This window comes from Acomys minous (assembly GCF_964271855.1).
Source record: "Acomys minous genome assembly, chromosome: 7".
Classification (NCBI taxonomy): domain Eukaryota; kingdom Metazoa; phylum Chordata; class Mammalia; order Rodentia; family Muridae; genus Acomys; species Acomys minous.
Window position 1 is genome coordinate 49,413,137 of NC_140488.1, and position 72,089 is coordinate 49,485,225.

The 72,089-nt window shown below is 40.6% G+C and overlaps 2 protein-coding genes across 2 annotated transcripts in view; one reads left to right on the top strand and one right to left on the bottom strand.

The window, feature by feature from the left end:
• Positions 1-21,966: 21,966 nt before the first annotated feature.
• Positions 21,967-31,598, bottom strand: LOC311602363 (melanoma antigen preferentially expressed in tumors-like). Its single transcript, XM_084790313.1, has 4 exons — positions 31,499-31,598; positions 25,068-25,367; positions 23,560-24,144; positions 21,967-22,813 (listed from the first exon to the last, which is right to left on the bottom strand). The coding sequence occupies exons 2-4, from the start codon at positions 25,355-25,357 to the stop codon at positions 22,300-22,302; spliced, it is 1,389 nt and encodes a 462-aa protein (XP_084646439.1). The 5' UTR covers positions 25,358-25,367; positions 31,499-31,598; the 3' UTR covers positions 21,967-22,299.
• A 33,479-nt stretch (positions 31,599-65,077) lies between these two features.
• Positions 65,078-72,089, top strand: part of LOC311601796 (melanoma antigen preferentially expressed in tumors-like) — a 10,119-nt gene continuing 3,107 nt past the window's right edge. Inside the window, exons 1-5 of the mRNA XM_084789533.1 lie at positions 65,078-65,116; positions 65,572-65,693; positions 70,103-70,130; positions 70,553-70,615; positions 71,829-72,089. The exon at positions 71,829-72,089 is cut by the window's right edge and continues 39 nt beyond it. Coding sequence (XP_084645659.1) covers positions 70,120-70,130; positions 70,553-70,615; positions 71,829-72,089 — 335 coding nt within the window. The 5' untranslated portion in view covers positions 65,078-65,116; positions 65,572-65,693; positions 70,103-70,119. The remainder of the gene's footprint in view (positions 65,117-65,571; positions 65,694-70,102; positions 70,131-70,552; positions 70,616-71,828) is intronic.

Below are 72,089 nucleotides of genomic sequence, written 5' to 3' on the forward strand. Positions count from 1 at the left end.
TCCTGACCAACTATTCATATTTAGGTGCCTATGCAGCTGCCTACTTTTTTTTTTTTTTGAGAGAAGTTACTATATATGTGTAATATATGAGTGTGACTTACATACTGCCTGATTTGTGGATTCTACCAAGTCAGGTCTCAAACTTGATGGCTCAGTGGTTAAGAGAACTAGTGGTTCATCCAAAGGACCCAGGCTGGAAGGATACACAGAATGGCTCACAACTTTCAGTAACTTGCATTCCGTGGCATTCACCACACTCTTTTTGGCTTCCATCAACAACAGATGCCCTCTTCTGGTTCTTGTGGGCACCGCATGCACATGGTGCACAAAGATATGTGCATACACAACACTCATATTATACATTAAAAATATATTTGTTAGAAAACACTCTCATACAGTAATGTCCCTAGTTCTCTGAAGTATTAGTTGTGGAAATGATACTTGCCGTTGCGGCATTTGGGAGGCAGAAGTAGAAGACCCCTACAGTCTGTCCAAGACAAACCTGAACACAATAGCAAAACCCTCTCTTTAAAAACAGAAAACGAGGGCTGGAGAGATGGCTTAGTGGTAAAGAATATTTGGTGCTCTTGCAAAAGACACGCAGGTTCATTTTGCATCAATCACTTGGTGTCTCACAATCGTACATAACTTCCATTCCAGGAGATCCAGTGCTTTCTTCTGACCTCCATGAACACCAGGCAAAATACTCATATACATAAAATAAATACATCTAAAAATTTAAAACACAGAAAATAAAATTTACTCTTAGTTCTAAAAGTTTGGCAAATGGTTCTTACTTTTAGCAATTTTCCCCCTGGCATTTTATTTTTCTTACAGTTATTAATAAAGTGAAATCAAACTGATATCCTTTCCAGAAGTTGAGTTAGTTGATATTAACCACTTTGTGGTGTTGTATTATACGTTGTGTTGATGGATGCAATTTACTAATGTTTTACTGAGGATTTTTACAGATATGTATAAAAATACTGATCTATTTTTCTTCTAGAACCTTTAGTTTGGTTAGCACAGGGAGTCTTAGTGTCATAAGATAAAATAAGAAGCTGGTCATATTTATATCCTTGAAAATGATATGCAGACTAGATTTGCTTCATCTTTAAATTTTGTTAGAATTTACAAGTTCATTACTATGGACCTGGAGATTATCAGTGTTGCTTCTGAGAAGTTTTTTCATCTATTAATTTAATATTTTAAATTGACTGAAAACTAATTAAAATTTCCATTCTTTCCTGGGTATTGTTTGTATCTTTCAAAGAATTGTTAGATTTGGTCTAGTTTTCAAATTATCTATATTGTTTTTAGTGTTTTCTTACTATAGTATATTGTTTATTAGTTCTGTAGTGAAATCTTACTTTCATTTAAAACATTTTTTAATGTACGTATTTGTCATACAATAATATGTGCATGTATGTTGTGTATCATGTTTAAATTTGTGTATCTGTGTGTGTGTGTGTGTGTGTGTGTGTGTGTGTGTGTGTGTGTGTGGTGCGTGCACGCATTCATGTGCGGGCAGCATGTAGGCTAGATATTGATCTTCCTAGATTGGGTGTCTTCATTATTTCATCAAAACATCATCACTCATTTTACTTCAGAGCTCACCTAGCCAGCATTGGAGGTCACTTATTTCTGCCTCCCAAGCACTGGGATTGCCATGCCCAGTGGACATTGTGTTTTCGTAAATACCAGAGATCTAACACAGATCTTCATGCTTTCGTAGCTAGTGAATTACCAACTGAACTATTTTCCAAGCCTCCATAATATGGTGTTTTATATGCATATATATGATATTTTAGTCATTATTCTATTGCTCTGAAAAGAAGACATGACAAAAGCACCTCTAATGGACAGGACATTCTCCACAGTTGAGTGGAGAGTGGGGTCTGACTTTTTCATGAACTCTGGTGCCCCATTTTTGACCATGTCCCTTTGATGGGGAGGCCTGGTGGCACTCAGAGGAAGGATAGCAGGCTACCAAGAAGAGACTTGATACCCTATGAGCATATACAGGGGGAGGTAATCCCCCTCAGTCACAGACATAGGGGAGGAGAATAAGGGGAAAATGGGAGGGAGGGAAGAATGGGAGGATACAAGGGATGGGATAACAATTGAGATTATACACACACACACACACACACACACACACACACACACACACATCTTAGGGGTTCTTCCAGCCAGTTTTGGGTGAATAGCGGCCCAAATAAAATTGGGGAAAATGGTTAAACAATCTAGGAATAACATTTGTGGTCCAGTATCTAAATGTTGAGAAATTCTAGGCTTAATAGAAGTCTTGTGTGGGACAGCCTGGAATGCTGGACCAATTGGGAACAGAAGCTTTCTTCAACGCTGTCCTGGGAGCTGTCCTGTTCTGATAGAGAACAACAACTGAAGCACTTGGAGCTGGAACATGCAGGATGCAGGATGTAGGATGTCAGCATCCAGCATGCTAGGAGGAATGAATCCTGTCAGGTCTGATCCAGCTTCAAAGTCCAATTCTTTTGTTCTGAAAACATAATTTCTCACAAGCATTATATAGTCCTAAAATTATAAGTGTATGAGGTATACAGGGTGCACATAACAATTAAGGCTAGTTCTCTGCTCTTTGTATACACAGAAAAAAAGGCATCTGTAAATCTTCATTCATGCCATATGAAGAATGGCATCTAATAGTAATTCATAGGGGTTCTGTAGCCAACAAGAAGCATTGTCTACCCTTAAACATTCATGTTTCAGCCAGTCTCAGAGTTATTCCCATATAGTGGCATTGGCAATATAAATTACCTGCTTGTTCTTCAGGCCTTAAGGGGGTTGGGTAGGCTTTTGCTTGCTTTCTTGAGCTACAGATGTTCATTTTCATTGGGAGTTGGTTATAAGTTACTATTGGTCTTATCCAGAGAGAAAATGAGATTGAACTCAGGGATGTCTCTCTTTTTCTTTATCTTTCTTTTTTAGGTTTAGAGATAGGGGCTGAAAAGAAAGAAAGAGGACTATAGAAAGATATAGGGATGATAGGACAAAAACTAGAATATTGAGTTGACTCCTCAACTTAAGGCCTTAATTGTGCTCACAAAGATTATCTTTAATTCATTGGTATAGGAATTTATATATTGATGCAAAATAAGTTTAATTTTTATATATTTGTATAGAATTCAAATTTAAAATTATTCTTCACAACATTATATATATATATATATATATATATATATATATATATATATATATGGATTTGTACTCGTACCACTCAAGTAGAATACAAGATTTACCTCGAATACTTTGAAAGTGCTATTGCAGGCTGTCTAAGATAAGTAAATTAGACAAGTTAATTGTAAATTAATCAAATCATGGTCATGTCAATTACTAGTCTGTATCATAAGAATATACATCCAAGGTGTAACAGATAGGTGTGATTCTATAGACAGATAAGGTAAAATAGTTAGATAAGGTCTTAAAAAACCTCAGAGTCCTACAGAATATGGCATTAAAAGATGCTTTTATTGTTTTAAGGATTCTTTGACAATGAGACAGGTTAATTCCTGGCAACACCCAGCCTACTTACAAGAAGATGATGAACATCAAAGAACCTCTTTATGGAGGTGGCTTCAAATTTGATGAACAAGCCACTTGGCAAAATATCCTCATTTTCTACCACAGACAAAATTCTGTGGATGTAGACAGAGTTGACAGCCAAACTCTGCCAAGACACGGTAAACAAGTCCTCAATATCTCTTGTCTTACAAGTATGTCTGTCAGATATACTTGGCTAGAAGGTTGAAGACAAATCTCCAATGTTATAGAGAGCTATGGGTGACTGTTCAGGCAGCAAACTGTCTCTGCCACTTTTCTTTTTTATTAAATACTTTTTTACATTTACATTTGTATTATTATACATATATACAATAAACTGCCTACAGCAAGAAGAACCAGGAAACAATCAGGAATTATATAAATGTTACATTCATAGTGTTTTGGCTATTCGTATTTGGCAGCCTTGAAGAAAACATTTTTCCTGTCTTGGTGCATCTAAAATTATGAATGTAAATAGCTATCATATCTCATCTCTATCAACTTAAAACATATATCTAGACCTAAAAACACTTTAACCCCTAAATGGCTAAGCTTAATTGTAAAACTAAACTATCTGGTCTTCAACCCCATCAGAGACTTAAGAAGGAATAAGATTAATTACCTGAGTAGGCAGGAAATGCATGTTAGCAGCTTCCAAATGAGAAAATGACAGACAGTTTGCTTCCTGAACAGTTACCCAAAACTCTATAACATTAGAGCATCATTGTCAGCCTCTGGCCATAATATTTGACAGATATATTTGTGAGGCAGGAACTATTGAGGACTTGCTTACCTTGTCTTGGCAGAATTTGGTCATTGACTTTGCCTGCAGTCAAGCTTGCCCACTTTTAGGCAGAAATCTGTCTGTGGTAAAAATGAGGACATTTTGCTCAGTGACGTGTTTCCCACATTTGAAATCATCTCCATAAGGAGGTTCTTTGATGCTCATCATCCTTTTTGAGATAGACTGGATGTTGCCAGGAGTTAACCTGCCTCATTGGCAGTGAATCTTTAAAATAATAAAAGCATTTTAAATGTCATATTTTGCATGTCTCTGAGGTTTTTGAAGACCTTATCTAACCTAACTATCCTACCTTATAAAATCATATCTATTTGCCACACCTGCAATGTATATGCTTGTGATAAAAGTAGACTAGTGATTGACATGACCATGATTTGATCAATTAACAATTAACTCATCATACCAAGATAGGAAAGATGTTTTCTTCAAGGCTGCCAAATACAAATAGCCAAAACAGGATGAATGTAACATTTATATAATTCCTGATTGCTTCATGGTTTTTGTTGCTGTAGGTAGTTTATTTTATATGTGTGTAATAATATAAATGTGTATATAAAATATTAGAAAAAATAATTAAAGTTCTCCAAAGGGGGATAAGAAAAGTATTTAAATGGGGCCTTGATCACAGTTTCAGAGGTTTAGTTCATTATAGTCATGGCAGGGAGCATGATAGGCAGCATGGCAGGCATGATACTGGAAAAGTAGCTGAGAGTTATATCCTACTCTGCATGCAAAGATGCAGAGAGACTGGGACTATCATTGGCTTTTTGAAGCCTCAAAACCCATTCCCAATAATACACATCCTCCAACAGGAACACATCCTTCTTAAATAGCGGTACTCCATGATGTGTTACAGCTTGGATGTGAATGGTATTCTGGCAGTCAGGAGGCAAGGACTACTACATAATCATACCACATGACAAACTTCACACAGGAGATTTATTGGGAGGGAATAACCCAAGAGGATGGCCGCCTCTGCTCTGCTAGAGTGAAAAGCAGCAGAGAACTAAGCAGAAGACAGGGCTTATATAGGGTTTCTTGGATGGCAGAGCTTTACAGGGTGGCCTGGCATTTGAGGGATTATGTGGCTTGATTTGGGATTAGTGAGATGTTTTCCTGTAGGTTGGGGCCTCAAGGGAATGGAAACTACAGTTACAGCAAATAGGGTCTGAGGGGCATTACCTGGCTACTAGAGTTCATCATGGGCAGGGTCTGGCAGTAGGAACTTCTCAAGAGGCACTAGCCACTCACATGCCTCAAGAAGCCAATGTGGTCTCCAGAGGCCTGGTCTGGGGCTAGAGTCTGGAAGTTAGAGGTTTCCAGGGACCTCTCTTTGAACAGCAGGTAAAGCTGCCCCCACTGGCTGAGTTGGCATGAGTAGCCAACATGGATGACTAAACACTCGACTTTATGAGGCCCATTTTCACTCAAATCACTGCATTCTACTCCCTGGTCCCCATGGATTCATAGCTACATCATAATGCAAAAATGCATTCAGTGTAAAGTCAGAAGTATCCATAGTCTATCATAATCTTAACACTGTTCAAAAGTCGGAAGTTCAAATTATCTTCTAAGACTCATGACAATCTCTTAACTGTAATTCCTTGTAAAATCAAAATAAAAAAGTAGACCGCATACTTCCAACATACAATCGCACAGAAATTGCATCACCATGCCAAAAGAGAGGAAAGAGAACAAAGTAAAGAAATACTGATCAAAGCAAGTAAAAAACAGCAGGGCAAACTCCAAATTCTGCATCTCCGTGACTGATGTCAAAACTCTCTTCAATTCTCCAACTCCTTTCAACTTTGCTCTCTTCTCTCTCTCTTGGGATTACTCTACACATATTCTGCAGTTCTCCTTGGTAGGTATCTCACAGTTCTAGTGTCACTTTCACAGCTTCACAAAATGACCTCTCTGGGTTTTCATGAAGAGACTCCCATGTCACATACCTGGCCTCAGCTGCTTTCTTTATTCGTAGAGGACAATTCCAAAACCCCTATCTTCCACCCTTGACTCTGAAACCAAAACCACCTGGCTAAAGCTGCTAAACTCTGCTGTTGATGGAGCTGGAGGTTGCCCCCCTTGTCCAATTATGTTTGCGTCAGATTTATTTTGTTGGTGGTTTCCTTTTCTGCTTAAGCTTTTCTTTAATTCTTTTTCACAAGTTGAAAGCTTAGCTAGGTAGCATCTTGCCCATTTATTCCATCTAGCACCATGTGTTTCCTTAAACTTTTAACCTCCTTGACTTAACTCAATTATACTTCCTAATGTTGTTGCAGAAATTTTGGACAAGGGAAGAAAGCAGCCACATTATTTGCCAAAATATCACAAGAGTTGTCTCTATGCCACTTAGTAATATTTTTTCCCCTCTGAAACTTCTTCAGCTAGGCCCATATTGCTCTCAGCACTACTGTCTTCCATCCTATGCCCATATCCCATTAAGCCCTACTTGACATGTTCAACTGCTTTTTTATTCCAAAGTCCCAAAATCTTCCATATTTTTCCAAACAATAACATGGTTGGCCTTGTCACAATGATATCACAACTGTCTTTGGCATGAACTTCTTCTGTCTTATTCAGTGCACTATTGCTGAGAAGAGATACAATGACCAAGACAATTCTTATTAAGGAAAGCATTTTACAGTTTCAGATATTTAGTCTATTGCCATCATGACAGAGAACATGGTAGCAGGTGTAGTGGATGTACACATGTTTTTGTTTGGATCCCAAGTATAGGATATGTAGTGGATGTTAATATGTTTTTGTTTTGATCCCCAACTGTGGCATAGGGAACAGACTTGTGAGAGATCAGGTGATGTGTATCCACTAGAAGAAGAACCACCTTGTGCGGGGGATTGGTTTTTGCCAGCTAAAATACATCTTGGTACTGTTTGACTGTTCACTGCCCCCCTTCGAGAAGCTCTTAGTGAGACTGCTCCAGAGAACACTTTGGGTCTCCAGGTTCCAGCTGCTGTTCCAGGTTCCAGCAGTATTTTGGTTGAATTGCTGGTCTGCTGAAATCCTGCCAGGGGAATTGCTACCAGGAACTGAGTCCAAAAAGGTCTACTTCTCTTGTTCCCATTAACCTCTTTTCTCTCCTATCTAGGGCAGGTGGGTTGGAAAGGATGTGTAGTCATTAATGAACCTGAAATAAAGTTGGTTTGAAAAAGGTCGAAGCCCACAAGCAGGCATGACAGGCATGATGCTGGTGAAGTAGCTGAGAGTTACATCCTAATCTACATGCAGAGAGACTGGGCCTACAATCGGCTTTTTGAAACTTCAAAGCCTGCCACCAGTGACAAATGTCCTCCAACAAAGACACATCTCCTAATCCTTCTAATCCTTTCAATAAGTGCCACTCCCTGATGACTCAACATCCAAATACATGAGCCTACTGGAGCCAGTTTTATTCAATCAACCACACTTGGTAAAGTGATTACTAATGTTAAGGAGTATAATGGTTAGCGTTGATCATCAATTTTCTCTTCCTTTAGCTGATTAAATTTACTACTTTCTTTTGGTTTTCAAGGATACTACTTTTTTCATTAATTTATTTATTTAATCACTTTACAGCCTAATCAAAACCCCTCCGTCCTCTCCTCCCATACCCACCCTCACATCCCCTCCTTTCTTACCCCTTCCCCTTCTCCTCAGAGAAGATAAGGACCCCATAGGTATCAACTAACCCTGGCACATTAAGTCACAATAAGACTAAACTCATCCTCTACCACTGAGGCCAGACAAGGCATGGAAAGGTTGAGGTAGGCATGAAGTTCCATTCTTTCTTTCTTTCTTTTTTTTTTATTTCTTTCACTTTTTATTTACTTACTTTTCTTTTTGTTGAAAGAGAACACGAATTTTGGTGGATAGGGAGGTGGAGAAGATCTATGAGAAAATGGGAAAGGGGAAATATTAAAAACTGATGGTTTGCCCTGATTAGTCCACCATATTCATGCTCCATTGGAAAGCCACACATCCAAGAATTTATAGGCAGCACAAATTGGATCTGGTTGGTGGGAAAAGGACACAGAGTTGAGTGGTTGTGAATGAAAGAATGGATCTGAAAGGAGTGGTCTGGTGGTTTGAATTAGAATGGGCACCATAGGCTCATTGATTTGAATATTTGGTGGCTTATTGAAGGCATGACCTGGTGGTTAGACCACTTGGCATACTGTACTTCTAAATAGAAAGGATGGCACATCATGCTCCTGTGTAGAGGAGATTTTTCCTCCTGTCCCCAAACCCCCAGAATAATGACTCATGAGATTTAAAAGTTTAGTTTACAAATATCTAAGCCATATAGCAAGGCTCTTCTCTGACTAGCTCATAACACATTTTACTAGTATACATTTTGCTATGTGTCTGTTTGCCTCTGCTCAGATATGATGTACCTGTCTTCCTCACATCTTGCCTGTTGAATCTCCTTCCTCTGGCTCTATCCCAGAATCCTTTCTGCTTGCCAGATGTCCCATCTTCTATTTCCTCCCTCAGCTATAGGTCATTAGCTTTTTATTAACAGGTGTTTTTTCCATACAGATACAAGATATTCTCACAACACTCCTGAGTATATCCAGAAGTTAGAACACTGAATTCTTAAGTAGCATAAGTAGGCAGTAACTGGCCAGAAGATGAGTCTCCACTCTCCATGTCTCCATTAATATGCTTCTTCTCAGCAGAGACCCTGGTGGTATGGGCACGCACCATCCAATCTGAGGTTATGTGCTAACCAATCATGGTCAATAGGCTTCCACTATTAAAGTGGTTGCTCATGTGCAGTAAAGCACACACTGTTCCATGAAACTGTCCTTTGATCCTGAAACATGCTGGTACATATATGTTGATATTTAGATTTTGTTGTATTTTTCTCGATTTGCTGACATAAAAACAATGAGCTTTCTGTAGCTTGGTATAGGTTCTACCTTGAGAAGCAATAATCAAATTCATGGATCAGCAGCTTTCAAAAAGTGAGTTTAATTGCTCCTATATTATAGAAAGTTCTTAGGCTAAGATCGTTTCTAGTTAGTGAGGCCTTTGCATGGTAAAAGGAAAAAGAACAGTAGCTGCACCATGAGGGGTAAGCTAGCTATCCATTTAGGAAGGTAGCAGGAAGGCAAGAGGTTGTGTCATAGGGCCAGACAAAATGGATTTGGGGGCATTCTTGAGAAGGAAGAGAAAATCAGGACTGGAGACAGATTAAGATATGGAAAATTAGTATATATCATTTGTTTAGTGATGCCTGCATGTGACTTTTAATTGCCTAAAGCCCGTTACCAAAATGACTGATCTGATAGACCCTTAGGAAAAATAGGTCTTCAGACTGAGCCAGTCAGGATGGAAGTCCTAGTAAAAATTTGTTTTCTGTTATTATTATTGTGTTCTTTGGTTATATTTTCCTCCTGGACATTTAAATACATGTAGGTGTATAAAAATGAAAATGTTTTTGTTATGGAGATGAAAGAGTATAAAGTAATGAGAGTTAAATATATACATATATAAAATTGTCAATGAATTAAAAATCAGATTACAGAAAAAAGAAGGAAGTATGAGGGGAAATATTCACAACAGTAGGTGGGAAAATGATTTAGAATACAATTCCAGAAGAGTCTATAGAACAATAAGATAGACATATTAGACATGATCAATATTCCAAACCATTTCACATAAAACCACTATCAATAGGCTGTCAATAACAAAACCCAGTACATTTGAGAACATATCTGACATTATTGATGGGAAATATGTAAATATCTCATACAACACAATAAAGAGGGAACAATCAGTTAAAATGCGCCAAAGACTGAAAAGAACATCTTTCCAAAGATAATATGCAAATAATACAAAGCATATAAGATGATCAGTATTTATTTATTTATTAATATATGTTATTAATTTATTCATATTACATATAAATCGTTATTCCATATGATGATCAGTATTTATAAACATCAGGGAAATGCAAATGAAAACTACAAAGACTCATCTCTTCAAACTCATTGGGATGATTATTGCCCTTGCCTAATAGTGGGAATTTAAAATTGCATATCCACTTTGGGTCAATTTCTGTCATTTAAAAAATATATAAGAATATACATATAGCGTGACTGTGATGGCACATGCCTTTAATCCCAGCAGAAGCAGGTGGAGCTCTGTGAGTTCGAGGCCAACCTGGTCTACAGAGTGAGTTCCAGGACAGCCAGGGCTACACAGAGAAATCCTGTCTCAAAAACCATATATATGATTAATTTAAAAAGAAGTCATGTATTTTAAAGAAAGCAGAGAAAAGATATAAGGAAGGATTTAAAAGGAAGAAAGAGGAAATAATGTAATTATAATCTCAACAAAAATAAACTTTGCATCATTGTATGGTTAGTAATTTCATTTCTAGGTACATACTCAGAAATATTAAAAGTAGAAACTTGAAGCTGGGTGTGGTGGCATGCCTTTAATCCAAGCACTCGGCAAGCAGAGGCAGGCGGATTGATGTGAGTTCAAGGCCAAACTGGTCTACAAAGTGAGTTCAGAGCAGCCAGGGCTACACAGAGAAACCCTGTCTTGAAAAAACCAAAAATGAATAAAATAAAATAAAATAAATAATAAATAATAAAATAAATAAAAGAAGAATCTTGAATAGGTATCTGCATGACCATAGACACATGGAAGGAAAAAACGAGAGAATCACCCTATTGGTAGGTAAGGCTTTGCATTTATTTTTATTTTTATTTGCCTGTGGGGGCCGAAGCTCACCTCCACATGACCTTTCTTGCATCCCTCCAAGGCTCTTGGTCCTCCTTCTGGAGTCTACCTAGGCTGAGCGGGTACACTCAGACTGGCTTTGGAATGGAGCTTTAAGGGATCCATGCTTCCCTTCATTATAACATTCCTTCTCTTCTCACTCCTGCAGGAGAGCGAGCAGGAGATAATGAAGCATTCATTGCACCTGTTTCTTCCTACTTCTGCCATTCAGCCTCTATGTACAGAATGCCAAGATAAGACAACAAGCAACTCTAACTAACCTTCACTTAACACTTAGGTGAGAACATTGCTGGATTCCTGGGGAATCTATCTTCTAATGTATGTTAAAAGCACCAGGCTGTCTTGTGTCAGCACACCGTCCTGGTCAACATCTCATCCTCAACATAAAAGCTATCCAGAACAGAAAGGCAGGTCAGAATTTGAGAGAGTGTGCAATATAGGAAAGGATAGAGAGATATAAAATAAATTTGTGTTTTAATCTAAAAAATAAAAGCATATTCTAAAAAGCTATTCAAAACTATGGAGTGTGAATGGTTTATTCCACTTTTAAACTTTGTCTGCTACAGTATCATAGACTCTGACAGAAGACACAGAAAACGCTATCAAATTCTTCTAAGACTGTTGACTAAGAAAATCAATCTTGAAAATAACTTAAGGGAAAAATATGTGCACCAATTATGTCTATGATGAGATGACTCCAAACCCCTGTCTTCTGGAGTGCAGAGAGTGAGTTGACAGGTGTGTGCAACCATACCACTCAGAAAGTTCTTTCTGTCAAGTGCTCCTTCTGTGAGCTACATGTGCGTGCCTTTCCTATAGAGAGAGACAGTTGTTGCACCCTCAGGCCTCTCTCATTTGTAAATTTCTGTCTTTTCTTGGGTGCTTGCTGGTCTAATGATGGTGAGCAGGTGATATTTTCTCTAATATCCTACTAGGCTTCATTTAAAATAATCCATGATGTATGTATGCACGAGCACACGCACACGTGCATGCCCGTAGAGGATTCAACAGAGTAAGTGCTCTCAGCTGTCCTGCCTCACTTCTGCGAGGCATTCAAATATTACCATGAATTTGTGATCGTGTGTGAGAGAATTGCCTGCCTCTACCTCTTCAGTGGGGTAAGCAATATGTAATGCTACTGCTAAAGGATATGTACCCCTGGCTCTTTCATAGCTTTCCATTCATGGTAATTTTTAAAAACTAACTTTCCCATGTAATGAATGGAAACAGGTGACATTAGGGTGATAAAATTCACTGAATATATTTGATTTTTAAAAGGGGATATTAAGGACAGGAGATGCAGATTCACTGATTTTTCTGCACTAGTGCTGTGTTTCTTCCTGCAGGCTTTTAGCAGCCAGTCTCCTTCTGTTCTTCTGCTCTCTCCCACATCTCTGTCATGAGCACTTAGTAGGAGTCCATTGATAAATATCCAGAGAATAAATAGGGCCTTTTCTGTTTCTGAAGATCCTGGCTTTTTAGAAATAATGCCACAGTAGACCATAATTAATCTTTAGAAATGTATTAAAGTATTCAATGAATTTATCCTAATCCAGCTGTCTAGTGTTCATTCTTTCTGTGTTACGCACAGGAATAGACATCCAGGCTTCACCTGGAAAAGCCAACTGGGCCCTCAATGGAATTCAATCTCTTCTAGCTATCTGATGGATTGCCTTGATACAGTGAGAACTCAGTTTCTCTGTATCATAATAGCTTGCTCACAAGTTTTTATTTTTGAACTCACTGACGGGGAAAGTATAACAGCACAAGGTTGCTAACATGTTATTTACTTATGTGCATGTGGTAGGTGAGTATGCTATATTGCATATGTGGAGGCCAATGGAGGGATTTGTTCTGTCCTAGCATGCGGGTGTCAGAGGTTGAACTCATGTCATGAAACCTGTCAGATTGTAAGTGCTTTTATCTACTGAGCTATCTGCCAACTACAGGCTGCTAATGATATATGCTGTTAAAACACTGCTGAGGAAGAAAAAGTGACACTGGTTTTCCCCGTATGTGAAACCTACAAACTAGAATGCAACCAACCAAGCAAGATATGCCCACCTGTACAACAGCTTGATTTTTGTTTGGAATAACCAAACATCCTCTGGTGGGATTTAAGGCTTCTTACACAGGCTCAGGGAGCACTATAGAAGGGGGGGGGGGATGCATAAGACAAAAGATAAAGTTAATCATCCAAAAGCTTCATGTGGTCAAATAGGGGGCACCAGAGTTCATGTCAGAGTCAGTCCCTGATCTCCCCACAACTGGAGAATGTGCCGTTCATTGGCTAGATCTGAACAGGGGTTCTAGGTTTACTGCATGTGTTGTCCTTGGTTGGTACAGTAGTTTGAGCAGATCCCCCTGGGTCCAGATCCGTCAGCCTTAATGGTCTTCTTGTAGGTTTCCAGGACTTTCTGGGTCCTTCTATCTCCCCATTCTCCCATACCTCTCTCACCTGGAGTCCCAGCATCTATCTCAAACCTGCCCACTCCCCTCCCCAATGTCGCACACAGAGGAAGGGTAAGCAGGCTACCAGGATGAAACCTGATAGGCTATGATCATATGGTGGGGGAGGAGGTCCCCTTATATCACAGACCTAAAGGAGTGGAGTAGGGTGAAAGAGGGAGGGAGAGGGAACTGTAAGATATAAGTGAAGGGATAACAATTGGGATGTAATCTGAATAAATTATTTAAATAATAAATAAAAATGCTTCATGTGACCCAAAAAAGTCCCTGCAGGAAGAATTGATATGCTGAGGATGTTACCTGGCAGTGTGAATCAAACCATGGAGCTTCTTGAGAAGGGAGGCAATATCTAAGTAGGACCTGCAAGTAAACTCATAGCAAGGATGCCAATATGACAAGGACCTCCATCAAAATTTACAAGTTTAGGAAAATAGAAAATAGGTCTGCAGATTAAAATTTCCTACATCAAAGTCCCCTTTTATGTATTATAAAACCCCAAAGATGTGACATCCTGGCTCAGATGAAAGTGTTGGCCTTTACTGCTCTGATTAAAGGACAAGTAGTTTCTGGAGAGGTTAAGTCTCCCTTTCTTTTAAGTTTACTTTGCAGTTATCAATCATGACTTAACATTCAGTGTCAAAACAAAAGAGGAGTTTGGGGGTGGGCCCTGTACATCCACTCTGGGCAAACATTGCTCTCCTCCCTTACCCATTTGCCTCTCCCTCTTTTTCTTACACTCATCCCATCAAGAGTATGTGGCCATTAACCAAACCCTTAGTTGCAATTGGATACCTCTGATTTGGGGGTGGTGTTGTTGTGGCTCTTGTCTATATGAGCAGTACAAGCCCCAGTCTGGGGCCTTATTTGTGATTTATGAGTACTCGGTTTGGATCCTAGTTCTCATCTGCCCTCTTCTCCCTCCCTCTCACTCTTTCCCAACCCCCAGAGCAGAGGCCTTTTGTCATTCCACATGCCAGTGAATCCAACATCCACACAGTGAGGTAAGGATATTCTACTGGTTCCTTAGACTGACTCCCTCCATCTGGACTCTGACTGTCCTCCAGCTTTCTGCCTTAGGCTTTGCATGCTTGGTCTCTGTCATTCTTAACCCTGGGAGCTCCAGCTTCCTGCATTTAGCTTTACCTGTCAAGTCACTGGAACTGGGGGTGCCATTCCAGCCCTCTGGGTTACTAATTTCCAGCCACTTTCCATATGTAGGTTACAACTTATTATGGAAAGTGAGCCTCACACTTGCTTTGCCCCAGATGGGGTCCAAGATCTTGATTCCCACACACCTTAGGTTTGCCTTAAAACAAACCGCAAGGTGCTGGTATGCTGGTTGACTGAGGTCCCAGAGTGTTTAAGCTCATTGAGATGCTGGCTCTGGAGATGGGATTTGGCCTCTGTTCCCCATTCCAGAGTCAGAACGTGCTTGTCCCAGAACGTTCTCCAAACCCTTGTCCTGGCTTAGTCTGGCCTCCTGATGCTGTGACAGGGAACATGAGAACCAAATAGCCCAAGAGGAAAAGAAATTGTGCCCTTAAGGACAGCTAATGGGTAAACTATTTCCAATATAGGTGACTAGTATTTAACACTCAATTTAAGAATGTCTACAATAAAAACAAGTACTATAAAAAAGGATGTGAGTCGTAAGGGCTAGCTAGCCTCCTGACTCAGGTGACAGGGAACTCCTGTCATCCTTTCCCAGTTCTGAACCTGAGATGGAATGTTCCTTGGGGAGATTTGGGAAGTTACTTTCGTTCTTCTATGTCTCTTGTACAACTCCTAAGAGGGACCTCGTACTAACTATATTCTAATTACTCTAATAGGTACCTATGGACTCAGCCTCCGAGAGCAGAGACCATGAACTTCTTTCCTCTGTTTCTTTAGTTTCATATTTTGGACCTACCTGCCTAGGCTATAGATACCATTGCCTCTTAAATCCATCCGAACCTAAGTAAAGTGTCTTTTAAAAGAAAAGTATGTAGGCATGTGTGACTCCCACAGGATTTGTGCCCTCATGGGGGATGGGCTCCCTTTGCCACAAAAATGAGCTTAACCAAAGCGGAGACATCCATCCAACTTCCCAGTCTCGCGGAGCTTTCAGGGAATCACTGCACTCTATTTTAGACTAAGGATCTAACATCAGACACCTCCCCTCCCACTGAGATGTACGTTTTGTAATTTTAATGTTTTACTTCATCGTAATTCTGACATAGTTTGTATGTGAAACAATTACTAGATCCTAAGGAAGACCTAAGGACATGTCTCTAACACTGGCATACTAACACTTCTTCACAAAAAGAGGAGGTGAACAAGACATCCCAGCCAGTTTTGTTTGTTTGTTTGCTTGAGACAGGGTTTCTCTTTGTAGCTTTGGCTGTCCTAGATGCCCTTTGTAGACCAGACTGGCCTTAGAACTCACAGCGATCCTCCTGCCTCTGCCTCCCTGAGTGTGGGGAATCAGTAATCATAACTAAAACAGCCGAGTAGAGGGCTTCTTAGCATCAGTTAACCTCCCTTGTCTCTCTCACCAGCTTTTGGAAAAACTTAAAAGAAGTTTCAGATAAGCTTCACATCCTCGAGTACCAACTCCAAAATAAACGAGGACTACATCTCCTGGTTACTGCTAAATGCTAGCTTTCTGCCCTCTTCAAGATGTGGGATGTGTGCCGTCCTCCAGTAACAATGTTGCTTCTGCACCAACAAATCCAGTGACAACTCTTCTGAATAGGCGTTTGGTTCCCTCCCACTTTGGCCCCTCCCACCTTGGTCACTCCTTTCCTCCTTGTTATCATCGTATGTATGTTTATCCTGTCTTTTAAATCTTTTACAGAAGTTACTACTGGATCAAATCACTGACACCAGTAAGCCCATATTAGTGAAATGGCTGCCCTGACTAGGTCTGCTATTGAGTCCCCTAATCATCAGTCTCATCTTATTCATGATAGCCCTACCCCCACCCCCATCACCACCGTCTAAGTAACTGAGTTTCTTTTTAAAAATAAATTTCTCTGGTGGTGCATGAGGGTAATCATATGACCCACCACAGCTGATCGAATTAAAACTCTCCTCCTGCTACAATGAAGTCAATCTGGCTGATGGCCCCTTAGATCCTAGGAACAGAATCTAGCTAAAGTTCCATCCTGTACCTCCTGCAGGAGTAGCTAGTGAGAGAATACATTGACTCCCTTCCTTTTACCCATCCTCAGGGTCTAGAATGGAGGACTATCAAAAGAGAATTGCAAACACCAAGTTGGCTATCACCCTTTTCTCTGCAATGGTATCCTGCCTGCAAGATACGCCAGGGTAACGGTGGCTTGTGGGAGTAACCAAGCAGTTGATCTGACTTAAATTAAAGCCCGCTCCACAAAATGGAACTCATACCTGATACTGTGTGGGTGAACAAGAACTGGAGCCTAGATAGCTCTGGGACCTAGGGGAAAACCAAATACTACTTGTCTAAAACACAAAAAAACAAAAGTGTCAACATAATGACTACTAATGTCATCCTGCTATACTTATAGCTCACTGCCTTGTTCAGCCATCATCAGAGAAACTTCCTTCTGCAGCAGGGAACAACAAATACTGAGACCCACAGTCAGACATTATGCAGAGTGATGTCTCCCATCAAATGTCTCCCCTCAGGGCTCAGGGAACCCTACAGAAGTGGAGATAGAAAGAATGTAACAGATGGAAGACAGAAGAAAACAAGGCCCTCAAAATAGCAGTATTGATATGCCTGTGAACTTACAGAGACATATACAGGACCTGCATGGGTCTGCACCAGATCCTCTGTGTAATTATTATGGCTTCCAGTTTAGTGTTTTTATGTAATTCCTGAGTGTGTGAACAAGTGATTCTCTGATTCTTATGCCCTTTCTTGAGATAGTTCCCTTCGGCTATTTGCTTGTTTTGGCCAATTCCCATGTTAGCTTTTGTTTTACCTTATTTTACTATTATCCCTTAGAAGCCTGTTTGTTTGCTAATGACAAAGGAGTAGATCTGGATGGGAGGGAAGGCTGGGAGGAACTGGGATGAGCAGAGGGAGGGGAAAATATAAACAGGATATATTATGTGAGAAAAGAAATCTATTTTCAAGAAAAGGGAAAAATAATAACGAAATAAATTTTGTAAACTAAAATTAGAAAATGCCATTCTCTAACCTCCATACAACCAGTGCAAATGTGTATTTACTGAAACTTTAGTTTCCTGGACTGGGTCCACACAGTCCTGCCCTGTCATCACTCAGTCAAGAAAAGTACATGAGATCAAGGAGCCCTTTCCTCTATTACTGAACCGTAGGTATTTGATAGACTGTGGGAGAAGGGGAATCATTGTGTTCAGTTATATACACACTGATGAACCCACAAGACTCCCATGGAAACCTTTAAACATGTGGCTTCACAGATAACTCAGATTAAATTCAACAAGTCACAATATGAAATACAGAGCTCCAGTCACCTCCAGGTCCTTGTATCCTCCCCTTCTTTTCTACAAGACTCCCTACACTTTGCCTAATGTTTGGCTGTGAGCCTCAGCATGTTTCCATCTGCTGCTGGGTGGAGCCTCTCAGAGGACAGCTATGCTATGCTCCTGTCTGCAAGCATAGCAGGGTATCATTAAGAGTGCCAGGAAGGCAGTCATAGGGGAGGGGAATAAGGGGAAAATGGGAGGGAGGGAAGAATGGGAGGATACAAGGGATGGGATAACCATTGAGATGTAACAAGAATAAATTAAAAAAAAAAAGAGGGCCAGGAAGGGCTGGAGAGATGGCTCAGAGGTTTAGAGCACTGACTGCTCTTCCAAAGGTCCTGAGTTCAATTCCCAGCAACCACATGGTGGCTCACAACCATCTACAATGAGATCCGGTGCCCTCTTCTGGCCCGTGGGTATATGTGCAGGCAGAACATTGTATACATAATAAATGAATAAATCTTTAAAATAAAGAGTGTCAGGGTTTGGTTCTCTTCCATGGGGTGGGTCTTAGGTTGGGCCAGGCATTGGTTAGACATTCCCTCATTTTCTGCTCTATCTTTAACCCTGCCCATCTTGCATGCAGAGTAAATTTCTGGTTGAAGTTTTTGTGGATGGGTTGGTGCTCCCTTCCCTTCACTAGGAATCCTGTCTAGTTAGAGAGTGTCATCTTTAGTCACCATGACCCCTGCTACTAGGAGTCTCAGCTACAGTCACCCCTATCTCCTCACAGAAGCCTAGTTGGTCTTAGGTCTCTAGTTTGTCACAGCGATGTGTCCCATTCAAGGTTGCTCTTCTCTCTGTAGAGGTTTTGTCCTCCTGCCCAACTCTCACTCTCCACAGGTCTGGTCTCCAAGCTCATTTCCCTCTGTACTCCCCCAGAGCCAAACAACCAGGGCCCAGAGGGGCTTGTGGAGACTGAAGCACCAACCAAAGACCATGAATAGACTGGATAAAGGCCCTCTACACAGATGTATCCGATGGGCAGCTTCATATGAGTCACCTAGGAAGGGTAGCAGGGCTGTCTCTCACATGGTCTTTGTTGCCTGCTTTTTTATTACTCCCCCTGGTGGGGCTGCTTTGCTAGGCTACAGAGGAAGAAGATGCAGGCAGCCCTGATGCAATATGATGAGCAGGCACTATGCAATTGCTTACATGTGTGAAATTGCTATAAAATTAATATGTGAAAGATTTTAAGGGTAAATAGCAATAGAGGAAGACACCTCATGTGAGTTGTAGGCATTAAGTACACACACACACACACACACACACACACACACACACACACACACACACACACACGAACATGCACGCACATATATATACACATATAAACACATCTGCCATTAAAAATTATTTACTCCTTTGAGGCATGAATGCCCTTGGATATGTTTTACTCATTTCCCATGTGCTCCCTATTTTTCATAAACTCCAATTCTGGCTCAAAAACAATAAAAAATAACCTTGTAGAGAGGGCTCAGTGAATGTCTCAGGGAGCTAAGTGCTTGCTGCATAAGCATGAAGATCTGAGTTGGGATCAAGTGCTTTCCTGTAAGGAGCTACCTTGGCAGTGTGCAGATGCCTGTAATAGCAGAACTTGAAGGTGGACATGAGGACCAAGTGGCCTTGTGGTCCAACCAGCCTAAGCATTGGGTACATTTCAGATTCAGTAAGCAACCCTGCCTCAAGCAATAGGGTGGAGACTGACTAAGGAAGAGACCATAATGTGATCTCTGCTCCACACCCACATGTCTGTAATATATGCATGCACACAATAAACAACCAAACCCTGCACAATCAAGCCTCCTGTGGCAAAACGCTCCAGAATCAACATCAACCTGTGCTTCTTTGACACATGACTACAGAAGACCTTGGGTGTGGATTAGCACTTAATACTTCTGTAGGGATATTCTTTAAAATTAGCTATTATCATCTCTGAGCATGGGTTATTTTTCAAGTCAGATGAAAGCAAACAATTTAGAGTAAGCTACATATATATGTTGAGAAAACATATAGTTACATTGGAAAGAGTAAAACCAAAAGAAAAACTTAAATGAGACTCACGAACTTAAATTTTGATATTTCCTTTAACATAAAGTGCCAAAACAGTCTGATGTTAACAAGGAAACAATATAAACCGTTTGCTAGTTACATTGACATTTTAGTAAGTTTTTACATTCTGTGAAATAACATGGCACAATATAAGCAACATGAAAACTGGGAATGCCATTAATTCTCTGTACTTGCTCCCAAGTCTTTGAGATGCTATGTTCAGAAATGCAACAAAATTGTGCATCTTGTTTTTACTTGTACTTCTTTTTTAGTTTGATCATCTTTGATCTCAAGCATATAATGAATGCATACTTTATTTTTCTAGGTAAACGTTCAGGTTATATATCTCCAAAATGTAGTTCAATTTTCATCTTGACATACGACAACTATGAACAAAATTCTGTAGCTTTTAACTGTATTTTTGCTTAGTAAATCTTCAATTCAGTATGTTACAGTTTCAAACTTGAAGGAATATAAACATACTGCTGTTTCTAGTTTTTTCTTGCTAGATCTTTACAACGCAGTTAGATTTATTTCAGAGAAAAGCACTGGATGAATTATTTTTCTTTTCCTTCATACTTACTAAAATGCAGTGGTGTTGACATTTCAGAATGTGACAGGACCAAACTAAATTGTATACATGTTTTGCTGTGTATTTTCAATGCAGTTTCATTGAATGTTTCATTTCCAATGAATTCACAAAGTAAACACATTACTAATTAATTGCTTCTATATGGTTGTTTTAAACAAGATTGTGAACAAACAATATGCTTTTCTACTTATATGGTAATCACACTTGCGGGGTGAATTATAAAGTACTCCAAGCACATATTTGCTTCACGATATTATAGCAATTGTTACTAGAAACGAAACAGCAGAACACTCAATCAGAATCATGTCCGGCAGAACCAGTGGTAAAGAAAAAAATCTAAAGGAAGAAAAGTCAGTGTTGTGGCTTGGCTCCTAAATGTCCTCCCAAGCTCAAATGATGAAATCTTGGACTCAAGCTGATGGCTCCATGGCAGGTGGGTGATGGTCTTGAGCAGGCTAGTTCAAGAATGGCTCCAGGGCAGGTGGTGGAAACTTTAGAGCAGGCTAGCTCAGGGACACAGATTGGTGTAGTCCAGCTCCTGAAGGGGACTCAGGTTCCCCCTCTCTCTGATTCCTGGACTTATGAGTTGAAAGGGGCTACCTCTGACACAAGCTTTTACAGTGTTCTGCTTTGCCAAAGATCCAAAGTAGTGCAATCAAGCAACCTTGGTGAACCATCTAAAACATGGAAACAACATTTTCTTCCTCACCCGTCTGTTATGTCAGGTATTTTGTACAGTGACAGGGGGCAGACATGAAACAGACGTGAGAGAAAGCTTCCATGATGGTAACACTGAATGCACGAATTCTGTGAGAAAAGATCCAGTGTAATAGGGTCCACTAGGCACTGAACAGCATAGGGAAGAAGATCAAGAAAGATACAACTTACACTCCAAGAGTGAAACATAACTTTCTACTGTGCAGAAATGGCAGAAGAGGCACGGAAACACTCAGCCTCTCTCTGAGTGGCTTGAGTCAGCGGCCTGCCTTGCTCGTCTTTACTGTCAGGCTGCCAAATGGATCCTTGGCAAATGAGTATGAAATAAAAATGAAGACACGCAATGGATAGTGCCTGTACATTTCTTCCCCTCAATGTTAAATTCGGATAGTTTTCTATAAACAGCTAAAGAGAGTCTTAAGTAGACAAGTTTAATACAACTTTAGGGATAAACATGTTTGGCTTCAATCACCACCTGCCTTTCTAAGCCAGAAGTAGGACAGGTTAGATTGTCGCGACTGGTGTTAAGTATCCTCACATAAAGCTCATTGAAGATGGAGCTGTGACATTTCATCATGTAGTCTTTCCAAATTCTCTACATGAAATTTTAGTAGGTAAGATGAAATACTATGAAGAACAATAGTCAAGAGACACCTGGCTACTCTCAAAGTCCTCCATTTTCTTCTAAGTTACTCGCTATTGAAGTCAGTTATATACCTATACTTTTTAAACTGTATTTTCCTACAACATAAGGACCCTTTGTGTTAACTCTATGGGATCAATAACAACAACAACAAAACTGTTCAGCACTTAGGGGAACATATCAAGTTGAAACTGTGTTGGACTATGCAATTTAACCAGTGTAAGTGATCCAACACATGTCGCCCCTTTCTGCCTCCTGCAGCATGATCTTCAACTGGGCATTCACATCAGCAAGTTTCTGTGCATCCAAACTGCCCCGAACGGGCCATGTCCCATAGCAATGCACAGGGATAGGATAAATCACATATTTCAGCTGAGTCATAGGTGTTAAGTACTCAAGAATTCTCCTGAGCATAGGCATAGTAATGGGATTAGAAGAAAAGCTGAACAAACGGAGTTGGGAACAGCGGCTCAGGATTGGGGCCAGAGCAGTGAGTGTAGCATCTGTTAAAAGGCAATGGTTAATTGCCAGATGCTGCAAGGTACCAGAGAGATTCTCCAGGAGACAATAGAATGGTTCATTATCTTCCAAATACATTGAATTATTGCTGATATCCAACAATGTTAAATGGTTGACTTGAGGGCACTGAGACAGAAACTTGAAGTCGCTGTAAGAAAGTTCACAGAATGGAAGTTGCAAAGAATCCAAATCAGCTGATAGTACTCTGCAGAGAGGAAACACACAAATATTTCCATAAAATGAGGACTGTAAGATGGGGGTTATATCCAGGAATCAAGAGTGAACTATTTTGCACACATATTGCATTAGCAGCTAATGCTGTGGGCTTTCACATACTTAGTAGACTTGTGTATTTGTGAAAGATACTTTACCACTTTAATAAATGCTATTTTAATCTTGATAATGCATACAAAATATTGCTATAGAGGTGTGTGAAAATCTCAGTGAAAATATTATGTACTTGATAACCATAATATCATTAAAGGTGGGACTAGTTCAGCTGCTTGGAAGAGAGAGGGCAGAGGTTGCAAGCAAACGGAAGCTCCCTGTGTCCTGCCCATGAATGACAGCCTCCACATTCCTGGCCTGAACCTTGGAGATAGCACATTAGGGAAATGGCCTGGCCCATAGTCTATGGGTATACATGGCTATAAGTATGTGCACCTGTGCCACAACATAAACTTTCTCTCAATTCCTCCTCTTCATCTCCTGATGGCTAGAGAAGTACTGCACTGTCTGTTCACCTTCACTGAGCACACTGCCTGCATGCGCTTAGATCACCAGTTTACTACAACTCTGTTTTTCTCTTCAATCAGAAAAATGTGCCCTTTCTTGGCTGTTTTTAAACCCACAGCATTGCCCATGCTAACATGGAAGGTGAAAGATGAATTCTTTTTCTCATCATAAAAACAGGCTATTAACGGAAACCCAGTACCTATCCGAAGCTCTTACCTCAGGACATGTTCAAGATGATCGGTGAGGCAGAATGAGGACAAGCTGAGCTGCTTGAGGTGGTCCATACATCTCAGTTGGGAAAGGAAATTTCTAAAGGCTCTTCCATTGAAAGATCTACTGGTGATTTTAGACAGGCTAAGACTATCTAAGTTTACAGCCAGCTCCAGAAGGGACACTACACTAATGAGGGAAGCCTCAACAACTGCCAGGTGAGAAACACATTTCAGATCAAGGTGGCTTAAGGCGCTTCCGCACTCACTCAAATTCTTAATGCGCAAATTACGGCAGCACAGGTGCAAAGATCCCAAGCTCTGCTCAACTTTACTCAGAAGCAAAGCAAAAAATTCATTTTCCCTAAAGGCCCTATCAAGGGAAAGGCTCACTAGTAATTCCATAGTTGTCTTGGGGGACTGACCCTCAGATTCTGAACTTGAACTACTACATTGGCTTTCAACTTTCATGAGAGAGCGCTCAGAGTAAGTGCAAGAACGCAAACAGGGTTTGCATGTAGTAGTGATCACAGGGCATTTGATCTTGCAACCAGGTTGCTGAGTTAAATCTAGGATCCTCAGTTTAGGGTTCCTGTAGGTTAAAAAACATAGAACATCTGAGAGGTAGCAACTATTAATATAACCAAGTGGGATCAATAATAACATGTAGAGACAAAATGATCTCTCTTTCCTTTGTCGTTCCATATACCAGCAATCAGCAAGACATTTCTATGCAAATACTATATCCTTTATGTTCCGTTACTATTTTCTATATCAATTAATTCTCACAAACCTTGCTACTCCTGTCTCCATTTTATGTATATCTATCAACAGCAGCATCATGCACCTCTATTGCTGAAGTAGAACCCCGGTAAAACCTCAGAGTTTTAAAGATAAGCTCACCTGACAGACCAACCATCTTACATCAAGTTCTCAACACTTACCATAACAAATTGTGGAAGATAAAATACCACAGCTAGCTGGTGTTCTCTTGCAACAGGTATGCCTAATGCACTAATGCAGCGTGAAAAAAAGGGTCAAACTTCACCACTGCTGTCAGTGCATCTTACGCCCATCCACCGAGGCAGCACTGAACAACAGAACAAAGTTATCTTGTGATCTCCTCAAGATCATGGATTACTGTGCACTCAGAAAAATCACTTTATTCTTTGTTTATATTCCTTATACTGACTTACTGCCAACAAGTCTTTCCCATGAAAAGTAAACATCACTCACGACTGTTTCCTTTAATTCTCCACCAATCCTCAGCAGTCTTAACACTCAAGTCTTTCTTCAATGTAAATAGTAATACCACAATTCAAATCCATCAATAGTGCTCTCGATCCCTTACATTCCATATCCAACATTGTGAGACCCTTGTTTCAAAGTCACCTCAAGGTTTAGACTAACAGTCTCATCTTCTCTTTCACTACTAGCTACACTACCTCTGAGAGAATAGCAGACAATGGCATAACCTTCTGTATCTTACTACACCTCCGTTATACAGAGTCTTACCTAAAAGCTGGGTTCTCAGCAGGAAAAAGCTGAAGACTCTCAACCATGACCTTCCAGAGTTTGCGCTGGGCTCCCTGCATGCGTAATGGCCTGACATGGAGGCAGAAAAATGGCCAACTCTTCACCATTGCTGAAAGTATCTTCTCATGTCTACCCTTGAAGGCAGCAGTGAACAATGGAACAAAAAGCTCCCTTGGGATCTCCTGGAGAGCTTGAATTGCTAAAGGCTCATGGTGCAAAAGACATTGTACAGCAATATCAAACAGTGTGGGTGGTTCCTTGAAGTCCATCTTAATGAATCTGCATCAGAGTGAGAATCATTTAGAAAATTTGACAACATCCACAGTATCTTCTTTGCAAACAGTATTAACAACATGATTACTTTTGGTAGTAAAACAGCCACTTCTAGAGAACTCTACTTGGAGGCAATAGATATATACTTGTGAGTATATTAAGGATTGTTTGTATATGAATATACATATAACAACTCCTTTACACACACACACACACACACACACACACACACACACAAATCTGTGAATGTGATGAAATGCCAATAGAAATGGACACTGTTAGTAGAACACAATTTGGATCACTTAGAGTAACGATATTTCATCTCAACAGTATACAAACCAACAAAAAAGGGTAAATATATGCAAAAGCGATAGCATTATCATTATCTTTATAGAATACTAAGACATCCAATTAACCGTGTAAAGAGAAAAAATTGAATGTCATTCTGGTCCATAACTTGTCATCTTGGCATCCCCCTCATGTCATATAGAGGTACACCAAAACTGCAGGAGATATAAATAAAAGAAAATGTTTCAGGGCTTCAAACTGATTTGAGCCTATAACCAGAAAGACTAGTCACAATATAAGCCTAAAATAAAAATAATGTATCCTAAAGGTAAAGTGAGAACTACAGTTTAATGAAACAACCCTCCCAAAGACGTCTAATTCAAATCCTTACGGTCTCTCCTATATGTGGTAACAGTCTTCCTGAAAATAGAACTTCTAAGCGTCTAGTGAGGGTGCCACATACAGTGTTAAGGTGGGAAAAGAATTACAGGACATGTTAGTGTAGGGTAGAGGAAGGTATGGAAATATACAGTGACTTCCATTAAGATAAATAACGATTGTATGTTAAAAATGAATGGACCCATGTGATAGGGAGAAGAAAAATCCCTTGGCTGTCAATGGATGGGAGGGTTGGAAAGTGTGGAGAAGATTGAGTTGAAGGTGGGAATATGTTTGGACTACACTGTGTGCTATTTTCAAATAATCAATGAAATTATTTTTAAAAATAAACAAATGAAACCTCTGTATTTGAAACGTTGCTTCTGAGAAAGTGTAACATCAAATAGGCCATAAGATTCCTACAAAGAAATAAGGTATTTACGGGGAAAAAGCAAAGGGGGAAATCAAGAGTCTGATAAAGCAAAAAGAAACACAAAATTAGAATAGTCAAAACTATTATCTTTAGTACCAAATCAAAAAGCTAACCGTGAAAAATTGTGCTCAGACATCTATACAGTTCCTTGACATGTACTCAAATGCACATAAACACCTATCATAAACACAAATGCAACAACTTAAAAATCACTCAAAATTATAGAAACAAGCAAAACAACAATGCAGGTTAAGAAAAGATAAACCTTCAATGTTCCAGTAGCATGCTCTCCTTGTGAGTGGCATAAGAAATCACTGAGATCAAACCCCTAACACAAAGCTCAGGGTGGTTTCCATGTCCAATCTTAAAACACACATCCCCCCGCATGGACAGCCCCCACCTCATAATTTACAAAAGGGCATGTCCCTGGAGAGATGGAGAACCTACAGGTAAAAAAAAAACCCTTTGAACACATAGTGGGGTTTAATGGGACAGAGAGAGAGAGAGAGAGAGAGAGAGAGAGAGAGAGAGAGAGAGAGAGAGAGAGGGAGGGAGAGAGAGAGAGAGAGAGAGATGTGTGTGTGGTATCAGACTACTGACCTTGACTCATCAGGGATCAGCAACAACTTACACACTAATAAAGATGAGAAAACCCAAAGTCAATTCTCAATTTTCACACTCCAACAGTGGGCCTAGAAACAAGCACCTACAAGATGTACATACTAAATACAAACTGTTTATCCCACTATGTTTCCTCTTTTCTTTTCCCTGCTGGGCTTTGGTATCATTTATACCTTACAGCACTTTCAACCTTCTAGCATTTATTCCTTTGGTTACATTTACCTAGTTTGTTCACATATTTGTTCTAACTAATGTGTTTCTATCCCTGTCCTTTCCTCTCCACATCCTAACATGCTTCTACTTTTCCCTTCTCCACTTTCCTTTCTTTTATTAGGCATTGTCTGTCCCTGGGTTCCTCCCACCCACCCAATTCATTTGCTCAGTTTACTGTTTCCACTTTGGTCCACATTCAGTTTTAACTCTATGGTTCACTGCACAGTATATTCGTGATTCCTGTTCTTTTCCCATTTGTGCTGTGGTAGTTGGATGTAAGCAACTTTGTGTCTCTTTACAGACATGGTCTATGATGGTGATCCAGTGCTTACTTTTGGTCCTCTCTAAACAGTACTGAAGGTTTACCCCACTGGAGGAGGATGCTCACTAACATCTCCAAATAAACCGTGAAGAGATACCAAGAGCAGGTGATGGAGACATCACAGCACAGATGCATAGGTCATATGAAAAGCATGGGAAAGGCTCACAACCTCTCAAATGTGTAAACTAAAAGACAATGAAGTGGTTGGAGGGCTCCACTGAGAATTCAAACACCACACAAAATAGGACTCTCGGCGATTTCAGAGAAGATTCAAAGTAGCAGGTGAAGGAATTCCACTAAGGACCCGGAGATGCAATCCAGAAACATGCATGAGTACGTCAGCAGGACATTGTGAGTTTGAAAAGAGAAAAAAAAAGAAACATTAGAACTAAATAACAAACAAACAAAAAGCAGAGTAGAAAGGTTCACCTGCAGACTGTATCAGTTAACCTAAAGAATATTAGGGCTGGAACAAGATTCTAGGAAATTCTCCACTTAAACATCAAGATAATATAAGAATTAAATACCCAAGGTGAAACTGGTTAAACTAAACTCAGGTCCTGCAGCTTGCTCACTGCCCGCAGCAAAGCATCATCTAGGTGTTTCTTATCAGGGACACCGGGTGGTTTCAGCGACACAAATCACTAAAGGTAATAGAGCTCAGAACATAGGATTAGAGCAGAGAGCATGGGATGATCCGAAAAAGAGACAGCAAAGAGTGCTGGCTTAAAAGAACACATCCTAAAAACAGAAGGACACACAGAAAAGGCCTTGTGAAAAGATACAGATATGCTCATGAAAAAAGCTCTGAAGGTTCATGGCCAACCAGCTTGTAGCTGACATTAATCTAAACAGTGAAAACCAGATACTTCTTCATCTAAAGTCAGGGAATAAGACAATGGGGCCTGCTCTCTCAAACTATTTTCAATATGCTGCTGGAAGGTTTTACCTACAACAATGATACAAAAGGAGGAAGTAAGTGGGATACAAACAAGAAAGGACGGGGTTAAATAATCTCTCTCTGGGCAAGGGAAAAGCTCAAAGGGTTAAAAGAGTACAAACACTCAAACACAAGCATTAAGGTGTACCTAATACTTTCACTAATGAAGCCGGATTCACAGCAACATAAAAATCCAGTTCACACTCACCGAAAACACATGATGCTATGAAAGGAACCAGAAAAGCCATTGCATGTAAAGTTGTTTCCAAATTAAAAACACCTAGGAGTAAACCCGAGGGAGTGAAATATGTGAGCAAATGAAACGTTGAAACACTGAAGAAATGGAAAGAGACACTAGAAGAGAGAAAGGCTTCCCATTCACACAGATGAGGCAAATGACCATATTACTGAAAGTTACACACAGGTACAATGAAATGCCTTGCAAAACACCAATTATATTTAGCACGAACTAAAAGCATGGTCCAAAATACACAGACAAGAACAAAAGACCACAGTTAGCCAAAGCAAAAGCTGCTGCAGAGCAATGATGGAGGAAGCACACACAATACCTGTTCTCAGATGACACCCTGGAGCCACAGAAACAAAAATGAATGCCATTGCAGGAAAAAGAGACATATGGAGACCCCCATATTGGAATAGATGGCTCAGACATATAGCCAGGGACACTCATACTTTTTTAAATCATCTTTTTCTTTTTTGGGACAGGGTTTCTCTGTGTAACACAGCCCTCCCTGTCTGACCTGGATGCCCTTTGTAGAGCAGGCTGGCCTCGAACTCTCAGCGATCTGCCTGCCTCTGCTTCCCTGAGTGCTGAGATGTCAGGCCCCTGTCCCTCACTCTTCACCAAATCTAAATCAACATAGATCAAAGTTCCTAATGTGTGATGGTACATACTGAAACCTCTCTCACAAGAACAGGCTGAAAATGCTTTAAGATCTAGGGACCCTGGAAACAGCTCAGGAAACAATAAAAACTGAGAGAAAGGACTGTATGAAGTAAACAAGCTTCTGCCAAGCAAAGAAAATAAGTAAGAGTGAAGAGACAAACATCAGCATGGCCACAATGCTTTCCCACTATCTGACATGATTAATATCTACAATCTATAAACAAGTCAACATTTAATCACCAAATAAAGGAACCACCAAATCAACACATGCCAAATGCACTGAACAGTTCTCAAAGGAATACACATGGCCAATAAATGGATTTTATGATGTTAAACATCACAGTCATTACATAAAAGTTCATCAAAAGCATTCTGAAAGTATACGGTTCCCAGACAGAAAGGGAGAATACAAGAAAACAAGTAACAGCCAGGCACAGTTAGACATTACGCCCCTCTAAACCTGAGGACATTTGTTCTTTTCCTAGGAAGGATTACTATTAAAGGAAGGTGAAGATAATATTTACTGAGCGCTTAGAGACATATAGTTTACTATAGCCCTTAAATACATCTCTCAATTAATTTGGAGGTATAATTGAATCATGTCTCTGCCATTATAGCAGCAATTTGAAAGATTCCTAATGGATATGAAATTTCCAAAGATCAGGCAACTAGAGAATGGTAGCATGCAAGGCTGAGCCCCCCTAGACAGTTACCTTGCATGTGGCCTAGTCTGAGAGGTGAGGCCAGCATGCAGGCAGCTGTTCACCCAACATCCTCTGCTCTGCTGTGCTTTGTTTTGATGTTCTATTTCTTCTTTCTGGAGCTTAGTAAAAATGTTTTACTACAGCTGTTTAATTAAACAGTAGAGTGACAGGCCGGAGAGATGGCTCACTGCCCTTCGAGAGGACCCAAGTTTGATGCCAAGCACCCGTATCAAGTAGGTCACAACTCCTGCTAACTCTAGCTCTAGGAGATCTGACATCCTTTTATGCCCTCGAGGGCACTGCGTTCATGTGTATACACAAACACACGCAATTTTAAAATCATATATAATTTTTTAAAAAGAAGACAACAGAGTTGGGCACAGTGGCACAGGCCTGTATTCCCAGCACTCTGGTAACCCTCTGTGAGTTCAAGACCAGCCTGGTCTACAAAGAGATTCCAGGACAGCCAAGGATACACAGAGAGACCCTGTCTCGAGAAGAAAAAAAAAGAAATCAAGAAAGATAAAAGAAAAAGAGAAAGAAAGCAAATAGCTGGGTTTGGGATGCCTTTATTCCCAGCTCCCCTGAGGCAAAGTTAGGCAGATGTCTGTGAAATTGATGCCAGCGAGGTCTACAAAGCCAAGTCCAGGACGGCCAGGACTAAAAGAGAAAACCTGTATGGATAAACAAAACAAAATAAAACAAAAAACCAAATTTTTTTAAATAAGGAAGAGAACAAATAACAACAAAGGCTGAGGAGGATGTAGGGAAAAGGAACAGTTACACATTGACGTTGGCAATTTGAAGAAGACAAATGTAACATAGGTTCTCTCATATGCAGTATTTAGACTTAAAGATGTATCTACACACAAATATGTAATACATATGTAGACATACATGCAATTGTTCCCTACTTATATTGACCTGATAATGTTCTTTTCTCCCTCCATCCCTTTCCTTTTTCCTATAATCCTTCTACTTCACACAATCAGTCCTTTTTTTACTTTTAGTAAATATATACATACATATTATAAGTTGTGCATATTGGCAGAGGCTTTTAATCCCAGCACACGGAGGCAGGGTCAGGAGGATCGCTAAGAGTTTGAGGCCAGCCTGCTTTACAAAGTGAGTTCAGGCTAGCCAAAGCTACACAGAGAAACTAAAAAAGGCAATATATTTATATATAGATATATATGTATTATAAATAGTGTGCAATAAAAATATATGTGCTTGTAAATGTCACAACAAAACCCATTATTGTGCATATAATGGAATATTCTTAAGTGAGACAAATGCAAATTGACAGAAATTGAAAAAATTTTAACGTGTACCTGACCGAGAATCTTCAGATATGTTCAACTTGTAAAGTTCAGTGATGATAGTGGAATTGTCCTTGTGGATGTGACTATGGAGAAACGATGACTAAACTCACTGAAGTATCCTTAATGGAATCCTGGACAACAATGACAACATTACGTGAATAAATCATCAAATACAAATGAAATAGGTGGTTTACTTATTAGGACTTCAGCAATTTTCATCTCCCTGTTTCTGGTAACCCTTTTAGAGTTGTAAGTTTTGTATAGTAGGGTAATATGGGGGCAGGAAAACTGTGTTATGCGCCTAAGTTTAGTTTATAATCTATAGAGGTTATCACATACACATCTGTAATGACATCACTAGAGACACAAGCCGGGGGATCGTAAAGACCCGTGAGAAGTTGCATGGCCACCTTGACTGGAAAACTTCCAAAGCATCTGAGAGCCTATTACACTAAACAAAATCACGTTCCTCTATGGCAAGTATGAAACAAGGTCCATGAGCATGTACGTGCTCTTCAGGAGTGAAAACCAAACTAATTAAATCCTGTAGAAAGCGAAATACAAATCTACACAGTTCGGTCCTTACTGTTTTAAAGAGCTGGCCCATAAGAGACGTTCCGGCAGGTTGACGCAGAACTCCAAATCCGCGCAGCACAGCTGTAGAAATACCAAGTCCTTCTCAGGAATCTAACTCTCCTGAGCTACCGCTACCTCGGGAGAAAGGCCGGCCTCCAGACACAGCATCACCTCAAAAGAAACGCACCAAAGGCAAGCCGATTCAGAACCACTGGGGAATCCTCCGTCCCGGTCACAGATTAATCCCTCTCCCCTTGTCATTTAGCCCCAAACAGGTTTAACTTACTCGTAGTTTACCTAAGTAAGACGGTTCGTGTGTTCAGCAGCGGCAGCCACTCATTTTCTGAGAGGCTTTCCCGATGGCGGCAGCGGAGGCGGCCAAGGCCACGAGAAGGAAGGAAGCCGCCCTCGAAAAAGTCACGCCTTCTCCCGTTTAAACCAGTGACTGGAGAAATCTGATTGGCTCCTCGGCGTCACCTGACTCGTCACCAGATACTTCCGCCATCCGTGCGCGCCAATCATGCGCTGCATTGCTAGTCGGCTTGGAGTATGCGCCAGTCCACTTCCCTAAATACTCTTAGCCTAAGAAAAAAGAAAGTTACCTATAAAAATTAAACCCATCTCTGAGTGAGACATAACCACCACCTGGCCTCAGATTTTACTAGGCCGGGTCTCAAGCTCAGACACAGAGCCATCGCAATTAGTGGAACCAATACAGGAAGTGTTTCATTCAAACTCGAGGATCTCCTGGAACTCTGCCCTGTAGATCAGGCTGGTCTCAGGTCGAACTCACAGACATCAATGCTGGCCTCTGCCTCTGCCTCTGCCTACACAGGTCTCAAAAACAAAAACAAACAAACAAACAAACAAAAAAAAATACAGAGCCAGGCACGGTGGTGCACGCCTTTAATCCAAGCATTTGGGAGGCAGAGGCTGGCAGTTCTCTATGGATTCAAAGCCAGCCTGTTCTACAAATTGTATCCAGACCAGTCAAGTCTACAGAGAGGAATTCTGTCTTGAAATATAATAATAATAATAATTATTATTATTATTACTAGTATTAATAAGTAATATAAAAAAACAAACCAACAAAATTTGAGTGTCCCTTATTGGAAAACATGGGTCTACTTTAGCACGCTGCTTTCTCTTGACAAGGATACTTGCCGAGGTGCCAACAGTCAGAAAATGTAGAGTGCTGGAGGTTATTTTTGTTTAAGACAAAACTGAGGAGCAAAGAGACACAATTCTTTTTTTTTTTTTTGAAAGCCACCACCACCAACAACAAATTGCAGAAATAACCAATGATTTTTCAAAGGTGTTCTGAATATTCTGCAGAGAAACCACTATAATATTTTGTTGATATTTCAAAGAGAAAAGGATACCTGCTCATCTTAGAATATTAACTGTCAATAAAGATGGTAGCCCCTAATTATTTAATATCTGTTTTCTATCCTACAATACTGATCTTATTCCTCCTTACTTTTCTTTTCCACATTCTCATGCAATTGTATACAATACTGTTGCTCATGGCCTATTCTATCCTTTCCTGCCTTCCATATCCTTTATTGTCTATGTCCCATGAAAGAAAGGAAAGGGTGCTGAGAGCATTATTATAGACTATGGAGGTTCAGCCCAAGAGGTTTCAGAGGGCCTTCAAATTAGCACTTGAGTAAAAGGCCATTCCTGTGAAATTTTGGCTAAGCACTTGTGTTGCATTGTTGCTTATCTGTTTGCTTTCCCTGCCCCCTTTCTTGGAATCTGCCTGAGGCTAAATTGAGGACTTTCCAAACTAATTGTATTGGCCAAGGAGATTTGAAGATAGCCTCATATTGACTGGTTATTAGTCATCATTCTTATGCAGATTTGCAATGTTTGAGACTCAAAAATGTTGCTGATTCCAGAGCAGTGAGATTTCTGCCAGGGGAAGCTACCTACAAGAAGGAGATTCATCCCAAGAGAGAACAAAGTGTGTAGCAGTTAGAAAAGCTGACAGGATGGAACCATCTGAGCACTTTAACCTCAAGCATAGAGCTCTGGAGCTGGTCTTGCTCGGTTTCGTCTGGCTTTGGTCCAAAATGTCCTCAGAGTGGCCCTAGTCCTCCCATTTGGAGTGATAATATATATGCTGTGCCCTTGTATGTTGGATTTATGTAATTTGGTTTTTTGATTTTTTATTTTTTGAGGGTTCCGGTGAAGAAATTGCCTTATGTCAAGAGAAACATTGGACTTGAGGCTTTCAAGCACTCTGAAGGTGATATTTTTGTTTAGGTTTGAGAACTTAACTTCTATGATTTTGCTGAAAATATTTTCTGTGCTTCCTTCTTTTCTCCTTTCTTTTTAACTATTATTCAGAGGTAGGGTCTTTTCATTGCATCCCAGATTTCCTCATTGTTTTGTTCCTGTTTTTGTTACTGTTTGCTTTTTTTGTAAACATTTCTCTTTGATTTCCTAATCCTTTTCTTTCTACCCTGCTATTGTCACCTTTACACTTCATTCAGTTTGATGATTAGACTTTCTGGTTTCCTTTTTCTTTTTCCTTTTATGCTTCTTTTTAGTTTACTTCAGAGTGGGTATTCTTCTATGTTTGTATCTCTCTATGAAAGTTTTCATGCCTTTAATTTTTCATTATCTTATTTAAGTGTTTGTTTTTTCATGGTCTTCATTCAGTAATTTTTCCATTTCTTCTTTTAGCTCCTTGCATTTGTTAACAAGTGCTAATTTGAAATTCTTATAGATCAGCTATGTTGTTTTCATCTGATCAAATTAAAGTGGCTATTGCTAATTTCTTGAAAACAGGAATTGTCTTGGCTGCTCTTGCAGTTTGTGTTTTGCAATGGGATCTGGACATCTAGAGTTAGGATGTTTGTGGCGTTTCTTGGTCTGTACGGCTAGTCTCACCTTCCTTGAGTATATTTGGATGTTTGTTGTAACTCCACTTGTCAGGTTCAAACTCTATGTTCAGACTCCAAGAAGTCCCAGACTTGATATTGGGAAGGCTGGTAGATAGTGGACAGGGAATAAATTTCCACATCTTTCAAGTTTCAAGAGGTAGACTCCATTGTTTTAAAGTGTGTGCAAAATGTTTAATGCAATTTCAAGTTATTATATCTAATTAGAAATCCGTAGCTCAGTGGGAGTCACAGTGAGTGGATCAGGGCCTAGCTCATAACAGAACCCTCTAGAATCTTCTTATTACGACTGAGATTTCTGTATCCACTGACTCTGCAGTGAAGTATTTGAGGTTAAATTTACCACATTATACTGACAAGGAATAGAATGGGAAATATCCCAGTGACCAACACTTATGATGTCCTGATATATCTATGTGTGGCTTTTTCTGAATTTTCTATCCTCACAAATCCCAAAAGTCTGTTATGAATTCAGACCTCAATCCATACCCAAGACTCCAAGGAACTTTAGATCAGGAATATCAATGTCTGATTCTCATTATTTGCAGGCTGATTCTGCTGTGCATTGCCCTAACATAAAATTCTTGTTTGCAGTCAGACAGGTTAAAGAGTACACAAAAGAGCAAGGAAGTTTATGCTTGTTGAAGAAAGTAGTTCATTGACAGGTATCCAGGTAAGGTAACTGGCTATCGTATCCTTCCCCAATGAGTATAATCTACATGGGGTTACACTCATCTTTTTAAGACTCAGGAGAGAAGGGAAGGCAGGAAAACTACTAAATCATGAAAGCAAACAACCACTTAGATACGTAGTAGTACAAAAATTATTTGTTTAGAATAGTTCACAGAAACATTGTACAGACTTTAAAACTCTGGCCTTAATTCCTTGCCATGTAGGTCTCTCTAAGAGCCCTTTGAATGGTCATACGACATTATCAGCTAGGTCTGGAAGAGAGGATTGAAAGAAGCCATAATGCCTTCCTTGAGTCAATCATGCCTAGCAGTCCATGGCCAACTTTAAATAATCATTTTAACTGGTTTTTTTTGTCAAGGCTCTATTGCTATGCATAGACACCATGACCATAGCAACTCCAACAAAAGAGAGCATTTTACATGGGCCTCTCATATAGTTTCAGAGGCTTAGTCTATTGTCAATATGGGGAGCATTGGCTACACATAGGCAGACATGGTGCTGGAGGATACTATGAGAGTTCTATGTCAAGACCTGAAGTCAGTGGGAAGAAAGAGACACTGAGACTAGCTTGGCCTTTTGAAAGCTCAGAGTGCACCCCCAGGGACATTTTTCTTCCAACAAAGTCACACTTCCTAATCCTTCTCAAGTACTTCCACTCACTGATGATTAAGCATTCAAATATATCTGCCTATGGGAGCCATTCTTATTCAAACCACCACAATTATTGTAAGAAGGCCCCCCTCCACTTTACAAAGCTACCTGGCCTGTCACCCCTAGAGGGAAGTCTGATTAAAGCACCTCTGTTTGGGCACATAAGAAAGATATTATAAGGCTATTGACCCAGTTACTATGAGCCATGTGAAAACTAACCAGATTCCTCCTGTCTGTTTTAAGTATATGAATGTGTGGTGGCCACCCCTGGTTGTCTTTACTCTTATATTTCTGTATGTGTCTCTCTGTCTGTTTTTCTGTGTATTTCTGTCAGTTCTGTTTCCTGTATTGACAAACAGTTTTCTCTGGTATGAGACAAAGTCATTTCTCCTGGCTTTACACTTATACTGCCCTTCATAACTGGACCTGATTCCTTTTGCCTCTGTCAAGTCCCTCAGAGAAAACAAAACCAGAACTGGAACCCATTTCTGCCTAACTCCAGGGCTCTAGCTTATTTCGTTGCCTGAGTCCCAATCATGGTCTAGGCCCCTGTGTGGAGTAAGAGAAGGGCTGGGCCTCTCCTTCAGGACTTTGCCATGTCTAAGCAAAATGCACACAGGGAGGGGAAGTAGTCCCTTAGGGTGCCAATTTCTCTGGCTAATTCTAAGCAGCCACAGAGAAGGGGAAAAGTTCCCCTGGGTTCTCCCTGAGAGGAAAAGATGTTTCACCCCTTCTTCTTTCATGATTTTATTCCAACTTTTCAACTGATGATCCATACAATTGAGAAACTCAAAACCCGTCATTCTCTGAGTAAAAGTAGAAAAAACTGCCCCTGGGCTGCATGGGGTAATTAATGATAGACAACGCAGCCAGGATAAAAGTAATTTTGCCTTCTGTCCAACACTGACCAATGATACTGTTAACCTAATTTTCATTGGCCATTTTTAGACAATTTAAAGACATCTGCTAAATGATTTCCTCTCTTACCCATTTGCCATCCCACTGCGCCCCCAGATATTAGTGTAGGCATAAGGTTACTGTGTAATTCAAATGCTGATTTCTGTATCTCCCATGTCTGGTTGCAACCCTATCCTGTGAATCTTCCGTCTCAAATGTTGTGCAAACTCTGCTCCATTATTGTCCCCTTGTATGCCAACAAAGCAGCTTGCAGCCAGTCACTGAGCAGGGGAGACTATAAGGATGGAATTCCTGCCAATAGGAGAGCATGACTTAGAAGAGGAAGGAGGGATTTGGCCTGGGGATTGAGCCATGAGAGAGAGGTCCAAGAGACATCAGGAAGAAGCAGAAAAAGGAAAAGCTATAAAACACAAGTATCACTGAGATGTAAGCATGGAGGAAACCAAAGTACTTGAGAGAGTAAAGAATAGAGTTGTGAAGCTCATGATTAAACAAATATAAGAGAGTCTCAATATTTTTTGTGATAGCCAGGATAAGAGAGAAACTAAGAAGCAAACACAGTTTCATAAATTAACCAAAACACATAAGAAAAAAGTTATGAAAGTTTAAATGATTATAGGTACGAGTCGTTCTCAGTTGCTAGAAGTCGGTTAAAGGGGACATAACAACAGAGAACTGATTGGGACAGACCTTTTATATGAGCAAAAGCCACTGTCACTTCTCAGGCAAGGAGACAAAGTTAGACTTCCATCTACCCAGCAGAAGTGGGGAGTCTTACCCTCTGTGGGAAGAAGATCTCCTAGCTCAAAGTCCTCTCCTCAATCAAAAGATACAGTTGGACTATCTCTCAGATTGACACCGATGATTCTCAGGTGTATGAGCAGAAACCAACCCCCCCAAGACTGGCCCAACACCAAGTTCCTACAATTCTTCAACTAAGCTGCTCAGCTACCCCTGTGCAGATTAAACAATACCCAAAGGCCCTGGAAACAAAAAGGGAAATTGCAGTCCATTGTGCCTGGCTTGGAGAGCCAGGGACGCTGCCTCCCTGCCGGTCAGCCTGCCTGTGAAGAAACCTGGGACCTCATGTTCTCAAGAAGCTGATTCCTCCAGAGAAACAGGTGTCCATGGTCTTGGACCAGAAAGATGCATTCTTCAGCCTCCCAGTGACAGAGGTGAGTCAAGGCATCTAAATTTTAAAACAGAGAGACCCATGGGGAGATTACAGTGGGCAACTGGACCAGATTGCCCTAAGGATTTAAAATCACTACCTGCTGATGCCCTGCCCTTCTGCCAAAGGTTTCCTGGGGCCATATTCTTCCAACACATACATTACCTACTCCTAGCCTCTACAATTCAATAGATTCTTAAAGGGCCCCTGAGGGACTGCAGCAAGAGTTACAGAGCCAGGACTACGGAATGCCCACTAAGAAAGCTCAGCTTGGTACACCAGAGGCTCCCTATCTTGGCTGCCACCTGAGGGGAGGCAAAGGGAAGCTGCTTCAGAGTAGGGTTGCTGAAATCCTTCAGATCCCAACTCCAGAAGCTAAGAGACAGGTTTGACAGCTCCTAGGTGCAGCTCAGAATTGCTGCCCCTGGACAGCAGAGTTTGTGGAAATAGTAAGGCCTCTATACAGGAGCACAACGAGGGAAGGGTTGAAAGAGTCAGAGCAGTCAAGGACACCACAAGAAACTCTGCCATACTGTCAAAGACCAGCTTTGACACCACAGGGTAAACTGAGACGGGGCATAGATAGGCAGCTAGCTGATCACCCAGCAGACTTCTCTGAGGGTAGAAAGCTTGATTCTCCATGCTGTGACCAAAGGGAGCTGTCACTGACTGTAGCCACCATAGGGTGCTATTGATAGTAGTCAGCATCCAGTTTCCAGGCCAGACGTCATTGTAACTAGTGGGGACTGCTGCTGATTGTAATCAGTGACTAGAGAAAAGGAAGGAGAAAGCATCACACACACACACACACACACACACACACACACACACACACACACACACAGGATGGATGAAGCAAGACAAGCTCCAAGGAACAAGTTCCAACAAATTCAACAGTTTATTGAATGGATGGAGCAAACTTCAAAGAGTTAGCTCCAACAGTTTTATTATTTTCTCCCAGACCTTATATATCCTAGCAAAACCTTTCAAGTAGTACAAAACTCAAAATTTGGGTTCATTCTGTATTTCTTTAAATGAGTGATCAGAAAATACAATAGGGTTTTTTCAATACCTTTACATGAAAAGCCTTGTACATATTACAGGTGAAGAAAGCAAATTGTTCCAAGAACCGACATACATTTGTAACTGAGCCACTTGATATAGATTAACAAAGTGTGAGCAAGCAAGCTAATTTCTTAGCCAGTTTCTCTTTACTGGCAGGCTGCAATGTGAGGTTACAAACACAGTATCAATTGTCTTAAAAAGTAGTCTTATAAACATTTTAGAAGAATCACAAATCCAAACTGTTACATAAAACAATCCATTTCTACTTTAAACCCTCAAGCTTCACATCTACTCATTAACAACTCTTTTTAAATCATAGCAGGAATCTGAGGGCAAAACTGGTTACAAGAAATGAAGCATCACCCTATGATCACCAGTCCAAGTTGAGAGAGAGGCATGTCAGCCAGTACTCTCTTGGGCTAGCTCAACTATTAAGAGTGGATTTTTCTGAACTTCAAACTTCTCCCTGAGATTTTCTGCATTGTAGCCATTGAGAAAAACATCTTAACCTATGAAACAATCTATTTTTCCAAATCCTTTCTAGGCTTAGGGGTCATTGCTAACTATCTACATCTCTAAGGACTTTCTAAGCGTGGTGCTTGAATCACTAGTCTGCCCCAGCAACTATTCCTGAAACAGAGCAAGCACTATTATTGTAAGTGCCAATGAGAGTGCCCAGAAAGGGGCTAGAAGCCCCCTTAGAGTTTCCATACAAGCCATATAGTCTGTGGTGACCACAGGGGCAACAAGCAGATTGATGCTCTCTAACAGGATGAGTTGCTCAGAATATATAGTCCTTGTGGCTCTGCCTCCCAAGGTACACCCATGGTGGTTGTGCTAACTGGTGGGTTGCATTCCATGAGTTCTAAAGCTGTTTTGCTGTTCCTCCTGAATGGCCCCTGACACAAGATCGACTAACCTGGACCCATAGGGGCTTACAGAGCCTGAACCATCAACTGGAGAGCATCCATGGGGTGAACCTAGGCTCCCCCGACGACACACTTGGTCCTCATGTGGGACCTCTAACTGCAGCAGCAGGGCCTGTCTTTGACTCAGAGTTCTGGGCAGCTGGAAAGAATAAAAAGGATCTTAAAAAACCAAAATAAAAAACCAAACAAACATAAAACCCAATCCAAACCTTGAACTTAACTCTCCTTAGAGTCCTGAGAAGGATGGATAGACTTCCTTCCTTTCCTTATACAGGCTACTAATTGGACTACCAGAGAGACCCCGCCAGCCTCTGACTCCACCACTAGTTTCCCCTGGTTTGAATTCAGTGATTCCATCTAGGTCAAGCAGGTACCCAAAGGGGCTCTGGCACCAAACTGGAAAATACCCTACATAGAGATTCTCTCCACTGCTATGACTGTGAAGGTAGCTGGCATAGCATGGATCCAGCTTACCCAGGTTAAGAAAATGGAAGCCACAAGCGATCATGGAAAACAGACTATCTCTAGACTATGGACCCAATTAGGTTTCGTCACGCCCCGAGGCCATCCTTTCCTCCCCCTCTACCTCTGCCTAAGTCTTAAGTTTGATATAAACACAGGGTTATTGTTCAACCCTCCAGGCCTGGACCTGAGAACTGTGGAATACAGATAAAAGGAAGGTATTAGCTAGTGTGACTACATGCCAGCAATCCATATTCTTCTTGACTTTGCACACTGATGCTTGCTTTAAAAGGTTGTGTTGGAAAAAGGGAAATAATAGGAGTTTATCTTTTAAGATACAAATACAGAGTTAACAATTCTATGCATGCGCTGCAGCTGGGTCCCCAAGTTGCCTGGAACAACTGAAAACACATAGAGGCATATTTAGAAAGAAAGCCCTCTCCAAAAGAAAGGTACAATAGGACAAGATAATCCAATGGCCATAATATTAAAAATCTCTAAATTTCACAAGAAAGATTCTGGCCTTTGAAAAACTTGGGGATTCAGACTCTATCCCACAGTAAAGGATGCTGGGGACAGAGTTAATTGTTGTCAGGGAGAAATCGGCCAGGATTGCTGGCTAGGCTTAGACCCCTGGCCCCTGTACTGCATAAGGAGAGGAACTATCCAGGCTGTCAGCCCATTGACTGACAAACTCACTGTGACTGGGAACAGCCCAAACTAACATTAGGGGACTTACAAGTGGCTGGCACTTGTCTAATGTCCAGAACCTTTAACCTAGGCACTTCCGCTTAGTCTGATGCCTGCGATTCTGCCTTGTGGGTTGCCTCATCTGGGCAACAGCAGCATTGCTGGGCCCCTGAGTCTACTTGGTGGCATGTACTAAGGGTTTGACTAAATCTGCCTCTCCCCCTGTCTTCCAAACTAAGTAGACAGGTAGACTACGATGCAGATATATTCAGTTTCCATTTCAGAACTAAAACAACAGTTAGATTCCTTTAGAGAAATAGCCCTACAAAATTGGAGAGGCTTAGAATTACTTCTCATGTAATAAGGGATTAGGCATGGCTTAGAGGGGAGAAACCCCTTTTTTTCAAGATAATTAGTGAAAAACCTTCCCACTGAGGAAAACTTCAAAAAGAGAAAGAGACAAAGACATAAATCAGGTAATTGCACAAGCCACTGTTTTCTTGGTTCCCCGTGGCTAGCAGCTCTTCTATCAGCACTGACTGGACCTTGCATTCTCTATCTTAATGGAGAAGGGGCTGGGCCCTGCATTTTAAACTATGTGGCCAATTATGTGTCAGCTCAGTCAAATTAACTGTCCTGAGGACCAACCACACCTCTTTAGAGCAGGATGAGTCCACGACTTGACTCATTCACTAAGACCTGTGGGGAATGTAACAGGGCCCAAGACCTCAGCCGACCTCCAGACATTAGCACAAGTGACTCCATGACAGAAGTGTCCCTCAGCCTGTAAAACTCAGCACACACAGACAGCACCACCTGCCAAAACTAAAACAAAGCCCCAATCCGTCGACATGTACTAACGTTGCCGTTTGGCTTTTGCAGTTCCACTTCTGGAACTGAAGTATGCTCTTCACTGAAGTATGTCCACCCAGGACAAGGATTTTATGCTTACAAGCTGACCTGAGAAAGGAGAGGGGCTACACTGGGATCCTGAGCATTCAGTTTAAGTGAAGACTAGCCAATAAAGACTTTCTTTTAAAAAATAAAACCTTCTTATTGATTCTTTGTTAGTTTCACATCATGGACATCATTCCTGCTCATCTGCCCATCTATCTCCCTATCCTCCCATACCTGTTCTTCACCTTTACATCACCCTCCCAAATAACACACACACACACACACACACACACACACACACACACACACACACACACACACACACACTCACACACACCATAGAAGAAATGTTATCATGGAAGCTGTAGTACGTCACAGAGTGTCCCACAGGACACCCCTGTCCACACATCTTCACTCGGAAATGTCCATTGCAATGAGTCATTGGCACCTGTGACATCGTCAATATTGAATCTTCATCGGCCTCCTCCTGGTTCTCCTGTTTTTGCTTTGTCACCGAGATGCTGCAGCTTCGGGTCAGCAGGACTGGCCTTTTTCATGCATCCCAACCATTTGCAGATGGTACAGATTTGAGGGATGGGCTAACTCAGAGCCCTGGATCTGGGCTGGGTGGTAGCTCAGCTGGTCAGCAGGCTGGCTCTCCCTTATCTGCACCACCAGGGTGAGCTCCCCAGCACTGCTCTGGCTAGGCCACCCAGTGTTGCCCTCAGCAGGAGGCAGGGGCAGTTCTCCTGCTCTCATGCTTGCTCACAGGCACCCAAGCTTTCATAGCCAGGTCCACTGTGCCACCCAATGAAAGTACAGGGCCCACGCTGCCAAGTGCTAGAGCCTAGGAGGCTGGGCAGCTCTGCTCATCTCACATCCTCAGGGCTTGCTCACCAGGGCATTCTGGAGCCATCAGGGCCAGAGCCACTCTGTTTCCCAGGAGAGGTGCAGGGCCTGCTTTCCCGAGTGCTACAGCTAGTGAGGAGGGTAGATCTAGCTCTTGTGCTCTCATGACCTCAAGGCCAGCTTCTCCCAACTACCACAGGTATCAACGGGGAAAGGCATCACCCCTGCGCCCATGTTGCATCACCACAGATAAGTGGTAGGGCCAGCTCTCCCATGCTCCCGCACTCAGGGCTCACTCACCCACAGCCCAGCCATCATGGCCAGCTCCACTGTGCTACCTGAGCTGGGTGCAGGGTCCTCTCTCCCAACTGCAGCTGTCAGTGAGAAGTGGGGCCAGTGCTCCAGAGCACCGCAGTCAGTGAGGAATGGGGCCAGATCTGTACAGCAATACCAATCCCTGCTGGTATATTAGCCATAGACCTAGACATGGCCCTCAGAGGCGGCCTCAGTCTACACTTCATTATGGCCCCAGGTGGTGGGGACAGCTGCTGACAACAGGCTACTTCTCTCCACCCTTGTGCCTCCTGTTCCATCTCTCTTCATACTGCTTAAGCTGCTCCAATTCTCCCTCCCACTTATCTGTCAACCACATACACTGTGGTGGCTCCTGTTGCAGGCTGGCCATGTGGCTGTCGGGCCCCTGAGTGACATCCTCAGGGAGTGTCTACCACTTGCCTCTGCCATGCGCCAGAGAACAGGTGGCATGGTCTCTGTCCTCCTCCTCCTCCTCCTTAAGCTCTTCTCTGTGTGGTGGTAGGTGAGGTCTGGGTGTCTGTGGCCTGTCAGTGGTGTGGGGTGGAGGGCAGTCCTGTGAGCATCCTTCCCTGCCTGAAGGATGCAACATGGTAGAATGCATGTCTCTGTGTTGCTCCTCTGTGCTGTGCTATCTGGACTTGATTCAACTTGATTTGATTTCTGTGTGTCTTAGGCACAAGACAGCTTTGGCCACCAAGCCAACCATCAAGCTAGGATAAACAAAGGGTTGCCATCTGCTCTGCCCCTGACTTATATAAGAAGACCACCACCAACAAGATGCCTCTTTGAACATTGCCAGGGGGCAATAAAGACATTCTATTGGCTTAAGTCCATTCTGCACACTCTTCTTTAGTGGATACTCACAACAATTATAAGTACATTTCCCCCTATGCTTTCCTCCATCTGAACTCTCTCCAATACCCTTCCTCATTCTCTTTCAAATTCACCATTGTCCTTTAAAAATAATTATTTTGTTAGGATTCTAATTTCTTAAACCATCTACAAAAATCAATAGGTATAAGATGATCTGATAGAAAAATTCCACTTTAAACATCTACTATTCTTCAAGAAAATATAAGAATGACTCTGAAGACAGACTTGTACCTAAAGAGCAGCACTTCAAAGATAGAAGAAAGCATTCAATATGAGCAATCATCGTACTTTGTTGGAGTGCAAGATTTGTCAAAGTTTGTAACGTTTGTCCCTCTCTATGCACCACGTGCATGCATTGACTGCAGAGGACAGAAGGCATCAGCACCCCCGGAACGGGAGTTACAGGAGGTTGTGAACCACCTAAGATGGGGAATGGGGACAGAACTTGGGTCCTTTGGGAAAGCAGTGCACACCCTTAACCACTGAGCCATCTCTCCACATTCTTTCCGTCCCTTTCTATTCCTAACCTTTCACTTGAGGATATCTGTTATTAATCCCTCATATTTCTGCACTACTTCAAACATGGGTGTTGTATAACAAAACTTTTCCTATGCAGCGAAGACATGACAACTATGACATTATAATAAGGGAAGAAATCAAAAGACAAAGAAGAGAATTTGAACCATAATAACATTTTATTTAATATAAAATGCCAAAAATACTGTAATATTAACAAGAAAGCAATATAAAACAAGTGCATATTACACTGACATTTTAATAATTTTGACAGTCTGTATAAATAATATGAAATAAATTACTAAGTCATTAGTTTTTCATCTTTCCTCAAAGTATGAAACATTAAATACATATATATGAACTATGTCCTTATCATTTTTTCTTAACAAGAAAACATAATTTCTATCACTAAAACCAGATTTAATGTGAATAACTTTAGCTATTTTGTAAGTTAATTTGTGTTGGTGTCATTCTGTACTATTTCAGTGGGTATTATGAATAAAATTCAGTCTATTTTTAATTTTAATTTATTATTATTCTTGTGTATCTGCGTGTATTGGGTGCAGATGGTTGTGTGTGTGTGTGTGTGTGTGTGTGTGTGTGTGTGTGTGTGTGAGAGAGAGAGAGAGAGAGAGAGAGAGAGAGAGAGAGAGAGAGAGAGAGAGAGATGTGTGAGCATAGAAATGTCAGTTCCATGGAATGTACATGAAAGTGAGAGGACACGCCTTCGATATTGGTTCTCTTTTCACCATGGCATTCAAGTGGTCAAATAAAGAGATTGTACTTACTGCACAATCTCAATGACCTAAAATCCAATAATTTTAACAATAGTTTTCCTAAGTTGCTTTAAAATCCAGTATGTTAACTGTTAAATGTAGAAAGAGTGTAAATACATTATATTTTCCATTTCTTCCTTACTACATCTTTAAAATGCAGTCCATTTTATTGGAACAATAAGATACTCTAAGCGCAAATAATTATTCATTTTCAGTTCTTTAGTTGGTAAGTTACTGAACAGCAGCATTGTTAGAATTTCAACATGTGACTGAAACTAAGTGTTACTTTCAAAGAAATTCATCATAAGCTACCATGTCAATAGATCACCATTATAATAATTAATTGTTGACTTTGTGTCCTTTGTTCCTTACCACCTTTTAGAAATATAACGTGGCATTTCTACTTATGGTGCACCACATTTTAGATTGACCAAATATTTAGAACTCAATATACATGTTTGTCTAAACTAAATCACAATGAACAGAGCAATTATAGTAGAAAGTAATCAGCAAGAAATTCAAACAGAACCATGTACTGCCATGAAGGAAATATACATGGGGCAATAAGACAGAACAACTAGGTAGGTGTAAAGAAAAATATCTAAAGGAAGAAAATTAAGTGTTGTGGCTTGGCTCCTAAATGTCCTCCCTAGCTCAAATGATGAAATCTTGGACTCAAGCTGACGGCTCCAGAGCAGGTGGGTGATAGTTTTGTGCAGGCTAGTTCAAGAATGGCTCCAGGGCAAGCGGTGGAAACTTTAGAGGCGGCTAGCTCGGGGACACAGATTGGTGTAGTCCAGCTCCTGAGGGGGACTCAGGCTCCCGCTCTCTCTGCTTCCTGGCCTCTTGAGTTGAAAGGAGCTACCTCTGCCACAAGCTCTTTACCATGGTCTGCTTTGCCGAAGATCCAAAGAAGCGCAATCAAGCAACCTTGGTGAAATATCTAAAACACGGAAACAACGCTCTCTTCCTTGCCAGTCTGTCATGCCAGGTATTTTGTACAGTGACAGGGGGCAGACATGAAACAGACGTGAGAGAAAGCTTCCATGATGGTAACACTGAATGCATGAATTCTGTGAGAAAAGATCCAGTATCATAGCGTCTACTGGACACTGAACAGCATAGGGAAGAAGATCAAGAAAGATACAACTTACACTCCAAGAGTGAAAGATAACTTTCTACCGTGCAGGAATGGCAGATGAGGCACGGAAACGTTCAACCTCTCTCTGAGTGGCTTGAGTCAGGAGCCTGTCTTGCTTGTCTTTACTGTCAGGCTGCCAAACGGATCCTTGGCAAATGAGTATGAAATAAAAATGAAGACACGCAATGGATAGTGCCTGCACATTTCTTCCCCTCAATGTTAAATTCGGATAGTTTTCTATAAACAGCTAAAGAGAGTCTTAAGTAGACAAGTTTAATACAACTTTAGGGATAAACATGTTTGGCTTCAATCACCACCTGCCCTCCTAAGCCAGAAGTAGGACAGGTTAGATTGTCACGACTGGTGTTACGTATCCTCACATAAAGCTCATTGAAGATGGAGCTGTGACATTTCATCATGTAGTCTTTCCAAATTCTCTACATCAAATGTTAGTAGGTAAGATGAAATACTATCAAGAATAATAGTCAAGAGACACAAGGGTCCTCTCAAAGTCCTCCATTTTCTTCTAAGTTACTCGCTATTGAAATCCGTTACACACCTATACTTTTTAACTGTATTTTCCTACAACATAAAGACCGTTTGTGTTAACACTAGGAGATCACCAAAAAACCTATTCAGCACTTAGTGGAACATATCAAGTTGAAGCTGTGTTGGACTATGCAATTTAACCAGTGTAAGTCATCCAATTCATATCGTCCCTTTCAGCCTCATGCAGCATGATCTTCAACTGCTCATTCACATCAGCAAGTTTCTGTGCATCCAAACTGTCCCTATCGTGCCATCTCCCATAGCAATGCACAGGGATAGGATAAATCACGTATTTCAGCTGTGTCATGGGCGTTAAGTACTCAAGAATTCTCCTGAGCACAGGCATAGAAATGGGATTAGAAGAAAAGCTGAACAAACGGAGGTGGGAACAGCGGCCCAGGGCTGGGGCCAGTATAGAGAGTGTAGCATCTGTTATAAGGCAATGGTTAGTTACCAGACACTGCAAGGTACCAGAGAGATTCTCCAGGAGACAATAAAAGGGTTCACAATCTTCCCAATAAATTGAATTGTTGCTGATATCCAACAGCTTTAAATGATTGACTTGAGGGCACTGAGACAGAAACTTGATGTCGCTGTAAGAAAGTTCACAGAAGGGCAGTTGCAAAAAATACAAATCAGCTGGTAGTACTCTGCAGAGAGGAAACAAACAAGTATTTCTGGAAAATGAGGACTAGGTGAATGGAGTTATATCCAGGAATCTAGAGTAAACTATTTTGCACATATATAGCATTAGCAGCTAATGCTGTGGGCTTTCACATACTTAGTAGACTTGTGCATCTGTGAAACATACTTCATCACTTTAACAAATGCTATTTTAACCTTGATAATGTGTACAAGATATTGCTATAGAGGTGTGTGAAAAGCTCAGTGAAAATATTATCTTCTTAGTAACTGGAATATAATCAAGGGTGGGACTAGTTCAACTGCTTGGAAGAGATAGGGTAGAGGGCGCAAGCAAACGGAAGCTCCCTGTGTCCTGCCCATGAATGACAGCCTCCACATTCCTGGCCTGAACCTTGGAGATAGCACATTAGGGAAATGGTCAGGCCCATAGTTTATGGGTATACATGGCTATAAGTATGTGCGCCTGTGCCACAACATAAACTTTCTCTTAATTCCTCCTCCTCATCTCCTGATGGCTAGAGAAGTACTGCACTGCTCTGTTCACCTTCACTGAGCGCACTGCCTGCATGCGCTTAGATGACCAGTTTTCTGCAACTCTGTTTTTCTCTTCAATCAGAAAAAAATGTGCCCTTTCTTGGCTGTTTTTAAACCCACAGCATTGCCCATGCTAACATGGAAGGTGAAAGATGAATTCTTTTTCTCATCATAAAAACAAGCTATTAACGGAAACCCAGTACCTATCTGAAGCTCTTACCTCAGGACATGTTCAAGATGATCAGTGAGGCAGAATGAGGACAAGTTGAGCTCCTTGACGTGGCCCATACATGTCAGTTGGGAAATGAAATTTCTAAAGGGTCTTCCGCTGAAAGATCTACAGGTGATTTTAGACAGGCTAAGTCTATCTAAGTTTACAGCCTGCTTCAGAAGGGACACGACACTGAAGAGAGAAGCCTCAACAACTGACAGGCGAGAAACACATTTCAGATCAAGGTGGCTTAAGGCGCTTCTGCACTCACTCAACTTCTTAATGCGCAAATTACGGCAGCACAGGTGCAAAGATCCCAAGCTCTGCTCAACTTTACTCAGAAGCAAAGCAAAAAATTCGTTTTCTCTAAAGGCCCTATCAAGGGAAAGGCTCACTAGTAATTCCATAGTTGTCTTCGGGGACTGACCCTCAGATTCTGAGCTTGAACTACTACATTGGCTTTCGACTTTCATGAGAGAGCACTCAGAGTAAGCACAAGAACGCAAACAGGGTGTGCATGTAGTAGTGATCACAGGGCATTTGGTCTTGCAGCCAGGATGCTGAGTTAAATCTAGGATCCTCAGTTTAGGGCTCCTGTAGGTTAAAAAAATATAGAACATCTGAGAGGTAGCAAATATTAATATAACCAAGCGACATCAATAATAACATGTAGTGACAAAATGATCTCTCTCTTTTTTTTGTTCCATATACCAGCTTTAAGCAAGACTTTCCTATGCAAATACTACATCCTTTACTATCCTTCACTATTTTCTATTATCAATTAATTCTCAAAGGTCTTGCTGCTCCTACCTCCATTTTATGTTTATCTATCAATAGCAGACGCATGCACCTCAATTGCCAAAGTAAAACCCTCTGTAATACCCCAGAGTTTTCATGTTACTCTCACCTGACAGACCAACACCTTACACCCATTTTTCCACATCTACCATAACAAACTGTGGAAGATAAAATACCACAGCTAGCTAGTGTTCTCTTGCAACAGGTATGCCTAAGGCACTAATGCAGTGTGAGAAAAAGGGTCAAACTTCACCACTGCTGTCAGTGCATCTTACGCCCATCCACTGAGGCAGCACTGAACAACAGAACAAAGTTATCTTGGGATCTCCTCAAGTTCATGGATTACTGGGCACTCAGAAAATTCACTTTATTCTTGGTTTACATTCCTTATACTGACTTACTGCCAACAAGTCTTTCCCATGAAAATTAAACAACACTCATGACTGTTTCCTTTAATTTTCCACCAATCCTCAGCCGACTTAACACTCAAGTCTTACTTCAATGCAAATAGTAATACCACAATACAAATCCATCAATATTGTCCTTATCCTTTACATTCTGTATCCAACATTGTGAGACACGTTTTTTAAAATTAATTTATTCATATTACATCTCAGTTGTTAGCCCATCCCATGTATCCTCCCATTCCTCCCTTCCTCCCACTTCCCCCCTACTCCCTTCCCCTCCCCTAAGTCTGGATGCATTACCACACAACAGGGACATATGCTCAACCATGTTCATAGCTGCCTTATTCATAATAGCCAGAACTTGGAAACAACTTACATGTCCCTAAATAGAAGAATGGATAAAGAAACTGTGGAACATTTACACTATGGAATACTACTCAGCTATTAAAAACAAGGAATTTCCAAAATTTGTGGACAAATGGATTGAACTAGAAATTGTCATAATGAGTGAGTTCACACAGAAGCAAAAAGATATAAATTGTATATACTCACTTATATGGAGACACTACTCCAAGGTGTACGTCCCCATGAAAAACTGTACCTACCAGGATAGTGGGTAAGAGGGGAGGACATCCTATTGAGACACTTGTTTCAAAGTCACCTCAAGGTTTAGACTAACAGTCTCATCTTCTCTTTCACTACTAGCCTACACTACCTCTGAGAGAATACCAGACAATGGCATAACCTCCTGTATCTTACTACACCTCCGTTATACAGAGTCTTACCTAAAAGCTGGGTTCTCAGCAGGAAAAAGCTGAAGACTCTCAACCATGACCTTCCAGAGTTTGCGCTGGGCTTCCTGCATGCTTAATGGCCCAACGTGGAGGCAGAAAAATGGCCAACTCTTCACCATTGCTGAAAGTATCTTCTCATGTCTACCCTTGAAGGCAGCAGTGAACAATGGAACAAAAAGCTCCCTTGGGATCTCCTGGAGAGCTTGAATTGCTAAAGGCTCATGGTGCAAAAGACATTGCACAGCAATATCCAACAGTGTGGGTGGTTCCTTGAAGTCCATCTTAATGAATCTGCATCAGAGTGAGAATCATTTAGAAAATTTAACAACATCCACAGTATCTTCTTTGCAAACACTATTAACAACATGACAACTCTTGGTAGTAAAACAGCCAATAGACATATGCCTGTGAGTATATGATGGCTATTTGTATATGAATATACATATAACAACTGCTTTACATATGTACATATATATACACACATAAGCTTGTGAAAGTGATGAAATGTCAATAGAAATGAACACTGTTCGTAGAACACAATTTGCACCACTTAGAGAAATGATATTTCATCTCAATAGTATAAAAGCCATCAAAAATGAAAGGGTAAATATATACAAAAGGGATAGCATCATCACTGTCTTTAGAGAATTCTAAGACATCAAATTAACTGCGATTATAAACAGGAAAAAAAAGAATGCCATTCTAGTCCATTACTTGTCATCCTGGCATCCCCCTCATGGCATATAGAGGTATGCCAAGACTGCAAGAGATATAAATAAAAGAAAATGGTTAGGGGCTTCAAACTGACCTGAGCCTATACCCAGAAATACTAGTCACAATATAATCCTAAAATAAAAATAATGTATTCTAAATGTAAAGGGAGAAATACAGTTCAATGAAACAACCCTCCCAAAGACGTCTAATTCAAATCCTTACGGTCTCTCCCATATGTGGTAACAGTCTTCCTGAAAATAGAACTTCTAAGCGTCTAGTGAGGGTGCCACATACAGTGTCAAGGTGGGAAAAGAATTACAGGACATGTTAGTGTAGGGTAGAAGAAGGTATGGAAATACACAGTGAATTCCATTAAGATAAGTAAGTAATGTTTGTTAAAAAATGAAGGGACCCATGTGAAAGGGAGAAGAAAAATCCCTTGGCTGTCAATGGATGGGAGGGTTGGAAAGTGTGGAGAAGATTGAGTTGAAGGTGGGAATGTGTTTGAACTACACTGTGTGCTATTTTCAATGAATCGATAAATTATTTTTAAAAATCAACAAATGAAACTTCCTTATTTGAAACGCAGTTTCTAAGAAAGTGTAAGGTCAAACAGGCCATGAAGATCATTCAAGGAAATATGGTATTTATGGGGACAAAATAAAGAGGGAAATTAAGAGTCTGATAAAGCCAAAAGAAAAATAGATCAAAATATTCATAACTATTACCTTTAATACCAAATCAAAAAACTTACCGTGAAAGAATTGTGCTCAGATATCTATAAAGTTCCTTTGCATGTACTCAACTGCACATAAATACCTAACAAACACAAATGCAACAACTTAAAAATAAATATAAATTATAGAAACAAGCAAAACAGTAGTATAAGTTAAGAAAAGATAAACCTTATATGTTTCAGTAGCATGCTTTCTTTTGGATGGTTTAACAACACACTGAGATCAAACCACTAACACAAATCTCAGGGTGATTTCCATGTCCAATCTTAAAACACACATGAGATACTCATCCCCTTGCATGGAGAGGAGCAACCTCATAATTTGCAAATGAGAGAGTCTCTCAGTCTCTGGAGAGACAGAGAACCTGCCTCCGCTACAGGTAAAAAAGCTTTGAATACATAGTGGGTCTTAGTGGGAAACACACACACACACACACACACACACACACACACACACACACACACGCTGAGAGAGACAGAGACAGACAGAGACAGAGACAGAGAACTGAGAGAGAGAGAAATACACACACACAGAGAGAATCAGAGGGAGAGAGAAAGAGACAAAGAGGGAGGGAGAGAGAGAGAGAAAAAGATAGAAAGGGCAAGAGAAAGGGTGAGGGAGAGAGAGAGGGGGGGAGAGAAGTAGGGAGAGAGAAGTAGGGAGAGAGAGAGAGAGAGAGAGAGAGAGAGAGAGAGAGAGAGAGGGAGAGAGACAGAGACAGAGACAGACAGAGACAGAGAGAGAAGCTGTCAGACTACTAATCTTTGACTCATCATGGATCAGCACCAACCTATAAGTTAATAAAGATGAGAAAACCCAAAGTCAATTCTCAGTTCTCACACTCCAACAATGGGCCTAGAAACAAGCACCTACAAGATGTATACATTAAATATAAATTGTATATCCCAATGTGTTTCCTCTTTTCTTTTCCCTGCTGGGCTTTTGTATCATTTATACCTTACAGCACTTTAAACCTTCTAGCATTTATTCCTTTGGTTACATTTATATAGTTTGTTCACATATTTGTTCTAACTAATGCGCGTCTATCCCTGTCCTTTCCCCTCCACGTCCTAACATGCTTTGACTTTTCCTTTCTCTACTTTCCTTTATTTTATTAGGCATTGTCTGTCCCTGGGTTCCTCCCACCCACCCAATTCATTTGGTCAGTTTACTATTTCCACTTTGGTCCACATTCAGTTTTAACTCTATGGTTCACTGCACAGTATATTCGTGATTCCTGTTCTTTTCCCATTTGTGCTGTGGTAGTTGGATGTAAGCAACTTTGTGTCTCTTTACAGACATGGTCTATGATGGTGATCCAGTGCTTACTTTTGGTCCTCTCTAAACAGTACTGAAGGTTTACCCCACTGGAGGAGGCTGCTCACTAACATCTCCAAATAAACCGTGAAGAGATACCAAGAGCAGGTGATGGAGACATCACAGCACAGATGCATAGGTCATATGAAAAGCATGGGAAAGGCTCACAACCTCTCAAATGTGTAAACTAAAAGACAATGAAGTGGTTGGAGGGCTCCACTGAGAATTCAGATGCCACACAAAATAGGACTCTCGGCGATTTCAGAGAAGATTCAAAGTAGCAGGTGAAGGAATTCCACTAAGGACCTGGAGATGCAAACCAGAAACATGCATGAGTATGTCAGCAGGACATTGTGAGTTTGAAAAGAGAAAAATTAGAAACATTAGAACTAAATAACAAACAAACAAAAAGCAGAGTAGAAAGGTTCACCTGCAGACTGTATCAGTTAACCTAAAGAATATTAGGGTTGGAAGAAAGATTCAAGGAAAATCTCTACTTAAACATCAAGATCATAAAAGAAATAAATAACCAAGGTGAAACTCTGGCAAGACTTAACTCAGGTCCTGCAGCTTGCTCACCGCCCGCAGCAAAGCATCATCAAGGTGGTTTCTTATCAGGTAAACAGGTTAGTTTCAGCGACACAAATCACTAAAGGTAATAGAGCTCAGAACATAGGATTAGAGCAGAGAGCATGGGACGATCCGAAAAAGAGACAGCAAAGAGTGCTGGTTTAAAAAGGACACATCCTAAAAACGGAAGGACACACAGAAAAGGCCTTGTGAAAAGATACAGATATGCACATGACAAAAGCTCTGAAGGTTCTAAGAGCACACTGCTCGACATGAAATGCTTCTACACGGCCAACTTGTAGCTGACATTAATCTAAACAGTGAAAACCAGAGACTTCTTCATCTAAAGTCAGGGAATAAGACAATGGGGCCTGCTCTCTGAAACTATTTTCAATATGCTGCTGGAAGGTTTTGCTTACAACAATGATACAAAAGGAGGAAGTAAGTGGGATACAAACAAGAAAGGATGGGGTTAAATAATCTCTCTCTGGGCAAGGGAAAAGCTCAAAGCGTTGAAAGAATACAAACACTCAAACACAAGCACTAAGGTGTACCTAATTCTTTCACTAATGAGGACGGATTCACAGCAACATTAAAATCCAGTTAACACTCACAAGAGAAAAAGAAAGAAAGAAATTAAGAAAGATAAAAGAAAGAAAGAAAGAAAGAAAAAAGAAAGAAAGAAAGAAAGAAAGCAAATAGCTGGGTTTGGGCTGCCTTTATTCCCAGCACCCCTGATGCAAAGTCAGGCAGAACTCTGTGATATCTAGGCCAGCGAGGTCTACAAAGCCAAGTCCAGGACAGCCAGGATTGAAAGAGAAAACCTGTCTCGATAAAAAAACAAAATAAAAGAAAAAAAATTTTTTTAAATAAAGAAGAAAACAAATAACAAATGCTGAGGAGGATGTAGGGAAAAGGAACAGTTACACATTGATGTTGGCAATTTGAGGAAGACAAATGTAACATAGGTTCTCTCATACGCAATATTTAGACTTAAAGATATATTTACACACAAATATGTAATACATACGTAGACACACACACAATTGTTCCCTACTTACATTGACCTGATAATGGTCTTTTCTCCCTCCATCCATTTTCCTTTTCCTATAATCTTTCTACATCACACAATCAGTCCTTATTTTACTTTTATTAAATATGTACATACATATTATAAGCTGTGTATGTTGGCAAAGGCTTTTAATCCCAGCACACGGCAGGCAGGGGCAGGAGGATCGCTGTGAGTTTGAGGCCAGCCTGCTGAACAAAGGGAGCCCAGGACACCCAAGGCTACACAGAGATATTAAAAAAGGCAATATGTGTATATATATATATATATATATATATATATATATATGTACATATATATATTATATATAGCGTGCAATAAAAACATATATGTGTTTGCAAATGTCACAACAAATCCCATTATTGTGGATTTAAGGAACATTCTTAAGTGAGACAAACGCAAATTGACAGAAATTGAAAAATATTTAACGTGTGCCTGACGAGGAATCTTCAGATATGTTCAGTCTGTAAAGTTCAGTGATGATAGAGGAATTGTCCTTGTAGATGTGACTATGGAGAAACGATGACTAAAATCACTGAAGTATCCTAAATGGAATCCTGGACCACAATGACAACATTACGTGAATAAATCATCAAATACAAATGAAATAGGTGGTTTACTTATTAGGACTTCAGCAATATTCATCTCCCTGTTTCTGGTAACCCTTTTAGAGTTGTAAGTTTTGTATACTAGGGTAATATGGGGGCAGGAAAACTGTGTTATGCGCCTAAGTTTAGTTTATAATCTATAGAGGTTATCACATACACATCTGTAATGACATCACTAGAGACACAAGCCGGGGGATCCTAAAGACCCGTGAGAAGTTGCATGGCCACCTTGACTGGAAAACTTCCAAAGCATCTGAGAGCCTATTACACTAAACAAAATCACGTTCCTCTATGGCAAGTATGAAACAAGGTCCATGAGCATGTACGTGCTCTTCAGGAGTGAAAACCAAACTAATTAAATCCTGTAGAAAGCGAAATGCAAATCTACACAGTTCGGTCCTTACTGTTTTAAAGAGCTGGCCCATAAGAGACGTTCCGGCAGGTTGACGCAGAACTCCAAATCCGCGCAGCACAGCTGTAGAAATACCAAGTCCTTCTCAGGAATCTAACTCTCCTGAGCTACCGCTACCTCGGGAGAAAGGCCGGCCTCCAGACACAGCATCACCTCAAAAGAAACGCACCAAAGGCAAGCCGATTCAGAACCACTGGGGAATCCTCCGTCCCGGTCACAGATTAATCCCTCTCCCCTTGTCATTTAGCCCCAAACAGGTTTAACTTCCTTGTAGTTTACCTAAGTAAGAAGGTTCGTGTGTTCAGCAGCGGCAGCCACTCATTTTCTGAGAGGCTTTCCCGATGGCGGCAGCAGCAGCGGCCGAGGCCACGAGAAGGAAGGAAGCCGCCCTCGAAACAGTCCCGCCTTCTCCCGTTTAAACCAGTGACTAGAGGAATCTGATTGGCTCCTCGGCGTCACCTGACTCGTCACCAGATACTTCCGCCATCCGAGCGTGCCAATCATGCGCTGCATTGCTAGTCGGCTTGGAGTATGCGCCAGTCCACTTCCCTAAATACTCTTAGCCTAAGAAAAAAGAAAGTTACCTATAAAAATTAAACCCATCTCTGAGTGAGACATAACCACCAGCTGGCCTCAGATTTTACTAGGCCAGGTCTCAAGCTCGGACACAGAGCCATCGCAATTAGTGGAAACACTACCGGAAGTGTTTCATTCAAACTCGAGGATCTCCTGGAACTCGCTCTGGAGATTGGGCTGGTCTCAGTTCGAACTCACAGAAATCAATTCCTGCCTCTGCCTCTGGCCACACATAGGGTTTTTGTCTCAAACAACAACAACAACAGCAGCAGCAGCAGCAAAAAATAATAAATATAGAGCCGGGCGCGGTGGCGTATGCCTTTAATCCCAGCACTCGGGAGGCAGAGGTGGGCAGTTCTCTGTGGGTTCAAGGCCACCCTGGTCTAAAAAGAGAATCCAGGACAGCCAAGTCTACAGACAGGATTTCTGTCTCGAAAAACAACAACAACAAGAACAACAACAATAATAATACTATAAATAATAGTAATAATAATTAGAAGAAGAAGAAATATACATAAACAAACCAACAAAATTTGAGAATCACTTATTGGAAAACATGGGTCTACCTTAGCATTCTGCTTTCTCTTGACAAAGATACTTGCAGAGATGCCAGCAGTCACAAAATGCAGGGTGCTGGAGAGGTTATTTTTGTTTAAGACAAAACTGAGTATCAAAGAGACACAATTCTTTTTTTTTTAAAGCCACCACCACCAACAACAAATTGCAGAAATAACCAATGAGTTTTCAAAGGTGTTCTGAACACTGCAGAGAAACCACTATAATATTTTGTTGATATTTCAAAGAGAAAAGGATACCTGCTCATCTTTTATTATTAACTTTTAATATTAACTGTCAATAAAGATGGTAGCCCCTAATTATTTAATATCTGTTTTCTATCCTACAATACTGATCTTATTCCTCCTTACTTTTCTTTTCCACATTCTCATGCAATTGCATACAATACTGTTGCTCATGGCCTATTCTATCCTTTCCTGCCTACCATATCCTTTATTGCCTATGTCCCATGAAAGAAAGAAAAGGGTGCTGAGAGCATTATTATAGACTATGGAGGTTCAGCCCAAGAGGTTTCAGAGGGCCGTCAAATTAGCAACTGAGTAAAAGGCCATTCCTGTGAAATTTTGGCTGAGCACATGTGTTGCATTGTTGCTTATCTGTTTGCTTTCCCTGCCCCCTTTCTTGGAATATGCCTGAAGCTAAATTGGGTAGTTTCCAAACTAATTGTATTCACAGAGGAGATTTCAAGATAGCCTCATATTGACTGGTTATTAGTCATCACTCTTATGCAGATTTGCAATGTTTGAGACTCAAAGATGTTGCTGATTCCAGAGCAGTGAGATTTCTGCCAGGGGAAGCTACCTACAAGAAGGAGATTCATCCCAAGAGAGAACAAAGTGTGTAGCAGTTAGAAAAGCTGACAGGATGGAACCATCTGAACACTTTAACCTCAAGCATAGAGCTACAGGCTTTGGAGCTTGTCTTGCTCGGTTTTGGTCTGGCTTTGGTCCAAAATGTCCTCAGAGTGGCCCTAGTCCTCCCCTTTGGAGTGATAATATATATGCTGTGCCCTCCTTGTATGTTGCATTTATTTAATTTGGTTTTTTTATTTTTTATTTTTTGAAGTTTCCTGTGAAAAATTGCCTTATGTCAGAAGTAACTTTGGACTTGAGGCTTTCAAGCAGTCTGAAGTTCATTTCTTTGTTTAGGTTTGAGAACTTAACTTCTATGATTTTGCTGGAAATATTTTCTGTGCTTCCTTTTTTTCTTCTTTCTTTTTAATTATTATTAAGAGGTAGGGTCTTTTCATTGCATCCCAGATTTCCTCGTTGTTTTGTTCCTGTTTTTTGTTACTGTTTGCTTTTTTTGTAAACATTTCTCTTTGATTTCATAATCCTTTTCTTTCTACCCTGCTATTGTCACCTTTACACTTCATTTGGTTTGATGATTAGACTTTCTGTTTCCTTTTTCTTTTTCCTTTTATGCTTCTTTTTATTTTACTTCAGGGTGGGTATTCTTCTATGTTTGTATCTCTCTATGATAGTTTTCATGCCTTTAATTTTTCATTACCTTACTTAAGTGTTTGTGTTTTCATGGTCTGCATTCAGTAATTTTTTTGTTTCTTCTTTTAGCTCCTTGCATTTGTTAGCAAGTGCTAATTTGAAATTCTTATAGATCAGCTATGTTGTTTTCATCTGATCAAATTAAAGTGGCTATTGCTAATTTCTTTTTTTAATTATTTATTTTATTTTTTTAACAATAACACATTTTTATTGAAAATTAAAAATAATTCCTATTACATCTCATTTTCTATCCCATCCCATGCATCCTCCCATTCCTCCCTCCCTCCCACTTTCACCCCAATCCCCCTTCCCTATGACTGTGGCTGTGGGGGACCTCCTCCCCCTGAATATGGTGCTAGGGTATCAAGTCTTTTCTTGGTAGTCCACTATCTTTCCTCCAAGTGCCATTGGGCCTCCCAAAAAAGGGACATGGTCAAATATGGGGCACCAGAGATCCTGTGAAAGTCAGTCCCCAGTCTCCACTTAACTGTGGAGAATGTTCTGTCCCTTGGCTAGATCTGGGTAGGGGTTTGATGATGACTGCACGTTTTGTCCATGGTTGGTGCCTTAGATCAAGCAGAACCCATGGGCTGAGATCTACCCATCATAATGTTCTTCTTGTAGGTTTCTAGGACCCTCTGGCTCCCCCCTACTTGCCTATCCCCTATATTTTCCTCATCTAGAGTCTCAATAGGATGTCCTCACCTCTATCCCCGTTTCCTGGTAGGTGCAGACTTTCATGGGACCTATCCCTTGGGCTAGTGTCCAAGTGAGTATATACCATTTGAGTCTTTCTGCTTCTGGGTTAGCTCACTCATTATGATTTTTTCTTGTGTTCTTTTGCTTTTGTTGTTTGCTTTTGTTTTGTTGTTGTTGTTTGTTTTTTGAGTCATGGATTCTCTGTGTAGCTCTGGCTTTCCTGCACTTTCTTTGTAGACCAGGCTGGCCTGGACCTCACAAAGATCCACCTGCCTCTGCCTCCCAGGAGTGCTAGGATTAAAGGCATGTGCCATCCCCACCTGGCTTTTAATGATTTGTTGTTTTGTGGACAAACAGATGAAAAGATTTTGCAACATTTGGAAGTGCTAGGGATGGAGGCAAAGTCAAAGCTGTCTTTCCCCCCCTGATTCATTCATTTATTTCCTTTACATCCTTACCTGAACTTCCCTTCCCTTGTCTCCTCCCAGTCCCTCCCTCTCACCTCCCCTTCCCTCCCCCTGTGCCTGAGCTGCTTTCCTTCCTTCCCACAGAAGGAGAGGCCTCCTATGGATATACCAACCCCTTGGCATATCAAGTACTACTGGGCACATCTTCTACTGAGGCTAGACAGGGCTGCCTGTTAGGGGAAAGGGATCCAAAGGCAGGCAACTGAGTCAGAGACAGCCCCTGCTCCTGCAGTTAGAGGTCCCACATGAGGACCAAGCAGTAGGTCTGTTACATATGTGTGGTCGGGGGAGCCTCGGTTCACCCCATGGATGCCCTCCGGTTGGTGGTTCAGGCTCTGTGAGCCCCTGTGGGTCCAGGTTAGTCGATCTTGTGTCAGGGGCCATTCAGGAGGAACAGCAAAACAGTTTTAGCACTCCTGGAATGCAACCCACCAGTTAGCACAACCACCATGGGTGTACCTTGGGAGGCAGAGCCACAAGGACGATGTATTCTGAGCAACTCATCCTGTTAGAGAGCATCAATCTGCTTGTTGCCCCTGTGGTCACCACAGACTACATGACTTGTATGGAAACTCTAAGGGGGCTTCTAGCCCCTTTCTGGGCACTCTCATTGGCACTTACAATAATAGTGCTTGCTCTGTTTCAGGAATTGCTGCTGGAGCAGATTAATGATTCAAGCACCACCCTTAGAAAGTCCTTAGAGATGTAGATAGTTAGCAATGACCCCTAAGCCTAGAAAGGATTTGGAAAAATAGATTATTTCGTAGGTTAAGATGTTTTTCTCAAGACTTGATACCCTAGCACCATATTCAGGGGGAGGAGGGCCCCCACAGCCACAGTCATAGGGAAGGGGGATTGGGGTGAAAGTGGGAGGGAGGGAGGAATGAGAGGATGCATGGGATGGGATAGAAAATGAGATGTAATAGGAATTATTTTTAATTTTCAATAAAAATGTGTTAAAAAAAAGATGTTTTTCTCAATGGCTACAATGCAGAAAATCTCAGGGAGAAGTTTGAAGTTCAGAAAAATCCACTCTTAATAGTTGAGCTAGCCCAAGAGAGTACTGGCTGACATGCCTCTCTCTCAACTTGGGCTGGTGATCATAGGGTGATGCTTCATTTCTTGTAACCAGTTTTGCTCTCAGATTCCTGCTATGATTTAATAAGAATTGTTAATGAGTAGATGTGAAGCTTGAGGGTTTAAAGTAGAAATGGATTGTTTTATGTAACAGTTTGGATTTGTGATTCTTCTAAAATGTTTATAAGACTACTTTTAAAGACAATTGATACTGTGTTTGTAACCTCACATTGCAGCCTGCCAGTAAACAGAAACTGGCTAAGAAATTAGCTTGCTTGCTCACACTTTGTTAATCTATATCAAGTGGCTCAGTTACAAATGTATGTCGGTTCTTGGGAATAATTTGCTTTCTTCACCTGTAATATGTACAAGGCTTTTCATGTAAAGGTACTGCAAAAACCATGTTTTTTATTTTAGGGCAATGCACAGTAGAATGAGCATGCAAATAATGAGAATCAGACATTGATATTCCTGATCTAAAGTTCTTTGGGGTCTTGGGTATGGATTGAGGTCTGAATTCATAACAGACTTTTGGGATTTGTGAGGATAGAAAATCCAGAAGAAAGCTACACATAGATATGTCAGGATATCATAAGTGTTGGTCACTGGGATATTTCCCATTCTATTCCTTGTCAGTATAATGTGGTAAATTTAACCTCAAATACTTCACTGCAGAGTCAGTGGATACAGAAATCTCAGTCGTAATAAGAAGATTCTAGAGGGTTCTGTTATGAGCTAGGCCCTGATCCACTCACTGTGACTCCCACTGAGCTACGGATTTCTAATTAGATATAATAACTTGAAATTGCATGAAACATTTTGCACACACTTAAAAACAATGGAGTCTACCTCTTGAAACTTGAAAGATGTGGAAATTTATTCCCTGTCCACTATCTACCAGCCTTCCCAATATCAAGTCTGGGACTTCTTGGAGTCTGAACACAGAGTTTGAATCTGACAAGTGGAGTTACAACAAACATCCAAATATACTCAAGGAAGGTGAGACTAGCCGTACAGACCAAGAAACGCCACAAACATCCTAACTCTAGATGTCTAGATCCCATTGCAAAACACAAACTGCAAGAGCAGACAAGACAATTCCTGTTTTCAAGAAATTAGCAATAGCCACTTTAATTTGATCAGATGAAAACAACATAGCTGATCTATAAGAATTTCAAATTAGCACTTGCTAACAAATGCAAGGAGCTAAAAGAAGAAATGGAAAAATTACTGAATGAAGACCACGAAAACACAAACACTTAAATAAGATAATGAAAAATTAAAGGCATGAAAACTTTCATAAAAAGATATAAACATAGAAGAATAACCACCCTGAAGTAAACTAAAAAGAAGCATAAAAGGAAAAAGAAAAAGGAAACCAGAAAGTCTAATCATCAAACCAAATGAAGTGTAAAGGTGACAATAGCAGGGTAGAAAGAAAAGGATTATGAAATCAAAGAGAAATGTTTCCAAAAAAAGCAAACAGTAACAAAAACAGGAGCAAAACAACGAGGAAATCTGGGATGCAATGAAAAGACCCTACCTCTGAATAATAGTTAAAAAGAAAGGAGAAAAAAAAGGAAGCACAGAAAATATTTTCAGAAAAATCATAGAAATTAAGTTCTCAAATCTAACCAAAGAAATGAACTTCAGACTGCTTGAAAACCTAAAGTTCAGAGTTTCTTCTAACTCAAGGCAATTTCTTCAAAGATACCTTCAAAAATTAAAAAAAAAAACAAAACAGAAAAAACCAAATTACATAAATCCAACATCCAAGGGCACAGCATATATATTATCATTCCAAAAGGGAGGACTAGGGCCACTCTGAGGACATACTGGACCAAAGCCAGACCAAAACCGAGCAAGAAAAGCTACAGAGCCTGTAGCTCCATGCTTGAGATTAGAGTGCTCAGAGGGTTCCATCCTGTCAGCTTTTCTAACTGCTACACACTTTGTTCTCTCTTGGGATGAATCTCCTTCTTGTAGGTAGCTTCCCCTGGCAGAAATCTCACTGCTCTGGAATCAGCAACATCTTTGAGTCTCCAACATTGCAAATCTACATAAGAGTGATGACTAAAAACCAGTCAATATGAGGCTATCTTGAAATATCCTCTGTGAATACAATTAGGTTGCAAACTCCCCAATTTAGCTTCAGGCAGATTCCAAGAAAGGGGCAGGGAAAGCAAACAGATAAACAACAATGCAACACATGTACTCAGCCAAAATTTCACAGGAATGGCCTTTTACTCAGTTGCTAATTTGACGGCCCTCTGAAACCTCTTGGGCTGAACCTCCACAGTCTATAATAATGCTCTCAGCACCCTTTTCCTTTCTTTCATGGGACATAGGCAATAAAGGATATGGTAGGCAGGAAAGGATAGAATAGGCCATGAGCAATGGTATTGTATACAATTGCATGAGAATGTGGAAAAGAAAAGTAAGGAGGAATAAGATCAGTATTGTAGGATAGAAAACAGATATTAAATAATTAGGGGCTACCATCTTTATTGACAGTTAATATTCTAAGATGAGCAGGTATCCTTTTCTCATTGAAATATAACAAAATATTATGGTGGTTTCTCTGCAGAGTGTTCAGAACACCTTTGAAAACTCATTGGTTATTTCTGCAATTTGTTGTTGTTGTTGTTGGCTTTAAAAAAAAAAGAATTGTGTCTCTTTGATACTCAGTTTTGTCTTAAACAAAAATATCCTCTCCAGCACCCTACATTTTGTGACTGCTGGCACCTCTGCAAGTATCTTTGTCAAGAGAAAGCAGAATGCTAAGGTAGACCCATATTTTCCAATAAATGATCCTCAAATTTTGTTGGTTTGTTTTTGTATATTTCTTCTTCTAAATATTATTACAATTATTATTATTGTTGTTGTTGTTGTTGTTGTAGATGTTGTTTTTGTTGTTGTTGTTTTTTAAGACAGAAATCCTGTCTGTAGACTTTACTGTCCTGGACTTTCTTTGTAGACCAGGCTGGCCTTGAACCCACAGAGAACTGCTTGGCTCTCTATCCCGAATGCTGGGATTAAAGGCATACGTCACCGTGCCAGGCTCTATATTTATTATTTTTTCCTATAGTTGTTGTTGTTGTTTGAGACAAAAACCCTCTGTGTGGCCAGAGGCAGAGGCAGGCATGGATCTCTGTGAGTTCGAACTGAGACCAGACCGATCTACAGAGCGAGTTCCAGGAGATCCCCGAGTTTGAATGAAACACTTCCTGTATTGGTTCCACTAATTGCGATGGCTCTGTGTCCAAGCTTGAGACGTGGCCTAGTAAAATCTGAGGGCAGGCAGTGTTTATGTCTCACTCAGAGATGGGTTTAATTTTTATAGGTAACTTTCTTTTTTCTTAGGCTAAGAGTATTTAGGGAAGTGGACCTGCGCATACGCCAAGCCGAGTAGCAATGTGGCGCATGATTGGCGCGCTCAGATGGCGTAAATATCTGGTGACGAGTCAGGTGACGCCGAGGAGCCAATCAGATTTCTCCAGTCACTGGTTTAAATGGGAAAGGCGGGACTGTTCCGAGGACGGCTTCCTTCATTCACGTGGCATCGGCCGCCTCCGCTGCCGCCATCGGGAAAGCCTCTCAGAAAATGAGTGGCTGCCACTGCTGAACACATGAACCGTCTTACTTAGGTAAACTACGAGGAAGTTAAACCTGTTTGGGGCTAAATGACAAGGGGAGAGGGATTAATCTGTGACCGGGACGGAGGATTCCCCAGTGGTTCTGAATCGGCTTGCCTTTGGTGCGTTTCTTTTGAGGTGATGCTGTGTCTGGAGGCCGGTCTTTCTCCCGAGGTAGCGGTAGCTCAGGAGAGTTAGATTCCTGAGAAGGACTTGGTATTTCTACAGCTGTGCTGCGCGGATTTGGAGTTCTGCGTCAACCTGCCGGAACGTCTCTTATGGGCCAGCTCTTTAAAACAGTAAGGACCGAACTGTGTAGATTTGTATTTCGCTTTCTACAGGATTTAATTAGTTTGGTTTTCACTCCTGAAGAGCACGTACATGCTCATGGACCTTGCTTCATACTTGCCATAGAGGAACGTGATTTTGTTTAGTGTAATAGGCTCTCAGATGCTTTGGAAGTTTTCCAGTCAAGGTGGCCATGCAACTTCTCACGGGTCTTTACGATCCCCCGGCTTCTGTCTCTAGTGATGTCATTACAGATGTGTATCTCAGAACCTCTTTAGATTACAAACTGAACTTAGGTGCATAACACAGTTTTCCTGCCCCCATATTACCCTAGTATACATAACTTACAACTCTAAAAGGGTTACCAGAAACAGGGAGATGAATATTGCTGAAGTCCTAATAAGTAAACCACCTATTTCATTTGTATTTTATGGTTTATTCATGTAATGTTGTCATTGTTGTCCAGGATTCCATTTAGGATACTTCAGTGCGTTTAGTCATCGTTTCTCCATAGTCACATCTACGAGGACAATTCCACAATCATCACTGAAGTTTAGAAGCTGAACACATCTGAAGATTTCTGGTCAGGTACACATTAAATTTTTTTCAATTTCTGTCAATTTGCGTTTGTCTCACTTAAGAATATTCCATTATATGCACAAAAATGGGTTTTGCTGTGGCATTTAAAAGCACATATATTTTTATTGCATACCATATATAATACATATATATCTATATACATATACATATATTGCCTTTTTGAGTTTCTCTGTGTAGCCTTGGCTGTCCTGGACTCACTTTATAAAGCAGGTTGGCCTCAGACTCACAGCGATCCTCCTGTCCCTCCCTGCGGTGTGCTTGGATTAAAAGCCTCTGCCAATATGCACAGCTTATAATATATATGTATATATTTAATAAAAATCATATAAGGACTGATTGTTTGAAGTAGAAGGATTATAGGAAAAGGAAAATGGATGGAGGGAGAAAAGAACATTATCAGGTCAATATAAGTAGGGAACAAGTGCGTGTATGTCTACATATGTATTACATATGTGTGTTTAAATACATTTTTAAGTCTAAATATTGCATATGAGAGAACCTATGTTACATTTGTCTTCCGCATTTGACAAAATCAATGTGTAACTGTTCCTTTTCCCTACAACCTCCTCAGCATTTGTTGTTATTTGTTTTCTTCCTTATTTTAAAAAAAATTTGGTTTTTTGTTTTATTTCGTTTTCTTTATCCAGACCGGTTTTCTCTTTTAGTCCTAGAAGTCCTGGACTTGGCTTTGTAGACCTTGCTGGCAATGATTTCACAGAGATCTGCCTGACTTTGCCTCAGGGGTGCTGGGAATAAAGGCATCCCAAACCCAGCTATTAGCTTTCTTTCTTTTATCTTTCTTAATTTCTTTTTTTTTTAACCTTGAGACAAAGTCTCTCTGTGTAGCCTTGGCTGTCCTGGAACCTCCTTTTAGACTAGGCTAGCCTTGAACTCACAGAGGGGTACCATAGTGCTGGGAATACAGGTCTTTGGTACTGTGCCCAAGTCTGTTTTCTTTTTTTTATAAAAGTATATATTATATTATAATTGCGTGTGTTTGTGTATACACATGAATGCAATGCCCTCGAGGGCAGAAAAGGATGTCAGATCTCCTAGAGCTAGAGTTAGCAGGAGTTGTGACCTACTTGATACGGGTGCTTGGCATCAAACTTGGGTCCTCTCGAAGGGCAGTGAGCCATCTCTCCGGCCTGTCACTCTACTGTTTAATTAAACAGCTGTAGTAAAACATTTTTACTAAGCTCCAGAAAGAAGAAATAGAACATCAAAACAAAGCACAGCAGAGCAGAGGATGTTGGGTGAACAGCTGCCTGCATGCTGGCCTCACCTCTCAGACTAGGCCACATGCAAGGTAACTGTCTAGGGGGGCTCAGCCTTGCATGCTACCATTCTCTAGTTGCCTGATCTTTGGAAATTTCATATCCATTAGGAATCTTTCAAATTGCTGCTATAATGGCAGAGACATGATTCAATTATACCTCCAAATTAATTGAGAGATGTATTTAAGGGCTAGAGTGAAATATCTGTCTCTAAGCGCTCAGTAAATATTATCTTCACCTTCCTTTAATAGTAATCTTTCCTAGAAAAAGAACAAATGGCCTCAGGTTTGGATGGGCGTAATGTCTAACTGTGCCTGGCTGTTACTTGTTTTCTTGTATTCTCCCTTTCTGTCTGGGAACCGTATACTTTCAGAATGCTTTTGATGAACATTTATGTAATGACTGTGATGTTTAACATCATAAAATCCATTTATTGGCCGTGTGTATTCCTTTGAGAACTGTTCAGTGCATTTGGCATGTGTTGATTTGGTGGTTCCTTTATTTGGTGATTAAATGTTGACTTGTCTATAGATTGTAGATATTAATCATGTCAGATAGTGGGAAAGCATTGTGGCCATGCTGATGTTTGTCTCTTCTCTCTTACTTATTTTCTTTGCTTGGCAGAAGCTTGTTTACTTCATACAATCCTTTCACTCAGTTCTTATTGTTTCCTGAGCTGTTTCCAGGGTCCCTATATCTTAAAGCATTTTCAGCCTGTTCTTGTGAGAGAGGTTTCAGTATGTACCATCACACATTAGGAACTTTGATCTATGTTGATTTAGATTTGGTGAAGAGTGAGGGACAGGGGCCTGACATCTCAGCACTCAGGGAAGCAGAGGCAGGCAGATCGCTGAGAGTTCGAGGCCAGCCTGCTCTACAAAGGGCATCCAGGTCAGGCAGGGAGGGCTGTGTTACACAGAGAAACCCAGTCCCAAAAAAGAAAAAGATGATTTAAAAAAGTATGAGTGTCCCTGACTATATGTCTGAGCCATCTATTCCAATCTGGGGGTCTCCATATGTCTCTTTTTCCTGTAGTGGCATTCATTTTTGTTTCTGTGGCTCCAGGGTGTCATCTGAGAACAGGTATTGTGTGTGCTTCCTCCATCATTGCTCTGCTGCAGCTTTTGCTTTGGCTAACTGTGGTCTTTTGTTCTTGTCTCTGTATTTTGGACCATGCTTTTAGTTCGTGCTAAATATAATTGGTGTTTTGCAAGGCATTTCATTGTACCTGAGTGTAACTTTCAGTAACATGGTCATTTGCCTCATCTGTGTGTACGGGAAGCCTTTCTCTCTTCTAGTGTCTCTTTCCATTTCTTCAGTGTTTCAAAGTTTCATTTGTTCACATATTTCAGTCCCTCGGGTTTATTCCTAGGCATTTTAAAATTGGAAACAACTTTACATGCAATTGCTTTTCTGATTCCTTTCATAGCATCATGTGTTTTCGGTGAGTGTGAACTGGATTTTTATGTTGCTGTGAATCTGGCCTCATTAGTGAAAGTATTAGGTACACCTTAGTGCTTGTGTTTGAGTGTTTGTACTCTTTTAACCCTTTGAGCTTTTCCCTTGCCCAGAGAGAGATTATTTAACCCCATCCTTTCTTGTTTGTATCCCACTTACTTCCTCCTTTTGTATCATTGTTGTACGCAAAACCTTCCAGCAGCATATTGAAAATAGTTTGAGAGAGCAGGCCCCATTGTATTATTCCCTGACTTTAGATGAAGAAGTCTCTGGTTTTCACTGTTTAGATTAATGTCAGCTACAAGTTGGCCATGAACCTTCATAGCTTTTGTCATGAGCATATCTGTATCTTTTCACAAGGCCTTTTCTCTGTGTCCTTACTTTTTTTAGGATGTGTCCTTTTTAAGCCAGCACTCTTTGCTGTCTCTTTTTCGGATCATCCCATGCTCTCTGCTCTAATCCTATGTTCTGAGCTCTATTACAACTTTAGTGATTTGTGTCACCGAAACCATCTGGTGTCCCTGATAAGAATCCACCTAGATGATGCTTTGCTGGGGGTGGTGAGCATGCTGCAGGACCTGAGTTTAGTTTACCCAGTTTCACCTTGGTTATTTATTTCTTTTATGATCTTGATGTTTAAGTGGATAATTTCCTAGAATCTTGTTCCAGCCCTAATATTCTATAGGTTAACTGATACAGTCTGCATGTGAACCTTTCTACTCTTCTTTTTGTTTGTTTGTTATTTAGTTCTAATGTTTCTATTTCTTCTCTTTTCAAACTCACAATGTCCTGCTGACGTACTCATGCATGTTTCTGGTTTGCATCTCCAGGTCCTTAGTTGAATTCCTTCACCTGCTACTTTGAATCTTCTCTGAAATCGCCGAGAGTCCTATTTTGTGTGGTGTTTGAATTCTCAGTGGAGCCCTCCAACCACTTTATTGTCTTTAATTTACACATTTGAGAGTTTGTGAGCCTTTCCCATGCTTTTCATATGACCTATGCATCTGTGCTGTGATGTCTCCATCACCTGCTCTTGGTATCTCTTCACGGTTTATTTGGAGATGTTAGTGAGCAGCCTCCTCCAGTGGGGTAAACCTTCAGTACTGTTTAGAGAGGACCAAAAGTAAGCACTGGATCACCATCATAGACCATGTCTTTAAAGAGACACAAAGTTTCTTACATCCAACTACCACAGCGCAAATGGGAAAAGATCAGGAATCAGGAATATACTGTGCAGTGAACCATAGAGTTAAAACTGAATGTGGACCAAAGTGGAAACAGTAAACTGAGCAAATGAATTGGGTGGGTGGGAGGAACCCAGGGACAGGCAATGCCTAATAAAAGAAAGGAAAGTGGAGAAGGGAAAAGTCGAAGCATGTTAGGAAGTGGAGGGGAAAGGACAGGGATAGAAGCACATTAGTTAGAACAAATATGTGAACAAACTAGGTAATTGTAACCAAAGGAATAAATGCTAGAAGGTTTAAAGTGCTGGAAGGTATAAATCATACCAAAGCCCAGCAGGGAAAAGAAAAGAGGAAACACATTGGGATATACAATTTATATTTAATGTCTACATCTTGTAGGTGCTTGTTTCTAGGCCCACTGTTGGAGTGAGAGAACTGAGAATTGACTTTGGGTTTTCTCATCTTTATTAACTTATAGGTTTGTGCTGATCCACGATGAGTCAAAGGTCAGTAGTCTGACAGATTCTCTCTCCCTCTCTCTCTCTCTCTCTGTGTGTGTGTGTGTGTGTGTGTGTGTGCGCGCGCGCGCGCATCTGTGTTTCCCACTTAGCCCCACTATGTATTCAATGCTTTTTTTTACCTGTGGGGGCGCAGTTCTTCCTCCCTCCAGAGACTCGCCCATTTGCAAATTATGAGGTTGCGGATGCCCATGCATGGTGATGAGTATCTAATGTGTGTTTTAAGATTTGACAAGGAAATCACCCTGAGATTTGTGTAAGGGGTTTGATCTCAGTGCGTTATTATCCCACCCACAAGGAGATCAGGCTACTGAAACATTTAAGGCTTATCTTTTCTTAACCTACTACTGTTTTGCTTGTTTCTATAATTTTGTTTTATTTTTAAGTTGTTGCATTTGTGTTTGTTATAGGTGTTTATGTGCAGGCGGGTACATGTCAAAATCTCTATGGATGTCTGAGGACAATTTTTCACGGTAAGTTTTTTGATTTGGTATTAAAGGTAATAGTTAAGAATATTCTCATTCTGTGTTTCTTTCGCTTTATCAGACTCTTAATTTCCCCCTTTGCTTTTTCCCCGTAAATACTGTATGTCTTTGAATGATCCTCATGGCCTGTTTGACTTTACACTTTCTCAGAAACTGCATTTCAAACTGGAAGTTTCATTTGTTTATTTTTAAAAATAATTTCATTGATTATTTGAAAATATCACCCAGTGTAGTTCAAACATATTCCCACCTTCAACTCAGTCTTCTCTACACTCTCCAACCCTTCCATCCCTTGACAGCCAAGGGAATTTTCTTATCATTTTCACATGGGTCTATTCATTTTTAACATACATTAGTTATTTTTCGTAATGGAATTCACTGTGTATTTCCATACCTTCCTGCACCCTACACTAACATGTCCTGTAATTCTCTTCCCACCTTGACACTGTATGTGGCACCCCCACTAGATGCTTAGAAGTTCTATTTTCAGGAAGATTGTTACCACATATGGGAGAGAGCGTAAGGATTTTAATTAGACATCTTTGGGAGGTTTGTTTCATTGAACTGTAGTTCTCCTTTTTCCTTTAGGATACATTATTTTTATTATATGATTATATTGTGACTAATCTTTCTGGGTATAGGCCAGGTCAGTTTGAAGCTCCTAACCATTTTCTCTTATTTATATCCCTTGTAATTTTGGAGTATCTCTACATGCCATGAGAGGGATGCCAGGATGACAAGTTATGGACTAGAATGACGTTCTTTTTTTTTTTTTATAATCGCAGTTAATTTGATGTCTTAGAATTCTCTAAAGATAATGATGATGCTATCCCTTGTATACTTGTATACTATTGAGATGAAATATCATTTCACTAAGTGATCCAAATTGGGTTCTACTAACAGTGTTCATTTCTATTGACATTTCATCACTTTCACAGGTTTATGTGTGTGTGTGTGTATATATATATATATATATTTACATATATATGTACATATATATGTAAAGCAGTTGTTATATATATATATATATTCATATACAAATAGCCATAATATACTCACAGGCATATGTCTATTACATACAAGTAGAGGTCTCTAGAAGTGGCTGTTTTACTACCAAAAGTTAGCATGTTGTTAATACTGTTTGCAAAGAAGATACTGTGGATGTTGTCAAATTTTCTAAATGATTCTCACTCTGATGCAGATTCATTAAGATGGACTTCAAGGAACCACCCACACTGTTGGATATTGCTATACAATGTCTTTTGCACCATGAGCCTTTAGCAATTCAAGCTCTCCAGGAGATCCCAAGGGAGCTTTTTGTTCCATTGTTCACTGCTGCCTTCAAGGGTAGACATGAGAAGATACTTTCAGCAATGATGAAGAGTTGGCCATTTTTCTGCCTCCATGTCGGGCCATTACTCATGCAGGAAGCCCAGCGCAAAATGTGGAAGGTCATGGTTGA

Bases quoted from the DNA above. Each gene is read 5' to 3' on its own strand.
- LOC311602363 (XM_084790313.1), bottom strand. From the start codon at position 25,357: ATGGACTTCAAGGAACCACCCACACTGTTTGATATTGCTGTACAATGT. The intron at 24,145-25,067 runs GTAAGACTCTGT...TTTAACCTACAG, and splicing joins GCTGAGAACCCAGCTTTTAG to GAACCCTAAACTGAGGATCC. The intron at 22,814-23,559 runs GTAAGAGCTTCG...TCCTCTCTGCAG, and splicing joins CATCTTGAACATGTCCTGAG to AGTACTATCAGCTGATTTGG.